We start from the raw sequence: 72089 nt of genomic DNA, 5'->3' as shown, positions 1-72089 counted from the left end.
GGAAAACTTCCCTCCACACATCTGCCTTCAGGGCCCTCTCTGGGGATTAACTGTGTACTCCATGAAACAGATCATCTTTAGCTTTTCTTTTTGGCTTGAGATCTGACAGCCTCTCGGCAGGCTAAAACTCCCTTCTTCACACAGTTACACATGTGCAGGGAAATAAAAAAACCAAATAATTTATTGTCCCACTCCTCGTAGTCTCCATGCCAACAATGATAAAATGTTCCTTTTTCCACAATTTCAGAATGTCATTCCCATCTTCTCTTACCACTCTGTGGTTTCCTTTGTGACAGTAAGATGTTACACAGTTCATTTTCCCATTGTAATGGACCAAGGCATAGGCAGTCTTGCCTACAGGTCACACCTAGGCTGAGGTCTGCCCAGCAGGGGAAGGTGGTCACTGGGCAGGAATGAAGGAATTGCAAGAGTCAGGTTCTAGAACCAAGAGTCAGAGTCAAGCCAGGGTCAAAGACCAGCGATCAGAGGCAATACCAGGTTAGAATCAAAGGCAGGAATCAGGGTCAGAATCAGGGGCTGGCAATCAAGTAGAGTCTAGCACTGCAGCAGGCAAGAGTCCGCATGGCTGCCCAGACAACTTCCTGAGGCAACCCTGAGGGATTAAATAGGGGACTTCAACAATCAGAGGCCCACAGGGTACTGTTACTCTTGGTCTCTTGGGCTGCAGTTCCTATGGTGACCGCTCTCCATAGCGCTCCCTGGATGTCCCAGTGAATGGCCTCCTTACAGTACTGTAGGAATATCAACTGTCCTGGAATGACGTTGCATCCCATAATGCCTTGTGGAAATATGCTTATGACTGTATATATGACATAACTGGAATGTGTTTTATGCTACATGTGCCATGTAACATATCTCTGTAAAGGTTATGATCTACTGAATTTATTCATCCTATTTGTATGCATATGCCATTTTTGTACTCGAAATTAGGAATATTGGCTGTGTACTTTCTTGATTTTAAGTAACCTTAGTAAAGCATTTGGTCAGCTTCTTGAGAAAGGAATGTGCAAATTAAGTCCCCAGTCAAGAAACACTTAACGGACAATGGATCTTGGAAGGCTCCAGTCCACATAAGAAGTCTACTTGAGGACATTCAAGGTAGCATGTGAACCATAGCTGCTACCTGTAAGTTCTGAGTCATGCATGGGCATGTGACTTGGGCATGTGACTTGCCCATGTGACTCCAAAACTCCATCTTATAGCTGGGATTCTACACAGGGGGAGGGAGGGGTATCCACCCACAAGAGAAAGTCTATTTAACCCCCTGGGAGACTCCTCCTTTTTGTCTTCAGCTAGCTCAAGAGATAGCCTCTCCACCCCCAAAGGATACCTGAAAGAAACTGGGACAAAGGACAGTTACTACAGGGGGTGTGGGTGATTGCTAGACCCAGACTAGAAGGAGACTAGTCTGTAAAAGGAAGCTTACTGGAACACGTCTGAGGGTGAGGTTTTATCTGTATTCAGTTTTCTTACTGTATTAGGCATAGACTTGCATGTTCTATTTTATTTTTCTTGGTAATTCACTTTGTTCTGTCTGTTACTACTTGGAACCACTTAAATCCTACTTTCTGCATTTAATAAAATCACTTTTTACTTATTATTTAACCCAGAGTACGCATTAATGTCTGCGGGGGGGTGGGGGGGAGAACTAGCTGTGCATATCTCTCTATCAGTGTTATAGAGGGCCAACAATTTATGAGTTTAACCTGTATAAACTTTATATAGGGTAAAATGGATTTATTTGGGGTTTGACCCCATTGGGAGTTGGGCATCTGAGTGTTAAAGACAGGAACACTTCTTAAGCTGCTTTCAGTTAAGCTTGCAGTTTGTGGGACATGGTTCAGACCTGGGTCTGTGTTTGTGGCCGGCAAGTGTGTCTGGCACAATCAGGCAGGGTGCTGGAGTCCCAAGCTGGCAAGGAAGGCAGGGGCAGAAGTAGTCTTGCCACATCAGTTGGCAGCCCCAAGGGGGTTTCTGTGATCCAACCCGTCACACCCGGGTTCTGCAGACCTGGGTCCTAGATCTCAACTCCTTACACCCATGCTACCGACCCTCTGTATTTTATTCCCTTGGTGTGGGTTTTATGGGTGTCTGAGTGTTTTTAAAATTTGTCTGGTTTTGGAGCTGTAGGAGGCTGGATGGATGACTCTTTTCTTTTCTAGGGTGGGTGGAGGAGTAGCAGGAGCAGGTTAGTGACTACATGTGCCCTTCTGCAGGCTTTTCTGACTACAGCTCAGTGAATACTTGATTTTTTCAGTTCAGTGGCCAAACCAACAAAATCTGAAAAAGAACTGATTCATTTAGGGCCAGAACTGCATGTTTTTGTTTTTTCTTGCAGAAACAAAATATTTAAAACATTCTTTGTCCTCTAATGAAGGATTTGAAATGTGATTTTTGAAAAGACATTTCAAAAAGAACCAATTTGGGGCAGGGCCGGGAGAAATGTTAGTAATAAACTCAGCTGTACTTGGGAGAGCTTGCAGACATGCACGTGCAGTTACTAAGCTGCTGGAGCGCCTTCGCTGACTTGGCACTGGGTCCAGCGCCCCCTCACCTTCATTTTCCCTGACAGTGTCCTGTAGATGTCTGCATTCTGGTGACTCTTATCTAGAGGGAACTGGACATGCTTGTCTCCAGACAGGCCAATCAATTCCAGGGCCTCTACATGGGTCCAGGTGGAAGCAGAGGGGCCATGTTTGCTATGGGTATGTGAACTCACCACTACCTGGTAATGAGAAGACCACTCTTGGCTGCCTGTTAGCATTTAACCAGAGAGGGTACATCTGGTCAAGATGACCTCAGAGCAGTAGAGCACACACAAGCAGATTCATGGAGGTATGAAGCAATGCAGGGTGGGACACTAATTGGAGGACTGTCAGCAGCATTAGCATTAGGAATTATTTCACAGGAATCTTAGAGTGAGCAAACTGATTGTGAAGTGGAGCTATTCCTTCTCCAATGAAGGTTAGTTATGGTTACGGGAACCTAAGACACCAAATAAATTGCTCTGAGAACAGGGTTCATGTGACACAAAGAATTTAAGGCGAGCTAATTACAGTTAATGTGATGTAACAACCCCTGTAGACAAGCCATAAGGGTAATTGAGAAGGGCTTCACACTGGAACTGGTGTTCCAGGTATCAGGCTCTGTTGGCATGAGGCCGACACACGAGATCCTAATTCCAAGCAGTCAGAGCAGCTCTGCTCTCTGGCACTGTAGAGTACATTCCCCTGCTTCATTCCCACTAGTAGTCTAGAACAGACCAGATATAATATCTTCAATCACAGTGACTCGGTTACTTCCCATTTGTGTCTATCCCACTCTCTACTCTTTCCACTGCTGGGGAATTATTCCTCCTCTCTGCCATTTGCTTTTTCCTTCTGAACTCTCAGCCATTATTTTTGTATTTTCAGATTATATGAATAACCACCTACCCTCCTGGTTCTCACCCCTGTGGAGACACCTGCCTTTGCTGTCCCTTGCCCCTTATTCTCCTTTACTCCCCAGTCTCATGTCCAAGCCTCCAGGCCTCATCATTGAATAGTTTCCTTTCTTTGAACTTTCTCCAGTTTTTCAATAGCCTTCCTATACTAAAGGGACAGAAATACAATATTCCAGCGGAGGATGTATTAAGACCATGTAAACACTCATCAGTCCCATTCAGTCCCACTTGCAGACACAGTCACACACTCTGCTTTGTGTCAACCTGTTCACTTCTGAGAATTATGTTGTTGGCTACCCCCAAACGCCAGCAGTGTCACACTTTGCCCTTTTAGTCAAACTTTCTCTCATCACTGGAACACAGGAATTGGCATACGGGGTAAAGGGCTGCTGCTTATTTAACAGACTTTACTGTTAGGAGCACAACCAACACCCTCTGATGGATGTATTGACTCTCTCGGTCGCATTGATCTGGTTGGAGGGGACACTGCCTGATCAGGACGTGTTGAAGTTAAACATGGAAATACATGGGAGACAGTCTGTGATTCACACTTGGATTTCAATGTGGCCTCTGTTATCTGCAATGAATTAGGGTGTGGACAGGCTGTAGCCACCTTGGGAACAGCTCACTTTGGAAAAGGACATGATCTGATCTGGAAGGAAGAGCTCCACTGTGTGAGGAATGAGTCTCTCCTTCAGAAATGTCCCAGGATGTCCCATCCCAACGACACATGCTCCCACGCTAAAGATATTGGCGTACTGTGGTCAGGTAAGAATTCAAACTGATGAACCACTAGCTGAGCCCCTCAGTCTCTTTTCTCTCACATCCACATATCCCTCATGTGAACCCACATCCCAGAAAACTTTACATGTTTCCAAATTGCTCCAAAGGATTCCTGTCTGCTGCAAAGGGTGGCTCCACTTTCCTACCACCCAGAGGGAGCCAAGAAGTGATGGTGTGAATCCCATTATCTGTCTCATATTCCTTACTCTATTTCAAGTATCTCCAGTAAATGGGGACAGTTCTATTTACCTTTCTCCTGCTATAAGGATAGGGTCGCAGCAGAGCTCTGATTTCCCTTATCCTCCATTAGGGATCCATGTTCTCCACTGCTGAGCACTCTCCTCCCCGCTCAGATACATCTGTAAGGGGAAGGGGCAGGGTCTAGTGGTCAGAGCACAGAACCAGAAACCAGGAGGCATGGGTTTTATTTCCAGTTCTGGTTCTGTATTCAATAATACCTTGTGCCTCAGTTTCCCATCTGTAAAATGGAGATAACAATAAACTACTACCTCAGCAAGTGGGTGTGAGGCTTAACGTCATTAGTGTAAAGTGCTTTCAGGCACTTAAATGCATAGTGCTATGTAGGGGCCAGGTGGTGTTATTTTAAAACATACTTGAGAGAATTGGAGCAGTTGTGGCTACTTTTATGTTATTGCCCTGCAATGGGGATTGGCTTTGTGCTACCCATTCATGCAGATCTGATTATTAGAGACTAGCTGGAAGCCTATGCTAGTGCATGGGTGTAATTTGTAAAGTCCTGTGAAGCAATAGTGACTGCTGGAAGAAAATATGAAGCAAAAAAACCAGAAAGAATATGAATGCAAAATATGTACATTGTCAAACTCTAGTGTATGTATGTGACAGCTTTGGCTCATATCATCTAACTCAGATATACCCACCTCCCTCCCAGTTGTTTTTTGAATTGCTTTGTCAATGTTTTCACAAAATTTGGAACCACACGTTTCATTAATGCTGAAAGACAAATGGTTGACAACTTGTTTTATTTGAATGTGAAACTTACTTATTATGAAGGTGCCTTTAATCACGCTGAGGCTAACACTGTACCAATACTGTATTTATTGCTAAAGTATGTTTTCGCCCTAGTCTGTCTTTGGAATTTTTAACTGCCCTTGATTCCCCTGCCAGTGTGTGTGTGTGATAATTTCAGGTTGGAAAGTCAACCCTGTCATGCACACATAAAACACCCCTCTCCCTGGCTGCTCAGCTGGAGACTGCACTTGCCCTCTTCTCACCCCTGAGATGGGGGAACTGCCCTTCATTCCCTCTTCACTCATCGCAAGACTTCCCTACCTCCTGCTGCCCTGGGACACCACCTAGAACCCAGCTACATCACTTCCCTGACGCCCCACTCCCCCGCCTCCAGGGCCAAGCGGGTTTGTCTTCTGCCTGGTTCCCAGCCGGAACAGTTTCCCAACTTCACCCTCCCTTTGCCTCTTGCTGCCTCGGGACCCTCTCTCTGCTCTAGGGATATACATGAAGGCAGGGCTCAGTGGCAGGGCAGCTCTGTGTCCTCAGCCCTGAAGCTCTCACACAGAGCTTGGTCCAGCCCTGAAAAGTGGAGTGTTAGAGGAGCTTCTCGTGTCATCACACCTGCTCTTCCAAAATCTACCCAAATCCCATGACATATGATCAGCTTGCAACAACTGGAAACACTGGAACACTGCCTTTTTGTGCTGCTTGGAGGGGACCTCCATCTCCCACCATCACTTCCAGGTTGGGGAGATGCCACCTAATCCCATATCTCGCCCACCCCCATCACTGCACTCTGCACCCCCCTCAGCCTCCTGTTTGGACCCCATATCCTCCTACACCTCATTCCCCTGTAACTCCTAAATCTGCCTCTTGCCCCCAGTATCCTGCTCACCATACTCTCCCCATCATCCTTTCACAGGGACTCTGCTGCCACTCAGACTCCCTGGGTCCTCTCCAGCCCCCTGAGCCATACAGGAACAGCCATGTTCCCTGTGGGTTTCAGTCACCTTGAAAACAGTGGGGCAGCCAACTTTACTCAGGGCAGCCTCACTCCCACATGCCGACAGACTGTAGGGAGATGGCGGCTTCTCACTGGCTTCAGCCCCAGTGACAGCTACAGGAGATGGCGCAATTTGAAATAAGGGAAACTCTGAGAGTTGGAAGTGGCTTATAACTTAAAAGTTGGATGGTAAGTGTCCACGAATCCCAGTGATGACTGAACCTGGTGATATTCTGAAGCAGAGGAGCTCTGAGCCAGTCTTGTAGCTTGTCCTAGCATTTCATGCTGACTCAGCACACATCCTAGGCTTCAGAGTGACTCACAGAGTGACATTCCTGGAATCTTCTTATATGGGTAACAAAGGTCGCCTTCTTGTCAGGGCCAGGGTCTTGTCAGGACACAAACCTAAATGGAGGAGCTAAAGGAAGGGCGGGGCCAGCTAGCAAGGTGCCTTTCCCAACATCACCGCTAACGGCAGAGCCTGGAAAGGATCTGCACTGCCCACTGCGGAACTCACCCATAATGGGGGTCCTTGGAGGGCAGAGCTTCCTAGTGGTTAATGTCTGTTCACTCTTGGGGCAATGGTAGGGGAGCCCAAGCCCACCCACTCCATCAGGCTCTGACGTAGGGTGATCACATAAAAACGTAAGAACAGCCATACTGGGTCAGATCAAAGGTCCATCTAGCCCGGTATCCTGTATTCTGACAGTGGCCAATGCCAGGTGATTCAGAAGGAATGAACAGAACAGGTAATCATCAAGTGATCCTTCCCCTGTCGCTCATTCCCAGCTTCTGGCAAACAGAGGCTAGGAACATTTCAGAGCATGGTTTTGCACCACCTTTTCAAAATGCAAAAACAGGACATTTTCAGGAGACCCACCCACTCTGTGAAGCTGCTTCCTCCTCTTTCTCCCAAGACCCTGACCCCTGGTCAAGCTGGAAGGCAGAGCTCGGTTATTGTAAAGTGTCACCCAGGGAGCCTGAGCCAGTGTGGAGGCCCTGGACCCTCCACCTACCCTGGGCAGGGTGCCAGGTTGCCCAAGAGAAGCCCCAGCCCATGTCCCCACCCCCCCCGGGGACAATTGCTGTCCCAGAGTTATTCAGCCTAGGACTGGAAATGTACATTTCAGGGCTGTCTTGCCCAGTTAGGGACAGAGGTTAACTTTCCCCAGGTGAGGGCCTTACAAAGGTCAGCAGCATTTGGCCTGCAGGGAGTGGCGAGGTCCTCTGAGCTACTTTCCCTGGGTCACTTCCTATCACTTCTTCTGGATTCACATATGAAAAAAAAATTAAAGAAGGTAACCCCAACCTGCTGGCCCCGTCTGGGCTCTGCATACAGTTTTGTCCCCTCTGGGAGGCTTCTCCAGCTCCTTTTGGTGCTAGATGCACTCCTCCCCAGTCTCTCCCTTCTGAGTTGAGTTGCTCCCTTTTTAACTCTGTCTCCATTTGGAGCATGTTGTGCAGAATTGGAGGGGCGGGCCTAGCTGGGCCCAGTATAGTCCTTCCACCCCTTCTGTACCAGTATGGGTTTGTACCCCATCACAAAAGCTCAATCCATTGCAGCCAGCTAGTTAGCCTGTTGCTATGTGAATTAGGTTCTGGACTGGCTAGCCATGGTTATGCTGCCAGGTTGGTATCAGGATGAGCAGGGGAAATTGGAAAAAGAAGGGTCTTCTTCCTAAAAGGTAAAGTCCTGAAGAGAGGAGGCCAAGACTGGAGAAAGGGCACACTTCTGGCGAGGCCATGCGCAGGGCCAAGTCCTAGGGGAAGTGCAGCTGGTGTGTTTGACTCATTTTGGTCCCAGTCTAGCAGTGGCAGTTGAGGGCGCTCAGGCCCTCACAGGCTCCTCTCAATGCTTTGGTGGATTGTGCCCTTTATTTGGGAGACCCTCCCTTGCTGAACTCAATGTTCTGGAAGGGCCCAGACTATTTGCAGGCAACCTGAACTCTTTATTAATGATGGGGTTTTTTGCCATTTAATTCTACTGAAAGTCTGCTCTGATGAAGCCTTGGCTGGGATGATTTAATTGGCGCTGGTCCTGCGTTGAGCAGGGGGTTGGACTAGATGACCTCCTGAGGTCCCTTCCAACCCTGATATTCTGTGATTTTACCCACAATCTCAGAACAGAGCTACAACTTGGGGCAGGGAAATAGTCATCAGCATTTGCTTTTTAATTGTCATCATAAAGCCCCAGACTGAGCACTGTTGGATTGACTGAGGCAGTTCACGACTCTTGGAGCTACTGTTCCACTGACATCTACTGAAGCCTGAAGCAGCTCTTCACTAAAGGAAATGATCCCCCTGGAGCTGGCAATAACCACTAGGGCTTATCTGCTCTCCAGCTACATTCACTGAATTAAGTATAGCTGTACCGAATGGTGAAGGCATATACTGGAGCAGCTTGGGAGAGCTGTGGTTGTAATATGAGGAGATCTGGGGATTAGTTTGAGGAGCATCTGAGAGCTGTGATATGAGATCTGGGCCTGAATGCCCCCATGTGTGTTATCAAAGGAAAGATGTGCATATGGACCTTGAGGTTGCAGTCGGCATCATTTGTGTAGGCTGTGTCAGTAGCAGGGCACTGGGCTCATCTTGCCATGGGTACTGTCAGCAGTGAGTTGGGACATGAGAGCTGTGTGTGGATTTAATGATGGGTAGGGGAAAGTATATGTTTAGGTGATATCTTGTGTTGATGAGTTAAGGGGCTATAAAACGTATGAAGTGGTTGTTAAATTTTGCAAGTGTGGTGTGCTCTCAGAGCATAGGCTCACTGTTTGAGCACAGGGCAAGTGCAGGTAGTGCCCAACATGGATAAAAATCAATGATTTTTTTTTATTTAAATTAAATTAGATTCTTTTGATAAAATGTTTTTTGTGGAAAAAAACCTATCTAAAGATAGTTTTAATTAAGATGCATTATAGCTCAAAGATATCTCATCACGGAATAGGAATTATACATTCTAATTCTATAGTATTAGACAATATATTCATGTAATGTTTAAGAAAAGTTTTGTAAATGAGTTCCAATAGTTCATGGATTAGGGACCCAATCTGATGGGGTTCCAGGAGCTTCTGTATAGATTATTTAGGTTAATCTTTCTATCTACCCAATGGGACTCAGTGCTCAGTCTACAAAATACCATCAGAGATGCTTAATTTTGCAGTTCTCAGACTGTGGATTTGTGTCTCCAGAGATAACATGCTTGTTAATAGCAAAAATGTTTTTAAATGAATAATATAGAGAGGTGAGAAATAACAGACCTCAACCCTATTGTCCCTCTGCAAATTTGTGTACACAGAGTCAATCCCTTACCTCTCTCTAAAAGTGCAAAGTTTCAAAAAGTTCAATGAACAGAAGTTTGTTGGGGGTGGAATAGATCTGGACAAGGAGAAGAAATCTGGAGATAAATGTGAGAAAGGAGGGACAGGCAGTAGAAACAAAAGTGAAACTGTTTGAGCAGCATATTCCAGAAGTCTTGAGGTCTTTCTGAGTGTAGCCCTCATTGATTTGAGATCTACCATACCATTCTCTCACTAGAAGGGAAAACCTATAATGGCAGGAGGCCGTAAAAGAGACACAGTTTGGGAATATTTTAATGAAGTTCCTCTACCTGTCGGTAAGACAGGCATGTGTGCAAAATCCAAACAGTGCAACAAAGAAATGCAAGGCCTGGTTCCCCAAATGAAACAACATCATGAGAAGTGTTCCTTCTCAGGAGGAAGTTGCACTGAAGATGATGAAAGGAACATGTCTGAACATGCAGGATCTTCAGGTTGGTAAACTTTTTTATTTCATATTTCTTTCTTAAGGACTGCCTGTCTTCCTTCTGGACTATTGTTGAATTCTCATGTTTGAGCAAAAAATATAGTTGTTACTCTATGGTACTATCATTTTAGATGCAGTTGTGATAAAAAATAAATAGCTGAAATAGGCAGATCTTCCTTTTACCATTTCACCTTTAAAGTTGTACTGTCTGTCAGTGAATGCAATGAGTGATACTAAATGAGCAGTATGGTAACAATAATTAAATAACTGCATTGACTTATTTTGTTTAGGAGAATCCATCCTCAACATACAGGATTCTGAAGACTATCCACCTTCAAGATCACCATCATTTTCTATAGTTTCAGAGTTATCTGCCAATGATAGTGTTTCAGTCACATCATGTATGTCACATAGCCACAGTATATCACTTGTAGCAAAAAAAAAAAAAAAATCTCCATTATCCAGAAACAACCATAGATAAGTTTGTGATAAGAACCAGCAGATTACAAAAAGAGGTAATTGATGAAAAAATTGCCCGGTTTGTTTATGTAACAAACTCTCCTTTCCGTATGATTGAAAACCCACACTTCATTAACATGGTTCAGTCATTAAGACCAGGATAGAGTCCACCCAACAGAGCAGATGTCACAGGCAAATTGCTGGATAAAGTGTACGAAAGAGAAATTGCTCAATGTGCAAACGGTCTAGAGGGTGAAATTGTTAACCTGAGTCTTGATGGGTGGATCAATGTCCACAATGATCCTGTTGTATGTGCTTGTGTGACGACAGAAGAAGGGAATGTCTTCCTTACAGAAACAATTGATACATCCGGAAATGCAAAAGCAGTGGAATACTTACAAGAAGTAGCAGTAAAAGCTATGACAAAAGGTGAAAAAAAAATCAAATGTCTAGTACGCAGCTTGGTCACAGACAATGCTGCAAATGTATCCAAGATGAGAAGAAATTTAGAAGAGAGTGAAGAGCATCCCAAGCTAATAACATACGGTTGCAGTGCTCATTTGATGCACCTCCTAGCCAAAGATTTCAGTGTTCCAGAAATAAAGGCTAATGTTGAAATTGCAAAATACTTCCGTAACAACCACTTTGCAGCAGCTGCTCTGAAAAAAGTGGGAGGAACCAAGCTAACTCTCCCACAAGACGTGTGGGACTGTTTTGTTTTGGACTGTTTTGAGCACTATATCAAGAACTGGCCTAATATGATGACAGTTTGTGAACAAAATTGTGAAAAAATAGATGGCACTATCATAGCCAAAGTTCTCAACACTGGGCTTAAGAGAAATGTTGACCACATGCTGAGTACCCTGAAGCCTATTTCCGTAGCCTTGAACAAAATGCAGGGAAATAGCTGTTTTATTGCTGACGCTATTGAAATTTGGAAGGAGCTGAGTGAGATCTTAAAAAGAGAAATATTCAATGACAGAGTTAAATTACAAGCACTAAAAAAACGAATGGGACAAGCTCTTATCTCCAGCTCATTTTCTTGCAAATATTTTCAATACTTGGTACCAGGGTCAAACCTTAACTGCTGAAGAAGAGGAGCTGGCTACAGCATGGACATCCAGCAATCATTCCTCCATAATACCAACTATAATAAACTTCAGAGCTAAGGGTGACGTTTTCAAGAAAGTCACACCAGTGAACTTGGAGTAAGCACTTGGATTCAGAGACTGATGAAGTGATAATCTCACTTTTAACAGCAATAGCTTCTTCTGCCGGAGTAGAAAGAATATTTTCTTCCTTTGGACTAATTCATTCCAAACTGAGAAATCGTTTGGGACCTGAAAAAGCAGGAAAGCTTGTTTTTCTTTTCCAGATTATGAACAAACAGGAAAATGAAGGTGAAGATGACTTAGTTAGCTGCAGAAACCAATACTTTAAGTTTCTCATGTTGAACTGGCTGACACAGTCGATTTATTATTTTTTTTTAATATTTCATTTAACTATTGTCGTTAAAAACAATTTTAACAAAAACAAACCTGATTTAAAAAAAAACTTGAACATTTAACTAAATTAAAAAATTCATATGCTTGTTTTGTTAAAATATTATATGTTTGCTATTGAAGAAAAAAGATCCAGAATACATAACATTGGTTTTTTAGTTAAATCAAACAATTTAAATGTCTGTCTGGTGATGTTCTCCTCCTAATACAGCCTGGCAAGAAAATTCTCCAGATATTAATGATTAACCTGTTGAATTGCAGATAGTTCATCTCCCAATGACTTCATGAATATCTGCTTCAGTTACCTTTGGGAAATGAAATAACCAAACACTCATTCATTTTGTGATATAGCTATAAAACTAATCTGAAATGTTTTCAAAATAAATCAAGGTTTAAAAATGTATCATGTGCACCTTCTAAAAATGAAACCGACATCTATCTCTGAGTTGTGAGTCTTCCTGACTAGTGATTTAAATCAAATCCACCTGGTAGTGCCTGTCCATAACATTGAAAAGCAAAGTGGGAATGTGTGTGTTATGGGTGTTGTGAGGCATTGCTTGAAGAGGGCAGAGTTAACATTGCATGGGCATTTATCTGAACTCTGTATTTTCTGACTTTCAGAAGTTTGAGTTTTGCTGAAGTCAAAGTTCTGGAAGCGCATGAGGTATCAACAGGCAACCTTAACTCTGCATTAACAAAGATCTTTGCCATTTAATTTACCAGTTTTTTTTAAATGGAAAGAGAAATGTTTGTTGGTAGGAGTTAATGTTTATATAAACGGTTGTAGTTCTCACCTAGGCTTGCAGCTAGTATGCTACTGTGACGAGGTAATAATAAAAAGAACTAGTTTTTATTTAGTGCTTTTCATCAGTAGCTCTTGAAGAATGTACCTCATTATCCCCAATTTACAGATGGGAAACTGAGGCAGAGAATGGTGAAGTAGCTGAAAAGAATCATAGAAATGTGGGGCTGGAAAAGTCCTCATGCGGTTATCAAGTCCAGCCCCCTGCACTGTGGCAAGACCAGTTAAACCTAGACAGATGTTTGCCTAACCTGTTCTTAAAAACCTCCAGTGATGTGAATTCCCCAATCTCCCTTGGCAGCCTATTCCAGAATTTATCTACACTTATAGTTATAATGTTTTCCCTAATATCTAACATAAATCTCCCTTGCTGCATATTAAGCCCATTACTTTGTGTCCTACCTTCAGTGGACAGGGAGAACAATTCATCCTGGTCCTCTTTAGAACAGCCCCAAATTATTTGAAGACTGTTATCACATACCCCACCCCCATCTTCTTTTCTCTAGACTTAACATACCTAGTTTTGTTTAACTTCTCCTCATAGGTCAGGTTTTCTGAACCTTTTATCATTTTTGTTGCTCTCCTCTGGACTCTCTCCAATTTGTCCACATCTTTTCTAAAGTGTGTCACCCAGAACTAAACACAGTACTTCAGCTGAGGCCTCACCAGTGCCAAGTTAAGCAGGACAATTATGTCCCATGTCTTACATATCACACTCATGTTAATACACCTCAGAATGATATTAGCCTTTTCTACAATTGCATAACACTATTGACTCATGTTCAGTTTGTGATTCACTGTTACCCCTAGATCCTTTTCAGCAGTTATTCCCCATTGTGTAGATGTGTATTGGATTTTTCGTTCCTAAGTGTAGTACTTTGCACTTGTCTTTATTGAATTTCATCTTGTTTTTAAACCAGTTCTCCAACTTGGCAAGGTCATTTTGAACTCTAATCATGTCCTCCAAGTGCTTGCAACCCTTACCAGCTGGATGTCATCTACAAATCTGATAAAATTTAAAATGTACATGGCAGAGGGGCATTGCTGGCACATGATGGCATATATCACATTGGTGGATGTGCAGGTGAACGAGCCTCTGATAGTGTGGCTGATGTTGTTAGGCCCTGTGATGGTGTCCCCTGAATAGATATGTGGGCACAGTTGGCAACGGGCTTTGTTGCAAGGATAGGTTCCTGGGCTAGTGGTTCTGTTGTGTGGTATGTGGTTGTTGGATATATGCCATCATGTGCCAGCAATGCCCCTCTGCCATGTACATTGGTCAAACTGGACAGTCTCTACGTAAAAGAATAAATGGACACAAATCAGATGTCAAGAATTATAACATTCATAAACCAGTCGGAGAACACTTCAATCTCTCTGGTCACGCAATCACAGACATGAGGGTCGCTATCTTAAAGCAAAAAAACTTCAAATCCAGACTCCAGCGAGCAACTGCTGAATTGGAATTCATTTGCAAATTGGATACTATTAATTTGGGCTTGAATAGAGACTGGGAGTGGCTAAGTCATTATGCAAGGTAGCCTGTCTCCCCTTGTTTTTTTCCTGCAAAACCCCCCTCAAGACGTTCTGGTTAAACTTGGATTATTGCTGTGCACATTGTAAGATGAGCTGTTGCCAGCAGGAGAATGAGTTTGTGTGTGTGGTTTTTGGAAAGGGGGGGGTGTGTGGGGGGGGGGGGGGGTGAGAAAACCTGGATTAGTGCTGGAGGTGACCCACCTTGATTATCATGCGCATTATAAAGAGGGGTTTCAAAGGGGGATGGGCTGTTGCCAGCAGGAGAGTGAGTTTGTATGTGTGTGTGTTGGGGGGGGGGGGGAAGGGTGAGAAAACCTGGATTTGTGCTGGAAATGGCTCTACTTGATGATCACTTTAGATAAGCTGTTGCCAGCGGGGGAGTGGGGTGGGAGGAAGTTTTGTTTCATGGTCTCTGTGTGTATATAATGTCTTCTGCAGTTTCCACGATATGCTATGCATCCGATGAAGTGAGCTGTAGCTCACGAAAGCTCATGCTCAAATAAACTGGTTAGTCTCTAAGGTGCCACAAGTACTCCTTTTCATTTTAAAAGTCTTGATCTGGAGAACATTAATATCCTCTTGGATGTATGTGCTTTCATCATATGCAAAGTTATAAAGTATTGTTATGTGTGTGTTACTGAAATATGTTGTGAGGTTGGAAACACCCACAACCAGCCTTTCAGGTACAACAATGGAGTAGCCATCAATAGGCAGACAGTATTAATGGCTCATCAACACCCATTAACAAAAGAATTCTCTGTCCCAGAGATTGTATACAATGGAGATTGCCTGACCAGTGGGGACTGCCTGATCCCCACATCACAGTAAAGATATTTCCAGCAAGCTGAAATAAAATATAAAAGAGGGGAAGTGACATCATCACTTGCCTCTTTCTCCACCCCCCACACTCCTCCCCCTGACAACTCAATATCTGGAGGAATGTCAGGAGGACAAAGACTTTGAACTGGGGGAGGGTGGTCCCAGGCTGGAAAAGAATCCCAGCCTGTGTACTGAGGATCTGTAACCTGCTTGTACTGTCAGGGTGAGACACTGCTTGATTCAAATCCTGTTTAGTTTGTAGAATTTAGACTAAATTTATTTTTATGTCTTAAGTAACCAACTTTAATCTCTAAGCTTGCTACTTATAATCACTTAAAATCTTTCTAAAGTTAATAAACCTCTTTTATATTTTACTTAAAACAGTGTGTTTTGGTTGAAGTGGTTGGGAAATCTCAGCTCAGTTTACAAAGGCTAGTGTATGCCCTCTCCATATCGAGGGAGCAGTGCTGGGGAAGGGCAGAGGGAGCTAGGGAGCTCCAGCCTAGCAAAACCCCAGGCTGCAGGCCAAGTTAAGGGCCCACAAAGGGTACTGGGGCTGCAGAAGGGAAGCTCAGAGATAGGCAGAGGCAGCAGGCCCAAACCCCCCTTGCCAATGATGAGTGGCCTTTACAGACTGCAGTCTGCCCCAGTAAGCAGGGACTAGATGGTGATGGGCAGTAGCCACTGAGGAGAGGTGGGAATAGGGGGTTGGGGGTTCCCCTGAGTGGGGAGACCAAGATTGTGGGTTGCTGTGGTGGGCAGAACCCCTGGGTAAAGGGCACCGGGGTCCGGGAGGGACACGGGGGCCAGCAGCAGGCGAGACATCAGCCGGCAGACGGCACTCTGGGGCTGGAAAGAGCTAATTCCCTGGACAACCAGCCAGAGGCACTGCGCCAGTGACTCGTCGCCCCGCTGCACCTGGGGAATGGCACCGTGGCACAGTGAGCACAACTTCTTCTGAGTGAGGTTTATACCTCAAATACTAGTGTAGTGATTTTAAGTGATAAATTAAAGGGTGGTGGTTGGAAACAGTAAAGAACAGGTTAAAAGTTTTTTTATTTTCTGTTTGCTTATTTGGGGAAAGGGAAATAGAAACAGAAAGGCATAAAATTGAGCAGCAGCAGTGAAGCAATTGCAAAGTTAGACACGTTCAGGTTAGAGGCAGAGGAAAAAAGAGAAAGTGTCAATTAAAGGACACAGAGATAAAAATGAACATGAAAGAGCTGAAGTTGAAGGAGAAGGAAATGACCGCTGCCTTAGAAGCAGCAGCACACTAGCGAGCCTTGGAACAAAAGCAACTGGAAGCTAAGACCCAGAAACAAGGCAAAGAGGCTGCAGAGGTGGAGGCTGCCAGAGAGGAAGCCACACGCAGAAGGGTCATGGAGCTACAAGCCAAAGAGGCTGAGGAGAAAGAAAAGGAATGGAACACCAATTGGGACTGTTAGAAAAGCAGAAAGCGATCCCTGTGTCACCAACAGATCCCATCACTCTGAGACTCCACAACTGGGACCAGCTGTGTCTTGCATACAAAGAGTCAGACTGCATTGAGGAATACTTCACTACTTTTGAAAAGCTGTGTGAAGTCCATGAAATACCTGAAGACAGGAGAGTTCCCACACTGATTGCAAAATTGTCTGGTAAAGTTCAAAATGTATTTAATAAAATGCCAATTCAGGATGCTTTAGTATAACTCAAAATTTGAAGAAATGGTTTGGAAAAAATGTTCCAAATTACTCCTGAGGTGACGAGGGTAAAATTTAGAAATCTTAAGAGGAGTGTTGGTGTGAGTAATAATGAATATGGGTTAAGGGAAAAGGTGTTGAAGATTTTGAACAATTGCTTGATGTCACTGCTCAGGAACATTTCTTGAGGATGGGTAAGGACGTTGTGAAGCAACGTATCGGGGATAAAGCTGTAAAATCTGTGATAGAAATGGCCAGTCTGCCAGATGCCTTTGAGGAAACCCAGTCATCTATTGAGAGTAAACTGCAGAAAGAGGGTTTTAAACCTGGGGGGAAGAGGGGGATCCTTTTTTACCCCTGGTAAGAAGAAGCATGGTTGGGAGGCTAAACACTCACTACTTTCCTGGTAATTCCTTTCTCAACTCTCCTGAAAGGGGTAAGGAGCCCCAAAACTGCTATCAATGAAACTCTTCTGGGCACCTAAGAAATCGATGCCCTGAGCTGAAGGCAAACCAGCCAAGAAGCAACTGCCAGCCACGGGGCCCTGTTGGCTGTGGATGGACAATTATCTTTGTGAACAGAACTCTCCCCTACCTGAACCAACAACATTTGAGAAGGGGTGTCAGCGTCACCTCATTAAAATGAACCAATCCACACACACACTGTGATTAGGAGTGTGATATTTATTGAAATGGCTCTAGCCAAACTCAATCACTCAGGGCAATGAGGATCTAAAATCACATTTTCACAGCTGTCATTTCTCCTGGTGAAAAGGAAAAAAAAGAGAGTGATTAAAATCTATAGATTATTTTTTTTATGCAGAAAGTATTTTTCTCTCTACAAATTATAATTTTGGGAGGAATTTGTTGCCATAAATGTGATTTCCAGGAATCCAGTCTTCTAAAAGAAACACCTATGTATAGTGTGCACCTGGGTACCTGGGTGGGAGAGGGTTTCTGGGACTAAGCACACAATCTCAACTTTGTTAGGATAGACCAGCAGCTGTGGCAATGATCTTCAGGGAATGAAGGTAAGATCCAGGATGGATCTTTGGGAGTGTTGGCAGAGATCAGGCTTTCCTGATCCACAGCAGTGTGTGTGGATTTATCCCACATCCAGCTCTCTACTTTCCATTTTCCCCTCCACAAAGAATCAACCCTCTTCTGCTCTTCTTTCCCCATTCACACCTACCTAGTGTCTATTGCTCTCAGTTACCTTTTCCTGACTCCTAGCAGGTTTTCGCTTGAATCTTCACTGCAGGGCGTATTGTATTCAGCAAGAGCGTACTCGTCTGGAAAAGAAAAGGAAGAAAACGTTCATATTCCAGTGACAAATCGCTCCAACCCCAGTGCATGCACATCTGTGGTTAACACATATTCCAGCTCCACCAGCATCCAATGGATCTTGTTGTGGCCTCCCCAGCTGTTTAGGGATGTGTTTCCATGGCTGATTTAGAATGCACGGTCAGTGCCCAATGCTTTCCACTGGGCCTACTGATAATGTTCAGAAGGGAGGACTATCAGTAACTAGAGGAGCCATTTCTGATGCTAATTATGTTGATCAGATGGTAGTGTGTACAGTCACAGGAAGCAGAATATACCCTCCCATCCTCTGGACAGCTCTACTGATCTGGGCAGAGACAGCTCCTGGTGTTTATTCCAAAGCTGGGCAAACAACATGGGACCTTAATGTGTAATGGTAACTATAGCTTTTGGTACTTGATGATGACTGAAAGAACAGAAGTTGGTCCAAAAAAAGCTATTACTTCACCCACCTTGTCTCTCTGATACAACCATGATTACTTAGCTGCTAGCTATTATGGCAATGATATCGTTGGTGGGTGAACCAGGCCAGACTAGACAAGAGAGAAATGCTGACCCTGGGTCATTTATTTTTACCATCATGCCAAATCTATGGCACGAGGGCTAAGCCACACATTGAATCAGATAAAGGGCAAACGTCCCTGTAGTGGCTTGTAATAAGTAGTTCTTGGGAGTGCCACTGTTCATCCTTCTTTTTATTCAAATTAAACAAGAAGGTGGAGAGAGAGAACTCCCAATGACCCCTCTGGGGCCCAGTGTGCTCTATCATAACCTCTGAGAATTGGTAGAACCAGTAAATGCTGATAAAATCAGTAAAAACTGAAGCCTCACTTTCCATTCGCTGTTGCTCGGAGAGCGAAAAAAAGGCAAATGCAGAAATGGAAAGACAGGCCTGCAGCTGGGGAAATGCACCAGATTTTACAGTTATTCAGCAGCCTGGGTCATGCTAAAGCTTGATTCACTAGATCTCTTCTCAGGCTCAGGGAGGCCCACCTGTTTCATAGTAGTCATAGAGGTGCACTGAAGCAGGTTTGATATCAGACACAGGAAGGTTTTGCTCAACCGAGAAAGAGAAACTGATTTCCTCCTGGGTCACCTGGAAATGGGAGAGAAAAAATGCATCAGACTTTGTTTTGTTTAATGTCTACTTCACTGAATTGCTCTGAGCAGAGATTTCTAAGCCCTTCTCTCTCTTTCCCCATCCCCCCATAAACAGTGTCTAGTTTCTGCCAGCTGCCCTCTCTCTAATTGTTCAAATCCCACTTTAAAGTGCTGTGTTTTATTTAGACCATCAGCTCTTAGGGGCAGGGATGGAGGTTTATCTACATGTGTAAAATGCTGTGGAAATGTGCGGCTCTTCTGTAAAGATTAATAATAAATGCACAGAGCTCCCTTTCCATGGCACTATACTGCTGTTATATTCTGCGTTACACTGTACTCATTTGTAGGTCTCAGGGACAACAGAAAAAATATGCATAACTTAATTGCCATTATTCTAAATGGATTTATATAGTGTGACTAAGTCATCTGAACAGCTCACTTTACCAATTAGAATCATAGAATATCAGGGTTGGAAGAGACCTCAGGAGGTCATCTAGTCCCACCCCCTGTTCAAAGCAGGACCAACCCTGACTAAATCATCCCAGCCAGGGCTTTGTCAAGACTAACCTTAAAAATATCTAAGGAAGGAGATTCCACCACATCCCTAGGTAACCAATTTCAGTGCTTCACCACCCTCCTAGTGAAATAGTGTTTCCTAATATCCAACCTAGACCTCCCCCACTGCAACTTGAGACCATTGCTCCTTGTTCTGTCATCCGCCACCACAGAGAACAGTCTAGATCCATCGTCTTTGGAACCCCCTTTCAGATAGTTGAAAGCAGCTATCAAATCCCCCCTCATTCTTCTCTTCTGCTGACTAAACAATCCCAGTTCCCTCAGCCTCTCCTCGTCAGTCATGTGCTCCAGCCCCCTGATCATTTTTTCATAATTTGTCATATTTTTTCATAATTTTCATAAATTTCATAATTTTTCAGAATCATTTTTCTCATAATTATATGAGATGGCAACGGACACCTGAAATCTCTCTGTACACAACAATAAACACAGGCTGGCTGATGATGTGTTATTTCATTCATTTAGGAGTGCATTTTAAGTTCCAAATTTTACAGAAACAACAACAACAACAACAAAAGGCACATTCTTCCACAAACTTACATTTGACAAGTAGAAGAAGACATGGCTGTGCTTGGTATCCACCTGCATCACCTTACGATCATCCTGAAGCTTGAAACAAGGCAAATAATACCAACTTTAAACACAAGAGACATCCCCAAATCTACACAAACAGCAAGTTTGCGGTGCCACAGTGACGGCGAGTGGTCACGATTGGTAATACAAAAAGTGGTATTTATTGCTGAAGTCCTAAGAGGAGTATTAAACAATCACCATAATGAAACACAGGACTTCTCAAAATTCACCCTTTTTTTCTTTTGAATTTTATTATGAATTCAACATTGGACCCATTTGAATGGAAAATTTTGCATTCAGCTCAAGCTGACTGATTTTCTAGTGAAAAGTGCAAGGTCTTTAATGTGAGGTAGCTGTTTGAGCAAAATAGTTCCACTATAAAAATAGGCCAAAAAAAAAAAGGCAAAAAAATGGTAAAAAATAACAATTTTGTTTTAACTGCTCCCAAAAGGAAAATGTGGAGAGTACAAAAAAATTCCACGCAAAGTACTGCCAAAGACAAGTTCTGGAATTCATACAGCTCCAGACACAAAGGATAAACCCAATCCCAGGGTGATAAATGTGCTCTAAATGCACACACATACACAGAGAAAAGCAGACAGGGAACGAACAGACTCTGAGAAGAAATACTTTCTATCACATACCACTTCCTCTTTTCACTTCCCTGGCAGTTAAGTTGCATAGTTTGATGTTCACAAACATTTCTGTGTTATACGCCAGCCACAGCTGCTGTTGAAAGATGCCAATCTGGAGATGGGCCTGAGATTGAAACCCCACTCCCAGCCCAGATTTGAGAGTGTTTGATCTGGGGATCTGAGCCTGTTACGGGATTCATTCAAGTGTAAATCGCATCCTACTCGATGCCTTTGTGTGAAATGCCTTAGAGCAGTGTTTCTCAAGGACCAGGGTAAGTGATCCCTGAGATTTCCCTGAGACAGTTTAGGAAGGCAGCAACCCACTCCCTGATATCAAAAAGGTTGAGAAACACTGCCTTAGAGTCCTTGGCTGGAAGCTGAAACTAAATAAATCCAGGCTACCAATAGGGTGCACATTTTTAACAGTGAGGGATATTAACCACTGGGACAATTTACCAAGGCATGTCTTGCATCCTCCATTATTTGAAGTCTTTAACATGAGATTAGGTGTTTTTCTAGGAAATAAGCTTCAGCTTAACCACAAGATATGGCCTTGATACAGGAATACTAGGTGAAATTCTCTGGCCGGTGTTATGCAGGAGGTCAGACTAGATTATCACAGTGGTCCCTTCTGATCCTGTAATCTATTAATCATAACCTGGGGGGTTAGATAGTACAAGACAGAGTGGGGAAAGGGAAATATAGATTCTTCCATGTTTGTTAAACTGTGCTACACATATATTGGCAACATCACATGGCAAGGTGTCCAGGTAGACATGGGGAACCACATACATCACATGGATGATGAGGCACAGTGCCCAAGGCCAAGCATATTTAACCTCTCCAGGAGTAGTTACTGTGTAAATCTCACTTCATCAAATGAGCAGCTAAAGCACAGGGGATGTGGCTAGATCCCTGGCGCAAGTGGTTTAACTGAATTCTCCACATGACTCAGGACACCAGTTTGCTACTCAGCTCCTCTTCTTAACCAATCCCTGGTGTAATATCCTCTAACCCCCGCTGCCCTTTGGGTGGCTTACTGACAACACTCCCTTTCTGTACCTTCTGCAGGGACGATCTGACAGGGACGAACCCGGAGAGCATCTTGACATCAATAATGGCCATGTTGGAGGTACTGCGCTTCCCGGCATAACTGAAACGAGAGAGACTGGATCACGATTGGGGAGGAAACACAATGACATGCACAAATACCCTATGAAATCTCACTGAACTGTATGGCCCTTCTTTCCCATTCAGTTATATCAGCGGATGGAAAAGTTAGCAATAGGAGTCATTGTCATTCAGCAGAAGGTCCTGCATGCCTTACTGCAGCTACACAATGGTATGCTGCAGTGTGCTCTTTTTAAATCCCTCCCCCGACACATTACCCTATGTGGCATCCAGGGAGCCAGGGCAGTGGGAAGGGGTTACCTGGCTGAGAGAACAAGGTCAAACTTTGGCAGGAAGCTGCCTGCACAGAAGGCATTCACTGTCTCCACGGAGAGAGAGAACCCAGAGGCCTTTTGAGGAAGGTAGATGTTGTATCTCAGGGTTGTCTAGAAGAGATAAAAATTGTCATGTAGCACAGCAGCCCCTGCATCACCTGCGGTAATGCTGCAGTACTGCTGAAGGGAAAGGAGAGGAGATCTCCTGAGTTATCAGCTGAAAGGGATGGAAGCCTTGTTTACCTGCAGATAGACACAGCCATTGCCTTTTACTTCTACGCTGTAATTCCCTGGGATACTGGGCAGGGACACTTGCTGCAGCAGTAAGCGGTTCCTGTTATGCACCTGGAAAACCTTATTCAGAAGTTCCTTGGAGCTGATGTCGACGGTGTTTTGACCATCCTTTGAGAAGGTGAGATACCCATATTGGGCTAGTGCTTGGAGAGCGACAACAGTGTCCTGTAAAGTACAACATGGCGCCTCATTAGAAAGAGTCTCCACCGGGATATAATGCATAAGACTGGTACAGCTCCTATACACCCCAGAGAGCCTGTCACCTCCTGTTCTGGGATAGACTGGAAGGAGTGGAGCGGAGAGAAGGTGGTTTTGTGGCTTGAACTGAATTAGGACACCAGCATTCTATTGCTGATTGCCACTGACTTGTTGTGAGAACTCAGGCAAATCATCATTTCCTTACATTTAAATAGTGGTTACCAAGACGTCTATAGCAGAGCTCTCTGTGCACTGACAATTAATGTTACAGGAGCACAAGACATCCAGCAGCATTAAAGACAATGGAACAAATTAACTCAGCCAGCTGGTGAATCATTTCCTAAAAAGCATCCCACTCCCCCGCTTCCAGTACCATACCCTCCACCTGCTCCAAAACCCCTGTCAGATAAATGGCTTTTGCACCAGATTTGGTCTATTTTGGAACAATGGGAGAGGGAAGTTTCAGAATCCCTAGGTCCTCTCTAGGGGCACTCTCCCAGCAGTGGAGGGGCACGGGGATCCAGCGTGAGAGCTTGACTGTTTTCAGGGTCTATTCCTTTGAACAGAAGCAATATTTACCTGTGTGGAGGAGAAGCCTCCATATGGATTCTGCTGTTTAGCGACCCACTGCACGATCTGAGCTACGTATGATAACTCCTCTGGAGTCAGGGTGGGGCCCTGGAGCAGCGCCAGTATCACATAGCAGGTCATCTCAATCTCAGCAGAGGCAGCACGGGAGTTGAAGGAGGGGAATTTTTCTGCCAAGGGCTTATCTTTCCGCTCCCAGTGCACTGAGCCGCCTGAGAACAGAAAGGAGATTATGAGAAGCTTGATCAGTTACCTAATGGTTAATGTGCAATGTTGCCATGTGGGGGATACAGCTTGATTCCCAATGCTGGTCCCTTGCTCCCCTCCCTCTTTCACTCAGGTCTAGCAGGTCTGGCAGGTTGTAGAGGGCAACCTCATTTCTCAGTAGCTAGAATTCTGAACTGCAAGAGACCCAGGATCTATTTCCAGAGAGAGGGCGTGGTAGAAGGGAAGGAGTGCAAACAGGGGTCTATAAAAAGAAAGGAAAATGAAGCTGCAAGAACATCAGGCCTCAGTTTCCCCTTCTGCATAGTCCACAACGTAAAGAGACATTCACAGAATTCATATTCCACTTTGGAGATAAGTCCAACCAAGGTTGCTGTGGAATGGGAAGGTAGCAGGGGCTGGACATCAAAGACTGACGTTTTTCATACCACAAGCTATTCTGCTCTCAAACCACTCTCAATGGTTATCTCATGGGAAAACTCAAATGACACTCACCAACTTTTGTAGCCGATTTGTCCAGCTCCTTCAAGAAGAATCTCCATTTCTTCTCCTTACCAGCTAAGCCATAAGTGTAAGCCAGCAGAGCTTGGTAATAAACATTGTCCACATTCCTGACAGATGCAGCGTCCAAGCAGGACAGACCATTCTGGACCACTTTGTGCTATCAATAAAAATGTGGTTTAGGTTTGTTTGGTATTCAGTTTAGTGCATCAGCTTCTCCTTACAGATTTCAACTGTTCTTTAATCATCCATCACTGGAATCTCATGCTGAGCATATGGCATGTTCACTTCCAAAGGGGCTGCAGAGAGCAGGAAGATCTCTTAAAGAGGAGGTCTCTTCTGAAAAGTGACCATGAAGAAATGGCACCTTCTTACCAACACACCTGCTGGATTAGGCCGAGGGGGACCTGGGTTTTATTCCCAGCTCTGCCTCTTGCCAGCTTGATGACTAAGTCACTTTGTTTTTCTGTGCCTCAGTTTTCACATCTGTAGAATGAGGATAATGATAGTGCCCTCTTTGTAAAATAGTTTGAGATCAACCAATGAAAAGTGTGACTAGAACTAGGCATTATTATTATTATTATTACTGTTATTTATTTGCTGACTTTAGTGACAAAAATAAAGTTTCACTTCTATCAGACTTGCAGAATTATTCCAACTCTGGATGAATGAGCTGGACTCTATTCCGGCTCATACATCAACAAGGGACTTGTTAACTATCTTCCACCTGCACAGTCACAGATACATCTGGTGAGTGTTAATATGGTGATAATGTAACTAAAGAAACAAATTGATCCTGGAGAATGTTTTATTACTGTCTTTCTTGGGTCCCTATCTGGTCCCTACCACCATCGTATCTGAGTGCCTCACAATCTTTAATGTATTTATCCTTACAACATCCCCATGAGAAAAGGAAGGCCCTTTCATGGATCAGTAACTGGCTAAAAGATAGGAAACAAGGGGTAGTTTTCAGAATGGAGAAAGATAAATAGTGGTGTTCCCCAGAGGCCTGTACTGGGACCGGTCCTATTCAACATATTCATAAATTATCTAGAAAAAGGGGTAGATAAGTGAGCAACAAAATGACAGATGAAATTCAATGTTTACAAATGCAAAGTACTGCACATTGGAAAACATAATCCCAACTATAAATACAATATGGTGGGGTCTAAATTAGCTGTTACCGCTCAAGAAAGAGATCTTGGAGTCATCATGGATAGTTCTCTGAAAACATCTGCTCAATGTGAAGTGGCAGTCAAAAAAGCTAACAGAACGTTAGGAACCATTAGGAAAGAGATAGTTAATAAGACTGAAAATATCATAATGCCACTATATAAAGCGATGGTATGCCCACGTCTTGAATACTGCGTGCAGTTCTGGTTGCCCCATCACAAAAAAAGATATATGAGAATGGAAAATAGTACAGACAAAGGCAACAAAAATTATTAGTGGCATGGAACAGCTTCCATATGAGGATAGATTAAAAGGACTGTTCAGCTTGGAAAAGAGACGACTAAGGGGGGATCTGATAGAGGTCTATAAAATCATGAATGGTGTGGAGAAAGTGAATAAGGAAGTGTTATTTACTCCTTCACATAACACAAGAATCAGGGGTCACCCAATAAAATTAATAGGTAGCAGGTTTAAAACAAACAAAACGAAGTATTTCATCACACAATGCACAGTCAACCTGTGGAACTCATTGCCAGGGGATGTTGTGAAGGCCAAAAGTACAACTGGGTTCACAGAAGAATTAGATAAATTCATGGAGGACAGGACCATCAGTGGCTGTTAGCCAAGGTGGTCAGGAATGCAACCCCATGCTCCAAATGTCCCTAAACCTCTGAGTGCCAGAAGCTGGGACTGGATGACAGGAGATGGATCACTTGAAAATAGCCCTGTTCTGTTCATTCCCTTTGAAGCACCTGGAACTGGCCACTGTTGGGAGACAGGATCCTGCACTAGAGTAACCATTGGTCTGACCCAGTATGGCCATCCTTATGTTATCATCATCATCCCCATTTTAGAAGAGAAACAGAGAGATGAAGTGATTTGCAGGAAGTCTGTAGCAGAGCAGGGCATTGAACTCAGGCCTCCCATGTCCCAGGCTAGCACCCAGACCACATCTTTCCTCTCCATTGCAATCATGATGTCGAAAAATGAAAACACAGCTTCAGACTAAGGTCCTAGAATGAGTTTGCAAGGCTAGAAGCTAGAACAGCTGTATAGTGTACACTAAAAAAATTGAGCTGGATTCTGCCTTTAAGGAACTCTGTTTTCTAACACAACTGGACTGTTCTTGAGAGCTAAGATTTTCTACTGATGTGTGAATCCATAACTGCAGTTAAACTGGGGACACAAGACATGACTAACTGATATCATGCATTAAGTATCCAGTGCATTTGTGGGCCATTTACACATAATAATTATGTTACATAATTGGGTACAGACCCCTTGATATAGCCATATAGACACTAAGTGTGCAAAAGCCAGTATTTAAGACCTCACTGAAGAGTAGAGATGAGGCACAGATTCTCACTTCCACGCTGTTTGTGACATATGACTGACCAATCTAATAAGGCAGGGTAGCACTTAATTCATACCGAGCTGGGGAGTCCGGCTTCAAGCAATGCTGCAGTGACATAGGCTGTGAGTGAAAGTCCATCTTCTGCTCCATCCTGAGCAGAACACAAGGAAAAAGGAGGTCAATATGCCCTGGCTAAACCAAAATGTATACAAGTGAAATACTCAACTACCAGCCAGACTAGACATTATAAGGAATCCATGTGTTGGGTGCACATACAAAAAACAGGGGGTCAAATTCTACTCTCGGTTACACCAATATAAAGGCAGAAGGACTTCAGTAGGCTTACTCAGAGCTTACACTTGGATAATACAGCAGAATATGGCCCCGTGGTCCTTAGTTATAAATGCATATATGCAGCATTGCGGAATAAAACCCAGAACCTTTGGCTCATAAACACACCCGTTTCTATTGCATTGTCTATCAGTACTAGTAGGAATTATGTTCTGTCCATGGGACAGCTGCTAGAGGGCAGCTTATCCCAATGAAAAGGTTGAACATTTGGGGATAAGGATAGCAATTTGGCAGTGGCTGGACAGTTCTATCCCTGTGGCAGGACTGGAAGCTTGGGAGAAAGCTAAGATCACTCACCTTCAAGGCATTGTTGAAATGGTCCCCAACATTTTGGAAGCAGCCGTCTGGCTTCTGTTTACTTGCCAGCCAGGTCAGGGTTTGAGATTGGACATCATCATCGATATATATGTAGCGTTTGGCTTGTGCAAAAGACTTGTATACGAAAGCAGTGAGCCTGCAAGGGAACCACACAACAGGAGTGAGGAGCAGGTAATATCTCTTTATTCTGCTACCACCTTCCACAGGGGTGGCTGGAGGAGGCAGGATCCAGAGCCCAATCTGGTCTCATTTAAACCTCCACTCTATGATTTCCCCATGACCATCCCCTGGCAAGCAGTGCTAGCTGCAGAAGTCTGCACACTAGACACAGAGGTGGGACTGAGAGAACTTTGAGTAGAGGCACCATGTTTCGAGGCTCATTTTCCTGACCCACAGAACTCTCCCTCAGCAGAGCAATTCCTAGAGAAAGGGCATGAACACCTGTATCTTTCCTGCTGGGGCAGTGTTCCACACCCTACACACAGAAGGGCAGGATGCCCACAAACACTTAGCAGTGAAAGCTGCATGATTGACAGGCAGCCCTGCAGACTAGACTGACAAACCCTAAAGAGTGATGTTCTCTGTTCATGCACAGAACAGGTACAATTCACACTGCTGTGGTGTAAGCTTCACCAAGCTAGCCATTCCCCTCACCTACCCACCACACCAAAATCTGTATCAAAATCTGGAGGCGAAAGGCTCCCTTTGCCATTGCCCTATTCCCTTAAGCAATCCAGTCCACCTCAGCGGGTACAGATCAATGGCTCCATGTCTAGTTGGCAGCCGGTATCAAGAGGAGTGCTCCAAGGATTGGCCCTGGGGCCGGTTTTGTTCAATATCTTCGTTAATGATCTGGAGAATGGCGTGGACTGCACCCTCAGCAAATTTGCAGATGACACTAAACTGGGAGGAGTGGTAGATACGCTGGAGGGTAGGGATAGGATACAGAGGGATCTAGACAAATTAGAGGATTGGGCCAAAAGAAATCTGTTGAGGTTCAACAAGGACAAGTGCAGAGTCCTGCACTTAGGACGGAAGAATCCCATGCACTGCCACAGACTAGGGACTGAATGGCTAGGCAGCAGTTATGCAGAAAAGGACCTAGGGGTTACAGTGGACAAGAAGCTGGATATGAGTCAACAGTGTGCCCTTGTTGCCAAGAACGCCAATGGCATTTTGGGATGTATAAGTAGGGGCATTGCCAGCAGATCGAGGGACGTGATCGTTCCCCTCTATTCGACACTGGTGAGGCCTCATCTGGAGTACTGTGTCCAGTTTTGGGCCCCACACTACAGGAAGGATGTGGAAAAATTGGAAAGAGTCCAGCGGAGGGAAACAAAAATGATTAGGGGGCTGGAGCATATGATTTATGAAGAGAGGCTGAGGGAACTGGGATTGTTTAGTCTGCAGAAGAGAAGAATGAGGGGAGATTTGATAGCTGCTTTCAACTACCTGAAAGGGAGTTCCAAAGAGGATGGATCTAGGCTGTTCTCAATGGTAGCAGATGACAGAACGAGAAGCAATGGTCTCAAATTGCAGTGTGGGAGGTCTAGGTTGAATATTAGGAAACACTACTTCACTGGGAGAGTGGTGAAGCACAGGAATAGGTTACCTAGGGAGGTGGTGGAATCTCCATCCTTAGAGGTTTTTAAGGCCTGGCTTGACAAAGCCTTGGCTGGATGATTTAGTTGGTGTTGGTCCTGCTTTGAGCAGGGGATTAGACTAGATGACCTCCTGAGGTCTCTTCCAACCCTAATATTCTATGATTCTTTTGTTGGTGATGGGAAACTATCCTGACAGAAGGACACTATACACATGTAAATAGTAAATAGCAGTGGGGGAGGTTTAGGTTAGATGTTAGGAAAAACTTTTTCACTAGGAGGGTGGTGAAGCAGTGCAATGGGTTACCTAGGGAGGTGGTGGAATCTCCTTCATTAGAGGTTTTTAAGGTCAGGCTTGAGATGGGTGGGATGATTTAATTGGGGATTGGTCCTGCTTTGAGCAGGGGGTTGGACTTGATGACCTCCTGAGGTCCCTTCCAACCATGATATTCTATGATTCTATGATTTTAATGTCTTAGAGGTGAAAGGCTTTATCTCCCATTCCCTAGTCCTGGGCCATCAGTTTCCCCCATCCTGGGGATGGACTGTAACCAGTGCCGTAGAGGTGAAAGGCTCCATACCCCCCTGAGTCAGCAGTCCGCCTGCTGGCACTTCTGTCCCTGACTACAGAATCAGATTGTTGAGGTATTTCCGTTCCACACCATAAACAGCTTCCTCTCCTATCCCAGGTCCCTAAACAGCTTCCCAGCTCTCACCAGGTGCTCCCTTCCTCATCTCTGGTCCCAAACGAACTGTAGGATCCATCCGGGTGTTTGTATGACAACTGCTTCTGGTATCCTGCAACCAAAACAAGAAGAACATATTTTCTAACCCCAGTAATGGACCTGTTTTGTTCTCTGATAAATTGAGGCTGAAGAGTTTTGGACTGAAGAATAAAAACAGTTTTAGTGAGTTATTTCACTGGCTATGAATTCTAACAGCTTGTGTCCTGTAATGTACCATCATGCACACCTCTGGGGCTTTCTAAGCCATCAATAACTATTGCATGTACACTGGAACTAGAATGGCATTTCAGCAAAATCGGCCACAGGATTATAAGGAGGAATCTTAAACTTCTCACCGCTTGTTAAGTATCCAATGCCCTTGTATTTGATCTCTTTAGTCAGCTGCCCTGTCTTATTCAGATAGTCCAGGATGTAGATGTTGGGAGCGAACAGGACCATGTTCTGCTCCCCACAGCCATAGGGCATCTGGAGAAGATTCTCCATGTTCCTCATGGTCATGCCCAGGAGGTCCCCTGAGGAATGGGAGACAGAGGGAGTCAGTGGAGTTCAGAGTTGGTATTTAATACATTACAGTATACACTGTTTTATTTTACCAGATCATGAATTTGCAGACAGATACTGACTGACAGATAAATTACAGTGCAGAACACAAAGCCTGGGGGAGAAAGAGAAATTGCTCCGCACGGGTAGCTTCTTAGGCCATTAATTTTTAAAATATAGAGCTGCAGACAAATAAGACAAATAGGGAAGATCTAAGGAAATAGGAATCAAGAGTAAAGAACATCTGAGCATCAGTATTGAGTTGGGAGCTAAGAAATAGCTGTTACCCTTTTAAAAAACAGGCTGTGTTCTTGAAGCCACATTCTCCCCATGCTGCAATTTCAAGGTGATTGACTTGCGGGGAGTTGCATGGGCTTAACTGAGAGCAGCATTTAGCCTGTGGATATGTCATTGCTAGGATTCATTTCTCCAGTGTGGTCACTGGGGCCAGCCGCACTGCACCTCACATTGAGCCAGAAAGACACTTTTTAAAGAATCAGACTCAGTTCAAAATTATGCTCATTAATTTCAGATCAACAGTTCCCATGGTTCAGTATTTCCACTTCTTTGCACCTTGCGTAGTTATTGGAGCTTCTCAGATCCTGGAATTCCCATTCAGTGGGAAATTCTGAAATACCAATTTTCTTTTCATTCCAAATTGGAATGAAAAAATGAAATTTCAAGATTTTCTACAAAATGAAACTCCAAAGTTTTGCTTCAAAAAAATCTAAATGACATTTTATTTCAACCTTATCAAAACATTCTTTTCATTTCGACAAGGCTGATCTTTATTGAAACTAAATGTTTTGACTTTTTTTGTCAAAATTATGATATGTTCCTGCAGAATGTTGCAATTTAGTTGAATCAGCATCTTCCAATGGAAAAACATTTTGTTGGAAAAATTCGGACCAGCTCTTATAGTTATTCACAGCTTTGCAAAGGGGATGTGAAATGCTAACAACTTAGATTGACAGGGTTGTATACCCACTCTACACTCATTTTGCGCTGGTGTCAGTGACAACACAAGGTTAAGGCCAGGGGAGACTCAAGACCTTTATTCTTAGTATAAACATTAAACTTACCGAGGACAGAAAAAGAAGCTCTGGCTGATCCCTGCACCAGGTTCGCTGGCAGCTTTGGAGACACCATTTCAGAGACAGCTTTGCCTGTTGGTAAGATATAATAATAATAATAATAATTAATAATAAATCTCTTTTTTTGAACCACTAACTTTCCCTTCTATAGTACCTTCTTTCCAACAATGGTCATACAGTTTAAACCTGGGATCCTGGATATGTACTCGAGTGGTTAGCCAGTGCTGCCATGGCTTCATTACTATTGGTATTTGCTGTAGTTAGATTAAACTAGCTCGGGTAAATCTACATATGCTACACTCACACCTCTGATTGCAATGTAGACACACCCTATGATACACAGTTGAGTGGTTTTAATTCTACTCGTTGGAGGGTAGCTGTGCATATACACACTAGCCACTACCTCCCATGGACAGAATTAGAATAGAACAGGGTTGTGCCGCTGCCTGAGGGCCTGCAAGCGAAACCAATCACATAATTTTAATGATCCAAAAGGACTGACGTGAAAAGCAAACAAACAACTACAGAGTGAAACATATTGCGACAACTCCTTCAATTTCAAAGAACTAAGGGGCTATTAATTAGGGCAGGGAAGGGCCCTGGTTGAAAAGTGTTTTAATCTGGAAATCTCTCTGATAGCAATCACTTGCTGAATTTGTAGCCAGGGCTGCCTTACAGGAGGGAATTTGGAGAGATGCCCTTACCTTTTGTGCAAATGAGGGAGCTCTCAGTCACCTCCTTTTTGATGCCTTCGGGCTGGTTGGCAGCAGGGAAGTGGAGAGGGAGGAAGAGGAGAGGAACAGACATAACAATGAAACCAGAAACAAAATAATGCTGGAAAGCGCAAATTTGTAGCGTGCAGCATTGTAACAGGCTGCCCCCAGACTACTGAGTGAAGGTGACCGCCCTTCCATTCCAGTGGCATCACTCCCTCCCCATCTTGGCACCCAGCAGCCTTTGGTCTTTGTGTACCATTCCTTTCCACCAGGAAGGCAGCTGGGAGATGTGCTGGAGAAATTCACAGCTGAGGAGAGCTGGTCACAGTTCCAGCTTCCTTTGGTGCAGCAGCTGCCCTAGAGATCATAGGACAAATCCTGGCCCTTTATCTGCACCCCTGCAACATCCCTATAGAAATGGGCCAAAGGCACCAAATGTGTGGAAAAGAACTTCCCCAAAGTCTGAGATCATCTCTTCCCCACTGACTTCACTGGGCTTCCACAGGTGTAAATGAAGGCAAATTTTGACCCCATGAGTGACTGGCTGCAGTAATATGCCAGATGTCATAAATTAGTGCAAATTCTGTCCTCGGTTACATCTGGACAAGCCCACTAATGGCCCCTGTGCACCACTCTGGCTATGTACCTGGAAAAATGTCTCCCTCTAGTGGGAAAGAGGATAAAAGACAGATTGCTCCTTGCACATAGCCAAAGGAGGTGCTCCTTTAGCTTACATGGAAGAGCTTTTATTTTTGGTGATGAAGGTCCCTAGTTCTGTTTCTGCTGACAATATGTGCTGGTTTCATAACAGCTGCATGGATGTAAGGCTTAACTGACAGCAGAATCCAACCAAGTGAATCCAGTCACAAGATATGGGAGGTGGTGAAATTCCAGTACTGGTCATGTTGGTAGAGCGTTTGGCAACTAGTTTGGAGAAAGTGGGTTGAACTTTGATGCCATAACTGCTCTGTGGGTTGCAGCCTGGCTCACTAGTTCCTCCAAGGATCACATGCATCCCATGGGCTTCCCAGGACAGCATTTTGGACAGTGTCTCAGGGTCACTGTTCAACCGATCAGCCAGCTGACCTACCCCAAGACAGGTGGGAAAAAATAGAACTTGCCTCAGACCCTGAGTTGATGCTCTCACAGGATGTTTTGGAGAGGGATAGTCAAATCAAATTAAAAGAGATGCATACCCCAGAGAGACCACTTCTCTCTCCCACAGAGTTGGGATTTTTTATCATACCTCAACTAACAGCATCTGCATGACAGTGTCCACACGTTCTATCCCCTGCTCCTGAGATGTGTCACTCGACTTTGTCTCAGCAGTAACCGCGAAGCTCACATTACCTGAAAGAAACCCCCCACAAGCCCAAGAAAGAAAATTAATCCTGAAAGCCTAGAATTATACTGGCATGAATTCACTCCTCCTAGGGTGGCCTGAGGGAACTCTGGGAAATTCCCTCTCTTCCAAGTCAGCCAGCAGTGTGAATGAATTCTGGTCATTGTTTAATACATCTCATCACAGACAGAATTCACCAATGAAGAGACAACTACTGGTGAATCCTGCCCACCTGACACTTATAGGGCAGCTTGGCAGAACTTCACTTAATCTCTTGCAAGTACCAGCACCATGGAAATGGGAAGAAGGTGCCAATATCTTTTTAATCAGTACAAACTGTAACCTAGCAAAAATTCAATTATTCTGGAGACACAGTAGCTTTTCTATTGTTAACTTTGCAGCCAGGGATCTATTATAAGCCTGCTCTTTACCGTGCTATAATTTTGGACAGAAAAATTATTTTAGCTTCTAAGAGTTCATGATTACTCTCTAGGTTCAGTAAAATTGTTTACATGTCAGGCTTTTTGAATGCCAGTTTGAAGTAAATCAATCTGTTGTTTTTATTTCTGAACTTTAAAAATGATCCTATTATGAAATTTGAACCACAATGGCAAACTCTTTGGGGGAAGTTTTTGTAAATTAGAAAATAATGTTGTACTTCCATCTTTCTACACATACAAATCTCCAAACCATTTCACACAAAGGCTACTTTTGAAAAGAAAGTATTGAAAACTTAAAGCCAGATCCTCACTGGAACCTTACTGAAGTCAATAGAGCTCTGCCAATCTCTGGTCCAATATTCCTAGCACATTTTGTTGTTATTGAATGATTTCTGGTCTTGGTTGTTGATGTGTAAATTTTCAATGTCCAGACCCTGGTGATTAAAGCTTTAGATATTCGTGGGTTTCAGTGAGCTAAGACCAAGACTCAGGCATTTAAAATTCTCTGTTGACAAGGAGCAAGTTCCCAAGTTTGGGCAGAGGTGGGGATTATGCACAGAAATATCTTAGGCAAGTGGACTCCTGCAAATGTTTCACGTAAAACCAGATGAGCTGAATAGTCCTTTCTGGGACATGAGAGGAATGAACTGTCAGGAACAAGAACAGAGGCAGAACACGGGGTCCTACTTCACTGTCATGTGCCTGCAGAGATTGTGCCAGGGGAGTTCAGCAGAAGTGAACTGCTTCAGTGAAGTCTGGTACAGATAGCAGCAGTTCCTGTCTGTAGGTTAGCGGGCAGGGTATCGTGTGATAGAGAATTCCGGAGTGAGACTGGACAAACCAGCAATGTGCCATGAGAAAGACAAAGGCAGAGAAGCTTACCCAGTTTTTGAGGAATAATAGTCCAGGAGGAGGTTTTCCTCTCGTTGGCACACACCTTTGCAGTGTTGCCCTCTTGGGAAAGGGGCTCTATCTTGTAATCCCTGGACTCTTCCAGTATGGTACTGATCTGAGAGAGGGAGACAAAATAATATTGCACAGGCTGTTCCTAATGCTTGGCTGGGGGACAAAAGGAAGGTTTGTTGATCTCCTCCAGAGACTGATTCTGCAGCGTACCCATTGACGTCACCTTAGAGCTGTCCTGGGGTAGAGAGGTACAACACAGATAGGAGGGATGGGGCATTCTTCAGAGGAGATAATAAACCCTGACCCTTATGCCCATCTACTGTGGCCATTCAAATAGAAAGCAAATTGTACTTTGCAAAATGACTTATTCCAATACCCTGACCAATATCCTCTCTGATGGCTTGTCTACAAGGCAAGGTAGTACATGGCAAGCCATGGTATGAATCTACAACACACGAGCATACCATGCACTAATTGTCTGTGTGGACCATGCTACCATGAAAAGTTCTGTATTGCGCTTTAACGTACTCCCATTTCAAACAGCGATATGGCAAAGAACACCAAATGCCAAAGGATAGACCCCTGAAAGGAGGGTTATATCAGGAAATAAATACCTGCTAGAATGAGTTCTCAGTTATAATAAGTTCCTTCTCCATTAAAGGATAGATCAGCATCCTGTAGCTAAACCCAGCTTAAAAGAAATCACTCCACTACTGTGTCGGAAGCCAGTGTAAAGAAGGCCGAGTGGCTGGAATGGGATTGTGAATGCTTCGTTCTGCATTGCTGCTGCATTCTGCTCTAGCTGCAAGAGGTAGAGCCTTGCTGGAAACACTACTAAGAGGGGTTCAGGAAGGAAAGGGAAAGGACATACTGTACCTGGGTACATTTGTTCAGGTAGTTGAAGACATTGGCTATTAAATTAAACTTTTCCCCTCGGACAATGGAGTAGGGCAGGGTCAAATCAACAAAGAAGGGCTGGAAGGCCTTCAAGGAGGTAGATGGGGATATGCCAAACCCAGCCTCCTCTTCCAGGCAGAAGGCGCTGGCTTTCCATTCCGTGATGGTGTCAGGGATGGTGAACGGAACACTGGCCTTTCCATTAGAACTAAAAGTACAAGAGACAAAGTGAGAAAAGAACCAGATTGTTCAAAGGGTATCTTACAGCTAATCAATAGAAGAGACTCCCAAGCTGAAATAATATTCTCCTTTCCCACTTAGGTTCCACAGGATATACCCCCCTGTGATGGGGCGTCTGCCCTGCACTGGCCCTGAAAGGGTTAAAACCCAGCCTGGAGGGCTGCAAGGAAACAGCCAATTTGGGCAGTGGCTGGATCAGCCAATCAGGGCCAAGCCAGCCCATATAAAAGGAAGCTGCAGGCCAGAGCAAGTCAGTCTGCTGCAGGAAGCCGAAGGGAGGGGACTGGCTTCCTAGAGGGCTGCTGAACTAGCACCATGAACAGGACTGCTAGGACTTGCAAGCCCAATGCCCTGGGAAGAGGGTGAAGCAGCCAGAGGCAGAAGCCAAAGGTGCTGGGGCTGAGTGGAAGTGGGCCAGGGAGCTGAGACAGACTGGTGGAGAAAGAAAGGAGGGCCAGCAGGAAGCTGTTGTTTGCAGGGACCCTGGGCTGGGAACTAGAGTAGTGGGCGGGCCTGGGTCTCGCCCCCTCCACTCGCCACTGAAGAAGTGGCCAGGCTATGGACTGCCAAGCCGCTGCAAGGAGTGACTAGACTGTTGCGGAAGGAGTCCCCTGGAAGGGGGGAACCTGGATTGTGACATGGCCGGAGGGCTCTGCTACAAAGCAGAGGCAGTGAGACTGAAACTGCAGTGGGTCTGCAGGCGGAGACAAGGACGGGAGAGCCACCATCACCAGATGGCACACCTGCTGACCAGAGCTAATTCCTGAAACGGGCAGCAGGAGGTGCCAGTGTGGTGACTGATCCCGTGACACCCTCCATATTCAGAAAATGTTGTTAAGCTGGAGGTAGAGCTGAAGGTTCATATCAATGACCAGAATGTTAAATCCCTTGCAAGGATGTTGGAATTAGAAAAATAGGGAATTCTGGTTTGTTTTTTAAAGAAACACAAAAGAATGCTGTAGTTTCGTAACACAAAATAAAAAAAAATCCAAAACCGCAAATCAGATATGATATGGTTGACATTCCAAATAGATTAAACCATGGAAATTCATAATTAAGATCAGTATCTTTTTGAGGCGCTTTTCCTTGCCTTCTTGTTGCAGATGCTATTGGCAGCCTTGAGAGAATACTGAAAGCAACCTGGCTGTTGAAAATCAAAAATGGTTTCCTGCCTTTTTTTGGGGGGGTTCTTTAAACAAAAACCTTTGCTGTCGTAGAGTTGAGAGGATTGGGGGGCCACCTTTCTGCCCAGCAGGAAGTAGCTTGCATTGTACTGAAAACAAGGACCAGGTGAAGATCCAACAGGGCATAATTTAGAACCTATCAGACTCCAGGGGCTTGGAGATGTAACAAATGGGAGCCCATCTGTCACTGAATAGGAAGAAAGACAACAAGGGTAAGAACATAGAGGTCTGGGAAGCAGTTACATGTTCCATCACCTTCCATGTGACTTCCGGTGAGCACTGGGAAGTGACTCAGAGACCCTTAAAATAGTCAAGGACAGAAAAGAAGAACACTCACTTGATGGGAACTAGATCCCAAATCCAGGTCTCAGGGAAGAATTTCCGAACTGTCTTTATCACAGAAGACCCACCCAGTATCCTGCTTTCATCTAGAGGTGAAGAAAGGAGTTGTATATATAGTAAAAGTGTCATATTAGGGAGCATAGGGTAGAGATATCTAATGGGATCTGCCTGGAAACTCCACTGAGCATGGTCTGAGCTGAGGGAAACAGAATTTTTTCCATGGGATTTCTTTCAGAAAAATTCTAAAAAATAACGAACTATGGGAGGGGGGGAGGGAACTACTCTACTTTTTGTTTTCCAACTGGAAACATTAGAAAACAGTAACAGCTTAGGTTTACCCAAATCTTTGTTACTGGTTTCCAGTTGGAAAACAGTAAGAAGGTGTGAAAAGTATTTTTTCTCCATTGTCTTATACTTTCTGACTATTTTTCACTTTTTTTTCCTGTTGGAAAGTCAGCTGTGTCCACTGGCTAGAGTAATTGGAGGGACATGTTTCCTGTGATCTGTCCCAAGCCCCCTTCTATAGTCAAAGGTGGGGCAAAGGCTGGAAAGGTGACTTCCAGAGCGGCATTCCCTACAAAGATCCTAGGGGTCCTATCCAAGACTCTGTTCCCTATTTAAAGGTGGGGTAATGAGTCAGAGTTCTGTCATTGACCTGCCTGTGATATTGAGCAAGTCACAGAATCACAGAACCCGAGGGTTAGAAGAGACCACCAGGGTCACCTAGTCTAACCCACTGCCAAGATGCAGGATTTGTTGTGTCATTTAACTTGTACGTGCCTCAGCTTTCTCATCTGTAATATGAGGCTCTAGGTACCTTCTACCTCTCCCTGGGCTATAGAGAAGGATAATTGTAATACTTTTTGTCCGCTGTAAAATGCTTTGAGATCCACAGCTGCAAAAAGGCCATGTGAGTGCTAAGTATTACAGTATAGGGCATCTAAACCATTAGTAGCCCCAATATATTTTCTGATACTTCCTTGTTTAGATTTTAAGTCAGTTGTGAGCTTGTGAAAAGCTCTGGACCGATGAACGCTGGAGAATGAAATCTTTATCATCCTCTGAAAAGAGGCAGCATTGCAACTTTTCCCTCATTTTCCCTGGCACACAAGCTGAGTCAGATTCCAGTCAGTCCTTTGGCCATTCTGCAGAAACTAACTGAGGCAAACCATGATGTGGAAACTTGTCCCACTAGGAACTAGACACACTGATTGTCCAATTCATTCTACATAGGGGACACTATTGAGGTGCAGCCAGATTGGAACTGGTGACCTGGAAGTGAAAAGACCATACCCCATTTCCCAAGCCATCCAGTCCACCCCTTTTTTACACATTATCTTTACCAGAAAATCCACCACCTGAAGTATAGTGGGGCGTGGAATCTTTCGGGCATGCGTTGTCAGATGGGCACAGGACCGGCTTCCGTATTGTAGAATTAGTAAAAACCTTTAGACCCATATCCTTAAAATAAAATAATAAAACAATTAATTATATTGTTCAATGTATTAATAGAACCAAACAACTTCATTTCTCCCATTCCCTGTTCATTACTAGCAGTGGATCCCATTTAACGCCACGAGTTTGGTCTGCTCAGGGGATCAGTGCTCAGCTATCCATGGGGGCACTTCAATATTATGGTGAAGCATGGCATAAATGTAGATTTAGGGGGCTATATGAGTAACAGAGTTGGTTGTATATTAGTTGATGAGAAAAAAGTTTGATGAACTTAGGTCTTTTCTTTGTTCACAAATCATTCCCAAACCACTCCACACTTGTCATTTCATTCACTATTAGTAAGTATTTGGGTTAATAAATTATTAATACATGTTTTCAAAAAAAAAAATCAGTTGTTATAGATTATTACAGAGTCCAACAGGTCAATAAACTGCTTATAACCATGGCTTATAACCATCTTAAACACCTTCTTCTGATATGCTCATAACCATCTATAACATACTACTCATGTCCATAATATGCTTACAATATTGATTAATCATTTATTAATCCTTATAAACCATATATAGATGGAACCTTAATATAATCTGTGACCAATTTGCTGAAACTGTCTCCATGCCACCCCCTAGACATAGAATGTCCCTGCTGAGCTAATACCAGGAATGAAATCCCGGCCCCAATGAAGTCAATGTCAAAACTCCCACTGACTTCAGTGGGGCTAGGATTTCAGCCTAGGTCATTACTTTTGTCATTCAGTTCCTTCCTCAAGGCCCAGAGCTACCATGATGTCAATAATGAATTAGCAAGCTAATAACCACTAACAGTTAGAGCTGCTGCAGGTGTTTGATGTGTGCTAAACAGAAGCTAAAAGTGGAACCAACAGCTATCTCCCTCTCCATTCCACTTGTGTGCTGCATACCTTTTCCCTGCCATTTTTCATTTTTTTAGTAAGAACGTAAGAGTTGCCATACTGGGTAAGGCCATGGTCCATCTTGCCCAGTATCCTGTCTCCAATATTGGCCTATACTAGAGCTTATGGGGAGTGTATAGAATAGGGCAATTATAGTGTAATCTTCCCCTGTCTTCTACTCCCAGCTTCTGGGAGTCAGAGTTTTAGGGCTTTCCCCCAGCACTGAGTTGTGTCCCTGACCATCTTGGCTAATAGCCATTGATGGACCTATCCTCCATGAACTGATCCAATTCTCTTTTGAGTGCAGTTATACTTTTGGCCATCACAACATCCTTTGACAATGAGTTCCCCAGGTTAGGTGTGTGCTATGTGAAAAAATACTTCCTCTTGTTTGTTTTAAACCTGCTGCCTATTAATTTAATCAGAGGGCCCCAGTTTGTTGTATTGTTTGAAGGGGCTAAATAATACTTCTCTATTCACTTTCTCCACACCATTCATGATTCTATAGACTTCTGTCATATCTCTTTTCTAAGATGAGCAGACATAATCTTTTTATTCTCTCCTTGGACAGAAGCCATTCCATACCCTTGATCATCTTTGTTGCCCTTTTCTGAATCTTTTCCAGTTCCACTATATCCTTTTTGAGATTGTGTGACCAGAACTGGACACAGTATTCAAGGTGTGGGCAGATCATGGATTTATATAGTTACATCATGGTATTTTCTGTCTTATTTTCTATCCAAAATTTCCTAATATTCTGTTAGCCTTTTTGACAACTGCTGCACATTGAGTGGAAGTTATCAGTTGTCTTTGAGACTGCAAGCTCTTAGGAACAGGGATTGTGTCCTCTTTAGAAAATGGCTACCACACTGTGGGCTCAACCATAATAAATATAACTGAGCATAATTCAGGGGACAGTCTAAAGAAAAGTCACTGCAGGGGGAGAACGGAGGACCCCCTGAGATATGGCAGACATTTCCAGTGAATCCACCCTCCTCCTAGCAGTGGAGAGCCATTGCCTGAGCAGGGCTTTAAAATCTGAGACATAAATCTACAGCTTTTCCCTCCTCTGTTGTCCCTTTTCTGGAGCCAATACAATGACAGCAACATTGGGGAAACATTCAGAAGACGTACCCTGAAAACCCCATAGACTTCCCCATCAGAAGTAACGTTCACAGGCACATAGTATAAGCCATTGAAAAAGGTCTCTGTGACTGGGATGCACGGCTCTTTGTTGTCATCTTCCAGGTTGAGCCCGTTGTAGTAATAGCCATAATACTCTCGCACACGGAGCTGATTGTATACCTGGTGGGAGGGGATGAAATCAGGTGAGCACAAGGAAACTTCTCAGAGTGTAAAACCCTGTGTCACCACTGGCAATTACCAGGTGTGAGCAAACTCCAAGCTGGATCCTTTGCCCTTCAACAGAGGTACAAGAAGTGTTCCAGCTCAGTAAGAAAACTTTCCTGGGATACTTCAGGCTGTATTAGACTCACGTGCTCAGCCTCTTAATACAGAGTGGACTAAAAGTGGCTTTGGAGCACCACAAGAGAGAAAACACAGTGAAGAAGAGACCACCTGTATTATGCAACCTCCTGCTTTAAGAGACCACCTCAGAAATCTCCTCCAATACAGTACATGTATGCTCCAACTTTATGAGAAAACTGCCCCTATTATAGTGTGGTTCTCTGAAAAGTGACTCCGTAAAAATGGTACCAGGGGTTTCCCAACAATTCCAGATTCTTTTTCAAATTGCTAGCTCCACAAACTTGCCCTGGGATCTCAGTGTCAAGCTGGGTTCTCTCTTTCTTGAATATCCTCACTAGTAATACAAACAATGCTGGCTGTTGGTGACACCTGTGCAATCCCATTGCTTGCAGTAGGTTTGCACAATTGTAACTGGCTGGAACTTAGTAACCAATTTTGTTGATGATGCGCGAGAAGGAATAGACCCCATCACCTTCTCTCTGAGCTGTGCTGGCATTGCAGGGTGCACAGGAGCAAAAATCAGCAAACATATTTTTCTCATTAAGGTGAGTAGATATGAGCCTGAATGTTTCTGCACAAAGAGCCTGATTCAAAGCCCCCTGAAGTTAATTGAAAGATTCGGATGACATCTACAGATGTTGGATCAGGCCCAACCAGCAAGCCTACTTGAGTAAGAAGATGCCATTTTACATAATCACTTACTTCCCTAGACTATATACCAATTTTGAGTGCATTAAGTGGCCCTGACAATGCAGATTTCTGGTATTTCCATATAATAACAGTAATACCTTGCACTTATACTGCACTTTTCATCAGTAGATCTCAAAACGCTTTGCAAAGGGAGGTCAGTATCATTATGCCCATTGTACAGATGGGAAGACAGAGGCACTGAGACTTGCCCAAGGTCACCCAGCAAACATGTGGCAGGGTCAGGGATAGAACTCAGGTGTCTTGAGTCCCTGTCCAGTTCTGTGTCCAGTAGGCCACCTATGAACTGAGACTAGATAGCCACGTGTTGCAAAAAAGTAACAAAGATATTGCAATAAGCAACAGCACAATTGAAGATTTCTCTCTGTGCCTGGAGGTACGTACCCCATCTACATCCAGTGTGTGGCTACTGGAGAGAGGAACTTTGGAAGCACAGTAATGAAGCAGAATTCAGAATTGTTTCTTGGCCCTTCCCTGTCATGTTAAGCTATAAACCCCCTTGGGAAGCACAATATTCTGCACAACTCTGAGTAGAGAGAGAAGAGGATTTGCGGCAGGGCTTACAGTGTCAGCAGTCAGCTCTTGCTCAGGTCTCAGGAGCAGGACGCTCTGATCCACAGCCCGTAGGGCACAGTAGGAGTTGGCGGCAGCCTCAAGGTGGAGGCTGATGTTAGAGCCTGGGAGCCCCTGATTCTTGGAGAACTGCAGCTGGACCTGGAATTGAGCAGAGAAATCAGAGCCCCTTAGGCGAATCATTTTAATGTGTAAATGTCAATCTCATGGAGAGATGATGAATAGGTTCTCACTCTTCTCCACAACCTCCTTCTATTCTCTGCAGGGCAAAGGCCTCACTATCAAAAAGAATCTCCCAGGGTCCCTGTTCTAGGGCCAGACATGACCTCAAAGGCCCTGCAAAGCATCCCTGCTCCTCTCTCTCCCCGACTTCACTGGCAGTCCTCGCTCTGCTTGAACATGTATCCATGTCCCTCCTGTCTCCCTGCTATTCTTCAGCATTGGCATTGACTTGTTCAGATGTGTTTGCACTTTCTTTGCTCTCTGCCCTTGAAGGAAAGCCTGAGTGCAGGGCTGGAATCACATCCTCTCAGTTCCCCGAGCCTGCGGCAACCTGCGGTGGGCCTGAAAGAGAAAGCGGAGCTCTCACCTTGTTCTTGAAGCACTTCTCAATCTGGAGTCTGGTGCTATCTGCCACCAGCTCACCACCAGGGTGCACAGTGTAGACTAGTATCTGGGCAGAGGGAGCCAGCTTCTCACTGCCAGTCAGCAGGATGAAGAATGTGCCATAAGGAGCTGCAGGAGGAATATGAAGCCAGTAGTAGGAAAAGCCAAAAGAAGAGACAGGAGGAATCATGGCTTTAGTGGATGAACTAACATTTTTGCCTGTAAGCTAAAAGCTTCTTTAAAAGGAGATAGTTGGCTATTGGGAGACCCAGCTCTCACTAGCCTTCAAACTGCTCCCCTCAGTGAGATACCAGATGCCAACATTAAGATGATGAGCACCAGGCACCTTGCAGAGTGTGAGGTGAGCTGTAGTCGGAGAAGAATTCTATTAGCTTCACTTCTGGGTAGGAAATGTGCGTATGAGTGCTACAAGCATGGCACACACTGAGAATCCTGTTCACAGAGATTGAACTCAGGACCTTCACCACCAAACAGCCCAGGACTCCACCTCCTGAGCGAAAGGAGAGGTCCTTTAGCTGGCTGAGATAGTATAGTAGCAGGCTGTTATGATCATTAGAGGAAGACAGCCTTATTTGCACTAGCCTAGTGTATTACACCAGAACCTGCAGGATGATGGCATGAGAAACACACAACATGGCTGTTTCTGTTACACCAAGAGTAAATCATGCACAAACTTACTGTTGACAACCAACTACTAAAGACAGGTTAGTCATCCAATCAGGGATCAGAAACAATATCATGTGATTTAGGTGATCATTCACATGCTTCAAATTATGAATAATGAGGAGTCATAGTGAACAGTTTGCAAACACCCCTTGAGCAGAAATTAAAGAGAAAGAAAGGGACAAATTCACACCAAGTATCACTCCTAGCTAATCATTCAATTTAGAAACAACAAGATTAATCTGGCTGTGATGCCAGGGGATGGACCACATGATGCACTAAAGTCCCCTTCCAGTGCTAATAATGCTGTGATTGTGGCTTTTGTCGGAGATAGGTCTAGTAACTAACACCACATGGAAACAGATTCCAGCCAGCTGCTGTACTCAGTTTTTAGCCCATTTCACTCAAGATACTTATGCTTTGGAGTTCACATCTTTCTTTTCTAACATCTCAGCACTTACCACCTCCGATGCTGACTTGCTGTTGGCCATTCAGAACAATTTTGCCTTTTGCCATCACCTGTGCACAAAAAGACACCATGAGACAGGATCAGAGAAAGTTAAAATTGTTTCAGTGGGCTTGTAAATATCTATTATTTAGTGATGATCAGGATTGTAATGTTTGGTGCTCACGAAAATGAGGGATGGATCGCCTCATGATAGTTGGATGTAGCTGCAGGCAGATCCTGTGCTAGTTCCCGCATTCCTCAAACACAGCTGTATCAATGCCCCTCAGCCCTGCCCTGCAGTTCCTTTCCTCCTTCTGCTATTCCAGTCCTGGGCTCCCCTCACAGCTCTGCCAATGCCCCTCAGTCCTGCCCTGCCCTGAGACTCTTGTCCTGGCCTCTCCTGCATGGCAGTTGTGCAGCACAAGGGACTGAGGAATAGTCCCCCTAGTGGTAATTTTATGCTCTCCACTGACTGGTGCTCACAGTGCCCTATGTGACTTTAGAGATCAATGTTTAATTTGTTCCAAGTTTAAATGGGCAGAGCCCTGGTGGAACCCATTGACAAAATAATGGCTTGGTTCTGATTTTTTACCACTGACTTGTCTAGGTTACATATTTCTGACTTGATCAATACTCAATCGAGGTGAAAAGCAAAGAGGCTTTCAGGGAAGCAGAGCAGCCACCCAACATTTACCACATAGTAGAAGTTCACACTGGTGGCATCCCTGTATCCCTCTTTGTTCAAAATGTAGTGCACCATGATCCTCTTCTGCTGGCCACAGTTCAGCGTCTCCGCGACCTGCTCAAGCTTCACAAAGCTATTGGTGTGGGAGTAGAAGCGCTGGATGTGGTAGGTTGTCTGAGATTCGTAAGTGTCCATCCAGCCAAGGTCTCTACAGTCATCTATTGCATATGTGGCCTGTCAAGAGACATAGAGAAAAAAGCAAACAGAGGATTTCATGAAGAGGAAATTCAAGAGTCAAAGGGCAGCTGGGGCAGAAATGTTTCTTCACAGCTGTCTCTAAGATAGTCTGGGTAAAGCAGTGGGAAATGGTCTTTAGAGGCTATTTAGTCTAATAGCTCTACCAATATTTTGTGTGTGAGTTTGTGTGAACATTCCTGCACAGCAAGTCCAGTCCAGCTAGGCTGCCTACTGTGCTAGCCCTCTGGAGTCCTTAACACATCCCATCCCCTGCTGTGCCTAGACAGATAGGTCACTGGACATCCTTGTGGGGCTGGCTAGGGCTGTATAAGCTGTTAGGGGACTCTGCAGAGCTGGCACTGCACCAGTCCCAGACAGACTGGATTTGCTGCAACCTCTCTTCTCCCCATGCCAGGGAAAAGTGAACATGTGTCAAGGGATGTGTGTATCTCTGGAGCAGCCCAGTAGGGAGCGAGAGAAGCAACAGCAAAACAAATAGTTGGTTTTGGAGGTCAGTGCATCCAGGTGGGATGTGGAAAGACAAAGAGGCAGGGAGGGGGTTCTACACTGAGGAGAAGGTAGGAAGGAACTGGGGGTTGCTTGAGCCTCACCACTTCATAGTCCCTCTCCAAGCACTGATGCTGTCCGCTAGTTGTCCCCCTAGCCAGGCCATTCTTGGGGTTTCTAGGGGCTTTTTTGACCAAGTGATAAAATCCAGCAAGATCCTCTGCCCCCTGTATGTCTACTTAGTATTTTATAGTTTCTTTGGTGCAACCTAACCCAGAATCAAATTGGGGACAACACCAAAATCACAGGAGGCAGGAACCACACAGGAGGGGCCAGTACCAAACTGGAGAGCAAGCTGGAAAGATTGGAGCTGGGAGCGTGGGCTGCAGGCATTGAGGGGAGATTTCATCCCAATGAAGGCAGAGCTCTGTGTCCAGGGAGAGGAGACAATTAGAATATGGATACACAGTGGGGGGATACAGCCAAACAGCTGAAACCATCATATTAAAGTGAGTTGATTATCATCTTCTCTGATTAATATTGTCCTCATGTCATCCTTTTAGATAACCACATCTGAGGTTGCTGCTGGAACAGGACTGGGAGACCAAATGAAAACAAGCCCATTGAGTTCCTCTAAAAACAAATGTTTCCTCTTCCTTCTTCTCTACTACCCTTCCCATGGATGCAGGTGTCACTGGAGGGACCAGCTACTTTCCCACACATTGCAACTCACCCAGAACAGTATTTTCCATCAGAATACCAGCTTGCTTCTCCCTCCTCCCCCAGTTGAATGACCCTCTGGGGGAATAGAGCCTTTCCCCTTAGTTCTCTCAGTTACTTACTCTCAACTTAAAACTGGGCTCAAAGAATTCGGAGGTGTCGATGGAAAACCGAGCAATGCCATTCTCATTTGTGATATAGTCAGCCACATGCTTCTCATTGAGATGTAGCTTGATGGTCTCATTTGCAACAGGGATGCCCTCCTCATTTTCCATCTGAAGCTGAATAAATAAAGGTGTTCAAGGTGTTCAGCAAACATACAGGACAGATAAAGCCCCACTTACTCCCCTTAATATGTTAGGTTGGCTTCAAAGCCTTCGGTATTGAAGACAACTTGTGTGGAGGCTACAGCGAATAGCAGAAGGTGCTGTCATCAAATATTCAAGTGTACTTAAAACACATGCACTGGTCACAGTATTTTGTGTGGGTTCTGTGAAGGGCAGGGAGAGGAAATTCCCTGTGGAGCTTCACAGGAGGGACAAAGGAAGACAGGAGGAATATTCCTGCTGTGGAGAGAAGGAAGTGTTTATATACAGGATTAGGTACAAACCAGGATAACCTGATTTGTACCTAATCCTGTATATAAACACTTCTTCAGACCTGACCTCAGACTCTTGCTTGCTGGGCCTGCCGGGATGGAATGGCTGCAAAGGTGGTGTTCTTTGCAGGATGCTAGCTTGTGAAACGTGCAATGCTTAGGGGACTCGGAACTGATCTTGTGCCTTAACAAAGACCCTTCCCCCCAGTATAAATTCTTTCTTCCTTGTCCCCACAGGGCTCATGTCATTTTGACTGTACAGACCCTTGCCCCCCCCCCCCACACACATGATAACACAAGGTTCCATGACCCAGACAGGTTTCCTCATCTTCTCTGAAAGCCCCTAATGCAATGGGAGAACTGTGCATTAGGGGCTATTGCCATGTGGTGTTACCGAGGGAACCTGCAACTGGGAGTAGGGGGATGGCCATATACAGCATCACCGAGATCATTTTTGTGACTGCAGAGTTTGCCCAGGACATTCTCTCTCTGCTGTCCTACCTCTCCATAGTAAGGAATTCCTCTTTTGTAGTACGTGTCCATGTTCTTAAACCACATTCTCTCCCTTGCCTGGTAGATGGAAATGTATTCAGCACCTATAATCTGTACACCTGAAGAAGGGTGCAGAAGAAGAGATAAGAATCAGAGCTGGGGGGAAGATATGGTTTTAAAGAAAGTTGCACTGAATGATCAAATGCAGGCTCCAGCACCCTGGAGAGGATAATTATGCTTATAAAATGGTACTTGATGGTGAACTGAGTCTTATGCTTGGCCATCAGAGATTCCCATCAAAGAGTACCAGCTCTCAAAGTGGCCTCTCAAACTCAGCCTGCAACCCCCGCCCATACCCCAGCCACATTCTAGTCTCCTTTCCCACCACTGTTACCTGTTCCATCCTCTGTGAGGATTGCCTCCACTTCAAGGAACCAGAACATCCTGGGATGATAAAGCTTGAATATTTTGGTGTTGATGACATTCGTGATGCAGCCATCCTTCCCCAGCTGAAAAGTGAAGGGACCACTCAGTGAGCATATAGGAAAAGAGCCCAGGTCTCTGAATGGTGAAACTACTGCTCTTTGACCTCGTCTGTAAAGCTCTTCAGAACTTAGCACCCCTGCTCTCATTTCCCTCACCTACCTCTTTGCTCTTGTCTTATTGCTCCTCTCTTGCTCCATACCTAACCAATCCTTCACCACTATTTTGCCTTCTTCTGCCTGAAACCCTCTCCCTCCCTGACCTGCTCCTCTATGTCTTCCGGTCCCCTCTCAAAACATACTTCTTGTGTGATATTTTAGGACTTACCTATACATGATTAACACCATGCATAGATACTCTTATCCTGGAATATGGCCTTATTTTAAATTAGTTTAATCTAAAATTAATTAAGCTAATTTGGAGTAGGGCACTCTTAGGGCTTGTCTACAGTTGAAATGCTACAGCAGCACAGCTGCACTGCTGTTTCACTTTGGCGTGGACACTATCCATGGTAATGGGAGGGGTTCTCGCATTAGCGCAGTTAATCTACCTCTCGGAGAGGTCGATGAAAGAATTCTTCTGTCCACACTGGGGGATTTAACTATGCACCTCAGGGGTGTGAATTTTTCACATTCTGAGCAGTATCACTGGGTCAATCTAACTTTTAAGTGTAGATCAGGCTTTGGTCCAGAATAAAGGTGTCCACACAGAGTTAATCAGGAATAGCTGTTCTGGAATATTTTCCCATGTAGCCAAGCCCTTAGTTCGCTCAGCAAAAGTTCAGTCCTGCAAGGTGCTGGGTACTCTAGCCCTGATTCAGCAAAATACTTATGCACATGCTTAACTTTAAAGCATGTGAGTAAACCCAACTGATTTTAATGTAGCTACAACAATTCACACCAGTTAAGGATCTGGCCTAAAATGTTTTAATAGTCTGATTGCAAATCCCTTCCACTCTCAGTTTCGTTCTCTCGACTCATGTACTGACAGAATTATATTAGTTCTCTCTTTCTTGATGGAATCTCCCAGGGCAGATAAAATCGGAATATCTAAAGGTTTTTAAAAAAAGAGAAAGAGAAAGAAAGAAGATGCAAAAAAAATGTTTTAGGGGAACAGAACAAGAAGAAATCACACCTTCTTGGCCTTCCTTACACATCATAAAGTTCATAAAACAAAAAAACAAAAAGGCACAAGGCCAATGTTTTATACCCTTTGCAGGTTGCCTTCAATACATAAATAAGAGCAATAAAGATCTGTTTATCAAAGAGAAGAGGTGACTACTTTTCTCCTACCGTCTTCCCTGAAGTGGGATTATTTCTCTTTGAATCTACAGGCTAACATTTTTGGTGTTAAATCTGGTAAAACACACTTCAGCAGCTAGCACACCTATTCCTGGGATAGAGTGTTGTAGATTCATACACTCTTTGCTGAAGAAACAAACCCAGTGGCCTGGCCAAAGTGCCCCACTCAGTGAAATAGGCTATAGTGTCTGAGCCTGCAAATGTAGAATAGTCATTGCATTTGCCTGCACAGTCACTGCACTCCTAGTCTAACCCACCTCTCTGTGGCTCCCATACATAATGGGCCAAATTCATCCACTGTGTATTAAAAAAATCTTCCCATCCAAAGGCCTCCAACCATGCCAATGAGATATTGGGGAAAACATGCCTTCCTCTGACAGCGCCTCTAGACCCATCCCAAGAAATAGGAAAGGGAGCCAATAAAGCCTCCAGGCACCATATAATGTCCTGGATGATAACATTTGTAAGAAAAGAAGGGCAAGCAGTGCAGGCCCCTATCATACTTGTCCAGTAACAGCTTCGCAGAATCCTTTGGGGGTCTCGTTACACTTGTCGTTATAGTGTTTCCTGCACACACTGAGCTGGACTCTTCCCTGCACAGGCTGGCCATAGGTGTAGCTAGAGGAGGAGGAAACACAAAAATGAATCAGCTTACAAGATCACAGTTGCCAGGGCTGTCAGGAAATCAGTATAGGCTGTAACAGATTATGGACTAAAAGCTAAAATCCAGATAAGGTTAGTTCTGCTGGACTCAGGCTTCAGACATCTTTCCCTCCTCATTCCCTGCTTCTCATGGAAATTACTGCCTTACACAGGACTAGGGTTGCCAATTTCCTAATTGCACAAAACCGAATACCACTGCCTCACCGCTGCCCTGCCCCTTCTCTGAGGCCCCGCCCCCACTCACTCCATCCGTCCTCCCTCCGTCACTTGCTCTCCCCTACCCTCACTCACTTCCACTGGGCTGGGGCAGGGGGTTGGGGTGTGGGACGGGGTGAGGGCTCCAGGGTGGGGCTAGAAATGAGGGGTTCAGGGTGAAGTAGGGGGTGGCCAGGTGGCTCTGTGTGCTGCCTGTGCCCGCAGGCACTACCCCCCGCAGCTCCCATTGGCCAGGGTTCCCAGACAATGGAAGCTGCAGGGGAGGCACTCAGGGCGGTGCAGCGAGCAGAGCTTCCCTGATCACCCCTGCACATGCTGGCTGCTTCTGGGAGCTGCGCAGAGCCAGGGCAGGCAGGAAGCCTGCCTTAGCCCCACTGCACTGCTGACCAGACTTTGACAGACCAGTCAGTGGTGTTGACTGGAGCCACCAGGGTCCCTTTTCGACCAGGCATTCCGGTCAAAAACCGGATGCCTGGCAACCCTAGACAGGACAAGATATGTCCCATGAAGGTGCCTATTAGGCCCTGTTACACAGGGTTGCATGACACTTTTCCCTTGGCCCTGCAAGTGATGAAATGGGAATTTTCTGTAATATCTTATTATTAATCCCATGTGTGCCATAGTTTCCCCCTGTACATGGCCTTGCTACCCAGTGAGGGCTAAAGGGTTAAATCTATTCTTGTAGCAGTGCAGGAAACATGAGGTGCATGTCACTTAGCCATCTGGTATGAACCGTATGGGTCATTAAAGGACTGGCAGAGAGTGACCCATATCAATGGGAAATCAGAGAAGACAATGGAAACCTCCAGAACACTTCAATCTCCCTGGACACGCATTAACAGACTTAAAAGTGGTAATTCTTCAACAAAAAAACTTCAAAAACAGATTTCAAAGAGAAACTGCAGAACTGGAATTAATTTGCAAACTGGACGCCATCAAATTAGGCCTGAATAAAGACTGGGAGTGGATGGGTCATTACAAAAAGTAATTTTCCCTCTGCTGATACTCACACCTTCTTGTCAACTGTTGGAAATGGGCCATCTTGATTGCATTGGCCTCGCTAGCACTACAAAAGTAATTTTCCCTCTCTTGATATTCACCCCTTCTTGAAAACTGTTGAGAATAGGCCACTTCCACCTTAACTGAATTGGCCTCGTTAGCACTGACCCCCCACTTGGTAAGGCAACTCCCATCTTTTCATGTGCTGAAATATTTATACTGCTTACTGTATTTTTCACTCCATGCATCTGATGAAGTGGGTTTAGCCCATGAAAGCTTATGCCCCCCAAAATTTGTAAGTCTCTAAGGTGCCACAAGGACTCCTCGTTGTTTTTGCTGATATAGACTAACATGGCTACCCCTCCAGAACATCAACACCTAGCAATCAAAGAACACGAGGAAAGAGGTTCCCCCTCCACTCCCCCACCCCCGCCCAACATCTCTCAGCAGGGAAGCTGAGCAGAGGCCAGCTTGCCAGCTCCAGAACAAAGGACTGAGAGGTAACAGGCAGGGGATAAAGACTTGATTTTGGGGAGAGGCTGGGCTGCTCTTACCTGGGAAAGGCACAGAAAGCCAAAGACAGAAATGGATTCCACAGCAGCTTGGCTAGCTAATTGACTGGCTTGGCCAGACGGACTATGTCTTAGGCTATGTCTACACTAGCACTTTTGTTGGTAAAACCTATGTCACGCAGGGGTGTGAAAAACACACCTATAAGTGATATAAGTTTTACCAACATAAGCACCGGTGTGGACAGCACTACATCAGCAGGAGACACTCTCCTGCCAACATAGCTATCACCGCTCGTTGGGAGTGGTTTAATTATACTGGTGGGAGAGCCTCTTCTGTCAGCATGGAGAGGCTACATGGGAGATCGTACAGCAGCGCAGCTGCATTGGTCCAGCTGTGTTGCTGTAAGGTCTTTAGTGTAGATATAGCCTGAGCTTTCATTTCTCTGTACCAACATAAAGAATTCTGATACTCTGTCCCAGTTGCCTAATAAAACCTACTCTGTGTTGAAAAGGCTGTCTGGTGTCACTGCAGATACTTGCTGAGGTGCACTGGTCTTTGGAGCGTATAGATCTCTGACTAGGAGTCTGTCTCAGTTGGACTCGTTGGGCAGAGCTCACGGTGTGAAGCAGGAGTGCTGGAGCCCAGAGGCTCAGTCTCAGAGTTGGTGAGGTGGCAGGGCCTCTCCTGAAGGAAGAGTGCACACTGAAGGGGTTCCTCCAAGAGACTGTTTAAAAATGGGGTTTAGCACAGATCCTGTGGATCTGTGACAGTGAAGTACACAGGGACCTTAATGCTAGACATCCTAATTTATTAACCTACATACCTCTCCTACCCTCTTTCTTTCCTTTCTCTCACCTTCCTATGTCTCTATAGTGATAAAAAAACAATACCTAGTATGTATATATTGTTTTGTGTCTTCAAAGTACTGGGCAAACATTATCCTCACAGCCCCAGCTGCATAATGCAGGTGAATATTATGATCATGTTACAGAGATTGAAAGTCAGATGCAGGGGTTAAGTGGCTTGCTGTAGGTCACAAAGTGAATCATTAGCAGGGTCAGGATTAGAATTCAAGAGTTCCTGTCTCCCAGTCTTGTGCTCCATCCACAAGACATTGCTGCTTGTATGAATTTACACTCTTTCCCGCTTGATACTCACACAGCACAAACATTCACTTTGAGTTCTTCATCCAAGAAAGAGATCCTCTTTGGTGCGTTGATTGTCACTTCAAACTTTGGCAACACTGCAAATGCGAGGTAAAACTAAGTGACATCTTAGGTGTGAGGGGGGAAGAAGAAACAGGGAAACCTAACTGCACCAGCATTTGAGGGGTATGAACACCCAAGAGAGAGATTAATTGTTTAGAGGGATACAGACAGGTATAGCTAAGAGTAAGGGAATGATGTTTTTAGAAAAGGAAAATTTAGGTTTAATAGTATGAAAATTCTTCTTTACAAGGAGCTGTATTATTATAATACTCATACAGCATATTCATCTGTAAATCTCCAAGCACTTAACAAAGGAGGTCAGTGTCACAATCCTCATTTTACAGGTATGGAAACTGAGGGACAGAAAGATTAAAGTGACTTGCCCAAGGTCACCCAGCAGGACAGTGGCAGACCTGAGAATAGAACCAACATTTCCTGGTTTCCAGGGCAGTGCTGATCCACTAGCCTGCACTACTCCATTAGGAAGGTTAGGAGTACAGTTTCCCAAGGGAAGTGGACACCCCAGTTGGTTGGAAACAGGGTTTTCTGAAGGAGGGGGTGGGAAAGGAGCTTTCCCTGATAACACAGGAAGCTTGAGATTGTTCAAAGCCCTGCCCAACGAGCTCACAGGAGACAGGTGAAAGTCCCAGTGACAAGATGAGGGATGGCAAATTCATAAGAAGAAAACAAATCAAGGGAGTTGTTCCATATGTAAAATGACTGATACTAGACAGATCATCAGGCATTGGTAGCTTTTATTTTTCTATCTGCCCAAAGTATCCTTCCACACTGTTTACTCTGCAGTCCACCACAGCTGCCAGATATCATTCTATTAAATAATAATAATATATTCTAATTTAATATAATCTATTGAATAATAGCTTTAGACTTCTAGAGCACAGTATATGCCTTACACGCAATACCAATCTCACCCGGTCATATGAGGTTTAACTTAATATTATTTCCCATTGTACAGATGGAGAAACTGGGGCACAAAGAGGTGACATGACTTGACCAAAGTTACACAGCAACTTAGTGACAAAGCCAGAAAAAGAACCCAGACTTCTGACTCCCGGCCTTCTGCTCTGATCAGTAGGCCACATTCCTTAGTATCTATCATGATACCCACTACTTATCCGTCTCCCCATTGGCCTCAGTCTCTCCTCCCTGCTTCCATGCCTTGGCTTACCTGTCTTTACCAGTGAGTTCAATAAGAAAAATCATTTCACACAGAGTATAAGGTCTGCACTGCCTCATGCTTGTGTTTGACAAACAGCCCGTCACAGACTCAGGCTGTGGGACTTGGCCATATAAGACATAATTAACTAATGCAGATTAGATCCACTGCAGGTGCTTACCATATTCCTCCACAGTGAACCAATGATACGTTTTGTCACCTGACGTCTTCTCGACGATGATGTCATAACTCCCCAGGATTGGCTCTTGGATTAACGGGAATGAGAGCTGGACAATGGCATTATTGGATGTTACATCCAGCCACTGAAAGATCCGATTGCCCTGGGGATCCTAGTAGGCATGGGGAGATAAATACAGATGCTTTTATCGCCTTCTTCAAGGCCCTCCCACTTTTTTTTCTTCCTTCCTTTACATTTCATAGATTCACAGATTCCAAGGCTGGAAGGGACCATTGTGATCATCTAGTCTGTCCTCCTGTATAACGCAGGCCATAGAACTTACCCAAAATTCTCCCCAAAGCAGATCTTTTAGAAAAACATCAAATCCTGATTTTAAAATTGCCAGTGATGGAGAATCTCCCATGGTCCTTGGTAAGTTGACCAAACAATTAATTACTCACATGGTAAAAAATTTACACGTTATTTACAGTCTGAATTTATCTAGCTTCAGCTTCCAGCCATTGGATCATGTTATACCTTTTGTCTGCTAGATTGAAGAGCCCATTATTAAATATTTGTTCCCTGTGTTGATACTTATAGACTGTAATCAACTCACCTCTGAACCTTCTCTTTGTTAAGATGAATAGGTTGAGCTCCCTGAATCTAACACTAAAAGGCAGGATTTCTAATCCTCTAATGATTCTAGATGCTCTTCTTTGAACTTTTTCCAGTTGCTAACCTCCTTCCCCGAATTGTGGGCACCAGAACTGAACAGAGTATTCCAGCGGTGGTCATACCAGTGCCAAATACAGAGATAAAATAATCTCTCTACTCCTACTGGAGATTCCTCTGTTTATGCATCCTTGGATTGCGTTAGCTCTATTGCCACAGCATCACACTGGAAACTCATGTTCAGCTGATTATCCACCACGATCCTCAAATCTTTATCAGAGTCACTGCTTCCCAGGACAGAGTCCCCTGTCCTGCAAGTATGACCTACATTCTTTGATCCTAGACATATATATTTAACTTTTGCTGTATTAAAACACATATTGTTTGCTTGTGCCCAGTTTATCAAGTGATCATGATTGCTCCAATTCAGTGACCTGTAATCTTCATTATTTACCACTCCCCCAATTTTTGCATCATTTGCAAACTTTATCAGTGATGATATTATGCTGTCTTCCATGTCATTGGAATCATACCTGCTAGATGTCGATTCCCTATTTACAATTACATTTTGAGACCTATCAGTTAGCCAGTTTTTAATGCATTTAATGTGTGCCATGTTAGTTTTGTTTTGCTCTAGTTTTATAATCAAAATAGTATGTGGTACCAAGTCAAACAACTTAAAGAATTCTAAGTATATTACATCAACAGTATTACCTTTATAAACCAAACTTTTAATCTCATCAAAAAATATCAAGTTAGTTTGACAGAATCTATAACCCATAAACCCATGTTGATTTGCATTAATTTTACTACCCTCCTTTAATTCTTTCTTAATCGAGTCCCTTAACAGCAAGGACTCAATTAATCCCTAACATAATCTTGTTTGGGATTGATGTCAGTCTGACAGGCCTATAATAACCCAGGTTGTCCTTTTTACCCTTCCAGTCTTCTGAAACTTCACCAGTGCTCCAAGACATTAAGAGTCCAGCAAGATCCTCAGCCAGTTCTTTTAAAGCTCTTCAATACAAGTTATCTGGACCTGCTGATTTAAAAATGTCTAACTTTATAGCTTCTGTTTAACATCCTCAAGAAATATTAGTCGAATGGAAAAAGTGGTGTCATACAATGAGACTTGTATCATCTCTTTTTTCCCCAAACATGGAACAGAAATATTTATTGAACATTTCCACCTTTTCTGCATTATTATTGATAATTATATCATTTCCATCTAGTAATGGACCAATACGATTGTGAGGATTCTTTTTGTGCCCAATATATTTTAAAAATTCCTTCTTACTGTCCTTTACTCTGTTGGCCAAATCTCTCTTCTAAATCAGGTCAGCTTTTTAACCAGCATGATCTTCTTCTTCAATTGTGGATTTGAGGGCATCTAGTAAGGTGTTAAATTATTCCCACTTATCATTCACATTTTTCTATTAAATACTTTCTCCCAAATTATGATTTGGTTCATAATTGTTTTCAGTTTTGTGAAATTGGCCCTATTAAAGCACTAAGTATACCTATTTCTGGTCTAGACTTTATTCTGCTTGCACATTATAAATTGGATCAAGTCATAATTACTTGTATCTAAACTACCTTTTTTCTTGTTCTATGATCCGTTCCTCATTATCTGTTAGCATGGGGGATTTTTTTTATTACACTTGGTCCTATCTAGGGGGTGGGGGATGGTTTAACATATAGGATGTGACTAAGGACTCAGTCTTATAGATGCTGAGTGTCTGAACCCCTGTTGCTTCCTAGGATCAGACTGTGTGTGGACTAAACTACCCTCAGATTAGGCTACACTGGATATCGGATACACAAGCTGCCAATCTACATGAAACAACACAGGACTGGGACTCAGAAGATCTGGATTTTATTCCCAGTCCCCCCACTGGCATGCTGGGTGGCCTTGTGCAATCACTTCACTGCTCAGTGCCTGTTTCCATATCTGTACAATGGGGATATTAACACAGACCTCCTCTGTAAAGTACTTTGAAATACACAGGTGAAAAGCACTGTATAAGAGCTATGTATTATCTGCATTTGCCCTTTCTAGGACATGATCTTACAGGGAAAGACAACTCCTATACATACATGGTAAGCTTGGGAGTGATGTCATCGCATCAGCCAGTCTGCTGTAGTCTGACTGAGGTAAATTTAAACTGGATTCTTTATTCAAGCCCCCTCACAACTACCATGTGTGTTACGCTCCTTAGTTCTGTGGACTCCTTCCCTGTGGCTCCCTCTAGTGCTTGAAAGTCACTTGGCATTTACTCAACCCTGCTCTAGTCCACTGCCATTAGAGTCAACATAACTTAGATGCTAACATCGCTCTGGGAAATCCCTTTTTGAGGAGCGGTACTCCTGGCTGCGAAAGCACAGAAAATGACACCCATCCTAATGGTCAGTGAGGAGAGGTGGGGATATAGGTGTTGGATTTAAATGCTGTAGTTTACAATAAGTATCTATGTTTTAAAAATAAATAATACATGGGTTTTTGCTATTGTAGTTTACACTCTTCACCAAAAATCTTTAAGAATGATCTAGCCCTCTGTTGTTATTTCCTATATAACATAACAGAGTGTGTGGAACAATATATTCATTATTATTATTATAATATTTTGTACTCCTAGAGCACCATCCGTCTGGGGATCTCAAAATGCCTTACAACACTAATGAAGTTTAGTCTCAAAATAACCCCAGGAGACAATTATTATTGTCCCTACTTTACAGATGGGAATACTGAGCCACCGGTGTTCAGTCCAAGGTTACACATAGAGTCTATGGCAGAGATGGGAAAAGAATCTAGACTTCCTGACTCACAGTCATCTCCTATAACCAGGGCTCCTCCCTATAATAGTGAGGAAGCTGATGCACAATCATATAAATGAAAAACCCTGCTCCCTTCTTTGTTTCTAATCAGATTGTCTTGTATAAAAGAAAACCATAGAGGGGCCTAGCTTATTCAGGAAGCATTGTGTACATGGTAAGTACTCATGCACCTATGGAGGGGGGTTGGTTTTTCTTCCCTTCCTGGGACCCTTTATTGACAATTTCTTGCCTGACACTCATTCTCAACACGTTCTGCACGGGTTCCATCTACATTGATTTCCCATGGGGATCATGGGAGGAATTCGCCTTCAGGGTGACAATTTCTCAAGCTAACACTCTGATTCTGGAAGCTGAGAGAACTCTGTCCTTCGAAATAAGTCATGGTTTATAGTACGATGCACCTCTTACCTGAAGGATGATCAGGGGATACTGAAAAAGATAAAGGGCAAAAAAACGGTTAGAATTCAAGGAAATTAGTTACTGATTTAGAAATAAACTGGACGATAAGGCAAGACTCTGGCTGCTCGTTTTCTGGGTGCACAAGTTTGGAGAAAAGGCACAAGGTTTTCGTTCAGGCCTATCTCAACTTGTGACCAGAAGTTCAGTGGGTTAAGGATACAACCCTAATGTCACCTGTCTGTGAAGACGACAGTCTAAAATATTTACAGATTTCCACAGTCTCTTGATATGGGGAGTGGTGAGGTGACTCTCCCCTTCAGATCTGTGTTCTCTAGGGATGTCCCAGGCCCTTTCCCCCATACAAAGGTGGGTCAGTAACTAGTGATGTGAATTCAAGGAGTATATTTGCTAGAGAGACATCAGGAGATCTACTCAGCCCGTTTTCCCGATATAAAGGTCAGATAGTGACTGATTAAGTGAATCTATAACAGGTCCTTGAAAAATATTGACTCCCAGGCACACTCACCATCTCCTGAACAGGTTTGAAACTGTTATCCAAAGAGACAACTCGGAACATCACTGAAAAGAAAGGAGGTGATGGGGAAAGAAAAAAAATGAACAACGTTAGCAGCAGAATACCATTTTCTAATATATGTTTTGAAACTAAGTTTCTTCAGATACATCATTGAAGGAAAGTTTGAAGTGTTAAAGAGAAGCCTTTTGAGTTATTGGAGAAGCAAAAAGTATTTGAATGTTATTTTAACTGGTGAAAAAAAATCAACTAAAGTATTTCCTCCATGTATCAGCTGGGGTCAAATATATCTAAAAAGTAAACACACATGGTCATATCATCTCTCAGCTTCTACTCCATTATACCAGGGGTAATTTTAGCCCACATATTATTTATTGAACTTCCTGAACTTAAATCTTGGGGCAGTGGAAAGATAAATCTAAAGATAAAATTATTCAAAGTTTGGAAGAAGAGAGAATAATTGACTTTCCCACCCTAAATCAAATGTGGACTATTCAAACTGTTTATCATGCATCATTTTATTTGCTACGTGTTTTATTGTCACGTACAACAACAATTAAAACCCTTTCATTTAAATAAAATCACAAATTAATTGTACTTAGTGTGATGGGGTGTACTCCCCACACTGACTCTGAGAGGGCTGAATTAGGCCAGGCAGGCCCAATCAGCCAATCAAGCAGCAAACAAGGGAGATTCAGGCTGTGTGGAGGGAACTAATTAGGAGGAAGTTCACCTGTGAGAAAACAGACAAGGCTTCTATAAGGCCTGGGAGTTGATGGCAGAAAGGGGCTGCAGGGAAGTAAGCTTCAGTCACACCCTGTGAGAAGGGAGGTGTGTCTAGAGGCTACAGAGGCAGGTAACCTACAGTTAGATCCTGATAGGAGAGAGCTTGGGAGGGTGGAAAACCCAGAGGGAGTGGAAGCCAGACAGGTAGGAAAGGCTCAGGGAAAGAGCCAGCAAGGTCCTGGAGGGAACAGACCTGAGCTGCTGATTAGAGGGTCCCTGAGCTGGAACCCGGAGTACAGCACGGACCTGGGATCCTCTACCAGCCATTGTGGAAGTGGCACTGGCTGGGCAGGGAATGGGAAGACTGCCCAAGCCTGTTGATAAAAAGAGACTTTGATACCCTGGAAAGGGAGAGCCAAGTCACAAAGAGGCAACAGCTGCTCCTGGAGGGGGAGAGAGGCTGCAGACAGAGAGAGAAGAGATGAAGTGCAACTGCAGGAAGCGGTGTCAGCTGTGCAGAGCTAATCCCCAGAATGGCCAGGAGGAGGTGCCATCCTGTGGTGAGTAGAACACTGCGTGGCAGTTAATCATGCTTGGATATTTCAAATATGGCTGAACGAGGTTATTCCAAACTAACAAAACAAATGTTGCTTGTATTAAGAAGCACCACAGGTTTCTGCTCCAAAGGTATTTTCCAGAAAATATGAAGCATCTGAAAAGAGGGGAGCAACTTCATCACTATGAGAATAGCCCAGGTAGAAATGTAGAAGGACTGGCAGGGCCCTCTCTATCTATCTTAGGAACTTACATGGCCCCAATCACCATAGTAGTAGAGCACCTTACAATCTTTAATGTATTCATCCTCACAACACCCCTGTGAGATAGGGCAGTGCTGTTATCCCCATTGATGGGGAACTGAGGCACAGATAGACTGAGTGACTTGCTCAAGGTCACACAGGAGGTCTGTTGTAGGGCAGAGAGCTGAACCTGCATCTCACAAATCCAGGACTAGCACTCTAACCAGTAGACTATCCTTCCTTTCCAGCACCAGCACAGCTCAGGATCATTGTCCTAAATGAATCAGGAAAAACCCATCCATCACTGCTTGCTGTCTTCAGGTCATGCTCCGAGACTCACCTCTTCATCAGAGCATTCCCCAGAAGAAAAGAATAGAAGAAAACCCAGTCATGTGTTCAATGATAGAAACCATAGAGTAGGAAGAAGAATTGATTTTTCTCTTCTGGACACATCTCACTGTCTTTATTCTTTATTTATTTTTTTGTATTGTACGCCCTGTAGAAATGATGACTGAATCAGAATCTCAGACTCAGATAAGCATAAACAACAAAAGATCTGGATATTCCTGAAGTGATGGATTTCTGTAAATCCAGAAAGCCATAAGATCTCTCAAAGGAAATTAATTCAATTAGGAACATATAATTGCTATTTATGCATTAAAATTCTATGAATAAGCTACTTTCCCCACTGTCTTTTGATGATCCCTACCTGGGGCTGCAGCCAGAGACCACCTCAGGAACTGATTATGGACATCCTGCTCCAGTTCTTCTCCTTCTTAGCAATGAGACTCCATCCTAACCTCCCTGCCCCCTGACATCCACACTCCCAGTTCAATAATTAACTCATACCGCCCCCCATTCACCTGTCTGTCCAGGTTTGTAAATGGGTTTGTCCGTCTGGATGAAGACAATGCTGTCCACATTCTGAATTGCCACCGACCTTCTCTCTGAAAGGTGGACTGTGTGGCCTCTGGCAGAGAAAGTGATGAAAGCCAAAGGGTCAGAGGTGGCAAGAGGAGCCTGGGAGGGAAAAAAAAAAACGAAGACAGAAAGTGTTTAGGGTCCGTCTATGTGACGGGTTCCCAAGTGAGGGTGATGACCCCTAAGTGACTCATGCTGAGTTTGGTGATAGATTGTCTGTCTGCCAACAAAACAAGTTCTAAGAGTATGTCTACACTGCAGTTGGAGGTGTAATTTCCAGCTCTGGCAAACATATACACACTAGCTTTGATTGAGCTACTATAATAAAAATAACGTAGCCACAGCAAGACTAGCAGTGGGTGACCGAGAATCTCAGCTGGGATTGTACTCAGGCAGCAAGTCCAAGCTGTTGCCTGTGCCGTTGCAGCCTCACCGCTGTTTTTTAGCGTGCTAACTCAATCAAAGCTAGAGCGTGTGTGTTTAGTGAAGCTGGAAATCACACCTCCAGCTCTGTCCCCTTACAGTCTACGCTATAGATTGGCACTAGTTTTATCCCAGGCTGTGGACTCCACACACAGTTCAAATCCACACACAGAACAGCTAGCATAAATGTTTCCTAATCTCTCAGGACTACTGTGTATTGACCCTATTGATGTGCAGGGCTGTCAGGCTATTAGCAAGTTCTAAAGTGCTTCTCCTGCTGCGTATGGGATCACCTAACCATGGGCTCTTCTGTGGCTTTTGGCCCTGCACTGTAATGAGAAAGGAGACTCCTGTGTTCCAACTGGGTTATGAGCTAGATCGAGTCAAATCCGCCTACACCCTGGGGTGAAAGTCAAATGTCTTTCCCTGACACACTCCCTGATCTCTCTCTCTCTCTCTCCCCCCCCCTCCCCACACTAATAGATTTTTTGTCTTCTTCAGACTCGTTTTCTAATCTTTTTTCCTTTCCCTGTAGTCTGTCTTTGCGTACATCTACACTGAGACGGGAGGTATAACTTCCAGCTCTAGCATGCTAAAAATAGCCGTTTAGCTGCAGCTGCATGAACAGCAGGAGGGGCTAGCCACCTGAGTATGTACCTGGGAGTTCAGACAAGATTGTGCTCTGGGCTGCTATACCCTCCTGTGACTTGTGCCGCTGTGGCTACACTTCTATTTTGAGTGTGTTAGCTTGATCAGAACTAGTGTATGTCTCCTCGAGCTACACTGTACGCCCCCAGCTCCAGTGTAGGCATACCTTGTGTCTTGTTTTTCATTTCCCATCCCCATTCTCCTTGAGCCTTTCTCCTCTTGTTCTTCAAGAGTAGGATCCATTTGGACCACAGGAGGGATGTGTCCCCCTTTGTCTCTCTTTAGTTGAATTAAAATATGAAATACCTTGAACTCTCTGCATTGGAAGAAATTTTCTTCTGTCACAGATTCCTCAAATAGCGTGGTCTTGATGTCATGATAGTCCAAGTGAACATTCAGGGACAGTGGCTCACTGAGGTTGTAGAGCTGTACACACAGGCTCTGCGGAGAGATGCTCTGCAGCACCGAAGGGACCATCAGGACATACTGACTACAGATAAACAAAGCCAAACAGCCAGGTCAGTCAGCAGAAAGGACAGGACGCACAACAACATACATATGGAGAAAAACTTAGGGCTTGTCTACACTCGCAATTTACAGCACTGCAACTTCCTCGCTCAGGGGTGTGAAAAAACACACCCTTGAGCGCAGGAAGTCTCCAGCGCTGGTAGAGGTGGAGAGGTTTTTTTTTTTTTTTAAAGAGTGCTGGGAGAGCTCCCTCCCAGCGCTCTGACATGACTACACAAGCCACATTAAAGTGCGGCCGTGGCAGTGCTTGAACGTTGCCGGTGTAGACTAGCTCTAAGTGGCTATTGGGGGATCCTGATCAAAAGCTTGTTGAAATCCGCGGAAAGACTCCAGTTTAATGGGCTTTGGATCAGGCCCTAAGTGAGCACAGTGTGTTGTCCCTCAAGCTATTCCACTATTAGATGATTCTCCACACCCCCTCACCTCAAACTTGAACTGGAGGGACAAGCTTGAGGGGTGGTATGTATCATACTTATCTGGCCCTCATCACCATAGTATCTGAGCGTCTCGTGTTGTCTAATGGATGTATACACCTCTGTGAGGGAAGGAAGTGCTGTTATCCCCATTTTTACAGATGAGGAACTGAATCACAGGGAAGGTAAATTACTTGCCCAAGGTCACACGGGAAATCTGTGGCAGAGCAAGGAAATGAACCCATGTCCCCAACTAGTGCCCTAACCACCAGACCATCCCCAGGCAGAGAATTCTGTTTCTGTGGCCTAGTCAGCCATGAGCTTATTTTGTGAGACTATCGACAAAAGTACCAGTTAATGCTAATTGTGGTGTTAGATCTGGGCACATTTCCATCAAGAAAGGAACTGAAATGTCACAACTTATTTGCCATAATACACAGGAAATGCACTTCAGTCTTGGCATGCAACGCTTGATTATTCCAGGAGGAGAGACTACCCAACTCAGCTTTTGTTTCTATCACACTCTATCCTCTTCCCACCCCTCTCACTTTGTTGCTCCCTTTGTCTCCTGCCATTATGCCTTTTTTTAAAATGCTGCCTCTTATGGTTAGAACAGGCTCCCACTCCCAGGGCATCCTCACTTTCACCCTCCAAGCCCCTCCTCTGTTTGGTTAGGCTTCTGCTGCTAGCCTTCCCCCTGCTCCCCTGATTCTTTCATTAAAATAAAAGTCAGAACTGAGAAATTGGACATGCAACCTAAAATGAATCACATCATATTTTTGTTGTAATCCTGGCCCCACCCTTCCCTCCCACTTCTTTTCTTGTTTTCATCTTTAACTGATCTTGCCTGGCTTAGATTGCACAATCCTCAGAGAACAGACCAGGAGTAAAATTTTCAAAAATGCTTAAGTGCTTAGGAGCCCAAGTCCCATGAACATTCATAGGGTGTTATGCCCATATGTCCCTCAGGAAAATGAAACTTAGACTCCTAAATCACTGAAGTGATTTTTAAATTTTTACCCCAAGTCTTATATTTCTGTAAAACCCTGAGCACTGTTATGGTGCTGTATAAGCAACACATGATACCACCAGACTCCAGCACAGCTCTGAGAGGCCCCTACAGTGCCCCTTGCTATTCCAGTCCTACCAGTCTTGCCAATGCACCTTACTCCTGACCATCAGCGCTGTCTGCTTATCTAGTCCTAGGCCGCCTCCTCATCTCTGCTGCTGCACCTCAATCCTCATCTGCATTAGTCCCTGTTATTAGTCCTGGATCTCTACTAAACAAATCAGATTTCATACAAATTTTGTGAAAACGAGAGAGATTCACTCTACACTGAAACATCCACCAAATTCATTTCAGCCACACCTTTAATTGCAATATGAACCCAACTCTCCAGAGACAAAAGTCTTAGTGCATCATACAACAATGCCCCCAGAACAAATTAAACGATGGAAAAATAATGCGATATTATATAGTAAAAGCAAATAACATGTGATCTCTTACGGCCCATGAGATTTTGCAGAAGTCAAATGAAAGACAAGCACACTCAGAAAAATCTTTGACCACATTGTCGTCCACGGAGATGAAAAGGGAAAGTTGAAGGTGGAACCTCTCTCACAGAGAGAGCATATCTTCTGGCTTTTTAAATGCCCATGGCTGTTTCCTCCTCCTCCTTCCAATGAAAAGACAAAGAAAAAATTTGCATAGAATAATTTCCCTCTGTCCTGCCTCTCTTCACACCCTTTCAGGTGTTGCTTCATAAATGTTGCTTAGGGGAGTTCCAGTGTTGCCAATTAATTCATTTTTACAGGCCAAGCCACTTCCTGATTCTCTTAATGTCTCACTTGTGCTTGCCTCTCTGATTTTTCTCTGCAATAAGGCTTGTCATCAGCTGAAGATTCCTTGATGCTCCAGCTTGTTAACATGTATCATTGCTGAAGTGCTTGTGTGCTCCATCAGGACACAAAGCTCCCACAACACTGCTGTGTCGTAGGCCTGGAATGTTGGATGATAATGATAACACGCACTAAGGGTGTGGTTAAATTCAACAAGGAAGGGGAAGAAAATCCCAAACATCCTTCCTTTTTTTTTTTTTTTAAAAGAGGCTCAAACACATAAGGATGAAAGAAAGGCAACTCTTCATTTACTTACTTATTAAGGCCCTACAAACTGAGTTTGTAATCGTGGTGTTTCATAGAGTTTAAGGTCAGAAGGGAGCACCAGATCATCTAGTCTGATCTTCTGTATATCACAGGCCACCAGTACAACTCAGCACCCACACACTGAACCCAACAAATGAAACGACACCAAAGTATTACGGCCATCAGGGTCTAAACTATTATGTGCCACAGTCAGAGAATAGGCAGGATCAACATGCACCAGTGCCCATGGCCTGTGTTTCTGGGGATCTCTGCTTTGCATCTGGTACACTTCCCTGTAAGAGTCCAAACAGTCCAGAGATGAAGGATCTTTCCCTGAATCCATACTTATGGCTTCTTCTCACTGAAAACAAACTGACAGGGCCACTACCCATGTGGGCTTTTCCTCTGATGGAGAGTGAGGGATGAATTTAGAGTGTTTGACCTCCAGTCGTCCCACACAATGACCATCTGCTTTGAAATTAGCACTTTGTTGTTCAAGTTCTTCATTTGCATTCCACAAGGCTTCTTTCTCATCCAATGGGTTATTAATTTACAGGAGTAAATGTTTGGTATTACATTATAATGGGATACAGAAAAGTGAAAAAAATACAAGTAACATCCCTTTAGTTTTCTTGAAGATTAAACACAAAATACACTCTCATACATTTAATCATAATTTTGATCTAGACTAATACACAAGTGAATTGGCCTGGCTATGCATTTGCAAGCATTCAGTGAGGCCAGGGCATTGGCATGAGCTGGCACCTGGTTTGGCAGCGTCACACCCTCTTCCAACCACACCCTCTGGGAAAACCTCCTGGGAGAAGCCTGAGAGCACATTCAATAAAACTGGTTGGAAAAATTTCAACACAACAGTTTTCTGTTGGAAAATGCAGTTTTGATTGACTCATTCCTGCAAAATGATTCAATGTTGACAATTTTCAGTGGGAAAAAGTGAAAACAAATTGACTTTCTTATTTCATTTGATAATATTAGTGTCTCATTTTGATGAGATAAAATGTTTTGTTTCAACATTACCACTTCAATTAATTTTGTTTCAATTTTTATAGTATAATTAAATGTTAATTTTAAATTAAATGTATTATATATAATTTATATTATAATATTTTGACATTATTGAAACAAAATTATTTGACATTATCAATGTTTCCAAAGTGAAATTGTTCAGAATTTCCCTTCTTCAAGAAATTACTAAATTTGGCCTTTTCATTTTAATTCAGAACAAAAACCAACTTCAAAATATCAGAATTCCCCACAGAACATTTTCCCCATTTTTCCAACCGGCTCTAATATTCAGCACATCTTGACTCTCTCAGACCAAGGGGGGAGTAAATTCTAGTGCAAAGGATCCCTCATTGAATATGCCCTGTAGCCAGCCCCCTCTAGTTTATAACTGGGGGGAATGGGGGTTCCGCGCTCAAGCTCCCCAGCTGACTGCAACTGCCAGAGTATCACATGAGGAGAGACCGTTTCTAAGGTAGCCAAGATACAAACCAATGAGGGTTTTGTAGATGAAAAGAAACCAACTCATTCAGCTTCACCCAGAAATAAACTGGAAGCCAGCGTAGACTGTGGAATAGTGGGAAACAATTATGCACATTTTTTTTTATTTCTGTGCTCTGCTTAAGTCCCTTCATTAAACTTGTTTTTATCCAATTTGTTTAGAGCATTTTCTAAATGTTTCCATCACCACAATACCTGGACACCACATATATTAGTAAAAAAAGCATCATTTGTCTGAAAAAGGACCAAACTTTCCTTCTCTTCCCCCCCCCCCCCCACCCCCGCAATTACATTGCACCAGTTTCCTAAGTGGGATCATTCTTGGAGATTGTCTTACTATTACAGTATCTGTTGAGTGCTGATGATGTGCCCTCCAGGGGAGACGGTACTGACCATTCTTCAGCTGCCAGCATTGAAGAAAGGTCTGTGAACCTTACACTGTGTCCTAAGGTGGCAACACTCACGGCCACTCTGCTCTCTGATTTATGTTCAGGTAAGAAAGGTTTTCCCACTGCATTGCTAGTGCACCTGCATGGGTATGGAAAACATGGGTCTGGCATGCCCGGGGTTAAATGGTGCCATCAGTTAGGTGGACGGTCTATCGATACTAGGGAGAGATACAGAGGAACGTGTAAGAAACCACAGAGAAGTACTGAAAAGGCTACAAAACTATGGGGGTAAAAAGGAAGTACGAAAAAGTATGCTTTCTTCCAGACCCAGGATGATTTGGGGTGGGGAGAGGGGGCATAACACAGATGCAGAGGCAGTTCCATCCCTTAAAAAGAAAAGACAAGACATTCAGGATGTAGCTGTCCCCCAAAATTTTTAAAAGCTTGAGTTCTTTTGTGGCAATATTGAACTACTGACTGTGGAAGACTCTTCCCAAATGTATCAGAATTCATCAGCCCAATGTTAGGGTCATTAAGAAAATATGGAAACTGGGCTCAAAAAAGGGAGCACTAAGGATGAAACATATTGTCCTGATATTAAAATGCAGAGGTCCAGAAAAGGCCCTGAGATTGAAGATGTTGCAAATATGTTTACTGACATAAAATGGCCCTTGTTTTTAATAGTTACTCTAATGGGTGAACCTAAGGGTAGAGTTGAGGAACAAGTGTCAAATGCCCTTTGTGACTGATATCTTTGGACAGAATAGAAATGCAAACCTCCCAAAAGACTAAACATGTATAGGTTAATGAATTGCAGGAAAAGAGCGTGGTGCATGAAGCTATGTAACTGAAGGGAGAAGCTGTCATTATGTTGTTTGTGTACTACACCTTTTGCTGTTGAAGAGTTACCTTGTTGCTGTGGGGGCAGGTGGGAGGCAAGCTGCCCTCTTCTGTTTCAGTTCAGATGCAGAATGTTACCAAGCCATTCATAGCTTTTGCTCGTTCTTCCAATGGATTTTATATTTGTGCTTTCTCCACTTGCTGCTTTCATATATCTAAAATACAAAGACCTCATCTGAGAAATTCATGTGTTGCTTTTTCACAACACTTTATTTCAAAAGTAGCAGAATTTGCTCATTCACTGTTTCTCATTATAAAAAGAAAAGGAGAGGAAGGAATCATCTAAGGGCTTGTCTACACTGGCAATTTACAGTGCTGCAACTTTCTCGCTCAGGGGTGTGAAAAAACACCTCCCCCTGAGTGCAGCAAGTTTCAGTGCTGTAAAGCGACAGTGTAGACAGTGCACCAGAACTGGGAGCCACACTCCCTGTGCTAGTAGCTACGCCCCTCGTGGAAGTGGGTTTTTTAGAGCGCTGGGATGAGAAACTGCAGATCTGGAAGTAATTTGCAAGCTGGACACCATCAAATTAGGCCTGAATAAAGACTGGGAGTGGATGGGTTACTACAAAAAGTAATTTTCCCTGTGCTGATACTCACACCTTCTTGTCAACTGTTGGAAATGGGCCACCTTGATTGCATTGGCCTCGTTAGCACTACAAAAGTAATTTTCCCTCCCTTGGTATTCACCCCTTCTTGTCAACTGTTGAGAATAGTCCACTTCCACCTTAATTGAATTGGCTCATTAGCACTAACACCACACTTGGTAAGGCAATTCCCATCTTTTTATGTGCTATAATATATATTCTGCTTACTGTATTTTTCACTCCATGCATCTGATGAAGTGGGTTTTAGCCATGAAAGTTTATGACCAAATAAATTTGTTAGCCCCTAAGATGCCAAAAGGGAAAAGGTGTGTCTTAATTAGAGTTCATTAACATGAGGTAAAATCTGAGTGAAAACAAGGCAATTTGTAGTTTTCATATGAGTTAGCAGATCAAGGTAAACTCTAGGCTCCCTAAAAGTTTTTAACTTAACCAGCTAACGCATGTGAAAACTAGAGATTGCCTTGTCTTCACTAAACTTTTAACCTCATGTTAGCTAATTCAAATTAAGAACACACTTTTTTCCTCGTGACGATATGCGTTTGAGGGTCACTGATTAAACCTAATTTTCCTTGGAAAAAATGAAGTCCCTCTACTCTTGCCTTATCCAGACCTCTTTCTTGCAAACACTTTGTACACCTCAAGGCAAAACTTGTCTGACTCAGTCAGGGAGATCTGTTGGAAGAGCTGCTACATGGCACCCTTCATACCTCAGAAAATAATTGTCTACACCCTTCTAATGGATTGCTTTTTGTGAATCATGTGTCAATGAGTCCAAAAATCCATCGGTCTGTTCTCCGCCTGTGATGAAATGGCTATGACCTGGGACTCGTACACATTGTGCAGCCTCAGTCTGTTGAAGCACAATCCTGTTTTCTTTGCTGGGGTGTGGAAAAGAAATCTACTTACCATAACTGGCAGCTCCAGAATTGTTTAGGCTGTGTCCCAAATAGAAGGTTGCTTGGAGAGCTGCTGGTGCCGACAAGTAGGTTTGCAGAATCAAAGACATCTGAAGGTGCTCAGCACCTGAAAAAAGCAGGTCACTTCATTTAGGTGCCAAAATAGATACACTGGCTGGATAATTTTTGCCTCATTCATTCTAAGGCCAAAATTGTCAAGAGTGGCCAATCATTCTGGGTGTCCAACTTGAGACTACAAACCTGATTTCAAGAGATGTTGAACACTCAATTCTGCTTACCTCAACAGAAGCTTCAGGTACTGAGCCCCTCTGAAATCAGGTTTCTCAAATTGGGCACTCAAAAACACAGGCTGTAATTTTTAAAAATAGGGTACTATCCCTTTAAATAGTTTGTGAGTCCTCTAATCGTCTTTAATGCTCCAGAAGGCTTGCATATAGTTAATAAACACAGTGCCCATGTGATTCTTTCATAATACATTTCATAGATTCCAAGGCCAGAAGGGACCATTGTGATCATCTAGTCTGACCTCCTGTTTATCATAGGCCATAGAGATGAGCAAACTGAAATATCTGATTTTATAGTGAGGCTAGATTCTGATTTGAGATGGGGTTAAAACACAGGATTAGGATCTGGAGCTTGCTTTCAAACACACAACACAAACACAAGTGTGTTAAGAGTGTTGGGTTCAATCTGTTATAAAACTAAGTAATGTGTATAATTTGCATCTAGGTTCAGATTTTGCGTATCATCCAAACTTCAGATGTGTTTGGATTCAGGAATCTATTGTTAGTCCATCTCTAATTCTGGGCAACATTCTGTAAAGAATCCAACCAACCAACAAAAGACCCAGCCCACAAGCACACAGCACCCCTGGGCCCCCATTTCACTTTATGGAGTCTCACCTTTACCCTCCCTCAGGAACATTCAGCCCTGGTGTAACTCCATTTAAAAGTCAAGAGATTATTTCTGTATCTACCACAAAATGAGCCAGAGATCTGAAAATCCATCTATACTTTTCTAGCTTCATGACAATGTCTGCAAATAGAGATTCTGCAAGCTGAGCTCAGCAGGTACCTGAGGGTGGTGCATGAGCCAGGAAAGCATCCAGCTTGCTCTCCCACCGCTTGCTTTGTAAGCACCAAGTAGAGTAAAATTAGCCATCTCAGGCATAGAGACAATATAGTGAATAAGGTGGTGCCATTTGTATATAGTCACTTTCTTCTGCTGTAACTGGATAGTGGATTATCCCCTGTTATCATGCAAATATTATTTATCTGATCAATGCCTGGGGTAATGGCCACACCTTCTGCCACTACCTCAGTTACACAATTGCAAGGTGTGTTAGCACCCATAAAAAAGTTATTTTGATGCCAGAAATTATAATTAGTTTTGAAAGAATGAAAATCTCTCCTTCCTGATGAAGCCAGTGAAATAGCTGTACAACACCTGCTGCTTTGCTATCAACCCTAGCTATGGTACCCAGTGTGGCTCTGGGAAGGCCAGCACTTCAGGAGCTGATCTCAGAGTCTCAATTTATTGGCAGGATGAGTTAGTTTTGGAAACATCAGTGATTTTAGGGCCACTCTTCTGTCAGTGGGGCTGAGCGGATGACTTTATGCCCTCCCTTTCTCTTAGAAAAGCAAGAGATTCCTGCAGAGGTGAGAGTTATCTGAACAAAACCCATTGAGCTCACATCACTCCTTCTGCTCTTCTCCATAGCTTGTTTCTGATTAATAGAATGGCATTGCAGTCCAGCACTGAGATGACATTTATTTATCACATTCTGGGCTTTATTGCATTACACAGGTACCCTGGCAGTACTGATTAAACACAGCCTACCCAGAGAAAGACCTGGAATGTAAAGCCCTGGTTAGCAGTCTAAAGGAGAGGATGGACCTAAGTTCCCTCTAAGCTGCATGGCTGCACAGCCACACAGCAGGCTATCAAGGGCCACTCAGGTGTACAGCCACAGTGGCCTGGAGAGGAGAGAGGTAGGGGTGGGTGGGGAACAATTTGGGGCATGCAGGGCTGTGGCAGGGAAAGGTGCTTCTCCCCCAGACACAGGCTGCTGTGGCAAGAAAGGGCAGGGCAGCCTGCACCCCCAGCCAGAGCCTTCAGCCCCCTGCACCCCAAGCCCAACCCTCTGCCCTAGTCCTGAGCCCCCTCCCCCACCCCAAAACCCTCATCACTGGCCCCACCCCAGAGCCCGCATGCCCCTGCATCCCAACCCTCTGCCCCAGCCCTGAACCCCCTCGCACACTCTGAACCCCTCGGCCCCACCTCTACCACTCATCACCTCCATATTGGTGCACATAACAAAATTAATTCTGCAAATGGATATCAAAAATTTGAGGGAATAT

The 72089-nt window shown here is 44.0% G+C and overlaps 1 protein-coding gene across 4 annotated transcripts; it reads right to left on the bottom strand.

Annotated features, from left to right (window-relative positions):
- Nucleotides 1-17468: 17468 nt before the first annotated feature.
- On the bottom strand, nt 17469-66986 carry LOC102941916 (ovostatin). 4 transcript variants are annotated; one of them, XM_043551419.1, is made up of 37 exons: nt 66906-66986; nt 64757-64925; nt 62615-62798; nt 61180-61336; nt 58788-58840; nt 58271-58291; nt 54359-54527; nt 52951-53035; nt 49905-50019; nt 48012-48126; nt 47627-47736; nt 46650-46808; nt 45073-45297; nt 44392-44449; nt 43230-43375; nt 42632-42781; nt 41006-41176; nt 38850-38967; nt 37502-37592; nt 35720-35948; nt 34820-34946; nt 33402-33505; nt 32144-32195; nt 31428-31511; nt 30141-30317; nt 29776-29857; nt 27438-27594; nt 26866-26940; nt 24257-24422; nt 23528-23748; nt 22700-22915; nt 22443-22567; nt 22074-22164; nt 20344-20412; nt 19120-19222; nt 18020-18095; nt 17473-17567 (listed from the first exon to the last, which is right to left on the bottom strand). In XM_043551419.1, the coding sequence occupies exons 2-37, from the start codon at nt 64819-64821 to the stop codon at nt 17516-17518; spliced, it is 4398 nt and encodes a 1465-aa protein (XP_043407354.1). In that variant the 5' UTR covers nt 64822-64925; nt 66906-66986; the 3' UTR covers nt 17473-17515. The 4 variants fall into 4 exon arrangements, with proteins under 4 accessions (XP_037768248.2, XP_043407354.1, XP_037768255.2 ...); XM_037912320.2 differs by lacking the exon at nt 66906-66986 and having other exon boundaries at nt 17469-17567; nt 64757-66157; XM_037912327.2 differs by lacking the exon at nt 66906-66986 and having other exon boundaries at nt 38865-38967; nt 64757-66157.
- Between the last annotated feature and the right edge of the window lie 5103 nt (nt 66987-72089).

Source organism: Chelonia mydas, chromosome 1 (assembly GCF_015237465.2).
Source record: "Chelonia mydas isolate rCheMyd1 chromosome 1, rCheMyd1.pri.v2, whole genome shotgun sequence".
NCBI classification, from domain to species: Eukaryota; Metazoa; Chordata; order Testudines; family Cheloniidae; genus Chelonia; species Chelonia mydas.
This window is presented reverse-complemented; position numbering and strand designations above follow the sequence as displayed.

Bases quoted from the DNA above. Each gene is read 5' to 3' on its own strand.
- LOC102941916 (XM_037912320.2), bottom strand. From the start codon at position 65,013: ATGAAGCAACACCTGAAAGGGTGTGAAGAGAGGCAGGACAGAGGGAAA. The intron at 35,949-37,501 runs GTGAGTGTTCTT...TTGTACTTTTAG, and splicing joins TGGGATCTAGTTCCCATCAA to TTCTAATGGAAAGGCCAGTG. The intron at 34,947-35,719 runs GTACAGTATGTC...TCCCTCTCTCAG, and splicing joins ACCTGAACAAATGTACCCAG to ATCAGTACCATACTGGAAGA.